This window comes from Eriocheir sinensis, chromosome 70 (genome assembly GCF_024679095.1).
Source record: "Eriocheir sinensis breed Jianghai 21 chromosome 70, ASM2467909v1, whole genome shotgun sequence".
Classification (NCBI taxonomy): Eukaryota; Metazoa; Arthropoda; class Malacostraca; order Decapoda; family Varunidae; genus Eriocheir; species Eriocheir sinensis.
The window spans coordinates 2,932,810-3,004,898 of record NC_066578.1 but is presented as its reverse complement, the minus strand read 5'-3'; the positions used below and the strand labels follow the sequence as shown (position 1 = coordinate 3,004,898).

Genomic DNA, 72,089 nt, shown 5'->3' with positions numbered 1-72,089 from the left:
GCTTTGCAATCTTCCATTAGTCCCTCCTCCTTCCTAGAACTAACCCACCATTCTCCCTTCTGCTCCTTCTCTCTCTCCTTTTAATAAGAATACAGCCCTTGAAGTCTGACGTCAGCTATACGGAAGTAGTATCATCAGTGAGCGTGTCGGGGAACTGTCAGTCATCTAAAAGACCAGGCACGTGGGGAGGGAGGTATTACAGTTCCAATACTATCGCCATGGCTGTTGAATACATGGTCATTTTGGTGGACACTAAGAGTCGTATTTTAAAACATTTAGTCGCCCAAGTTCACATATTTTGACAAGGCTTTCGTAGGAGTTTCGAGCATTTCCAGTAGTAGTTCTATGACCCTGGTGGTAGTTTGACCCTTCTTCTGTACCGTGAACGTAAAGAAACACTCATTAGAACCCGACTGAGTCCCTCTTTGACCTTTAGAAATAGCTGATGTGAGAAGGGAGTGTCTTATAATGCCGGGGTGACAGTCTTTGTTGGGGTTATATATTCTTTGTTTTACTGCTAACGTTTCCTCAATATTTCAGTTCTCGATCAACGAAGAGTTACCAAGACCAGCGCGAATAAAATCTAAGCCAGTGGTAGTTTTGTATTATTTTTTCAAGTCTTGTTTATCCAGCTTCCTTTCCTCTTCATTTCCTTTCACCGTTTTCCCCTCGTTTTCCTCTCCCTTTTCATACATTTTCAGAGTAGACCCAAACAACTTTTCCTCACTTCTCATACATTTTCAGAGTAGACCCAAACTATTTTTCCTCACCCTTTTCATACATTTTCAGAGTAGACCCAAACAATTTTTCCAATCCCTTCTCATACATTTTCAGAGTAGACCCCAACAACTTTTCCTCACTTCTCATACATTTTCAGAGTAGACCCAAACAACTTTTCCTCTCCCTTCTCATATATTTCCAGGGTAGACCCAAACAATTTTTCCTCTCCCTTCTCATATATTTTCAGAGTAGACCCAAACAACTTTCCTCTCCCTTCTCATGCATTTTCAGAGTAGACCCCAACAACTTTTCCTCTCCCTTCTCATGCGTTTTCAGAGTAGACCCCAAACAACTTTTCCTCACTTCTCATACATTTTCAGAGTAGACCCAAACAATTTTTCCTCACCCTTTTCATACATTTTCAGAGTAGACCCAAACAACTTTTCCTCTCCCTTCTCATATATTTCCAGGGTAGACCCAAACAACTTTTCCTCTCCCTTCTCATACATTTTCAGAGTAGACCCAAACAATTTTTCCTCTCCCTTCTCATACATTTTCAGAGTAGACCCAAACAACTTTTCCTCTCCCTTCTCATACATTTTCAGAGTAGACCCCAACAACTTTTCCTCACCCTTCTCATACATTTTCAGAGTAGACCCAAACAATTTTTCCTCTCCCTTCTCATACATTTTCAGAGTAGACCCCAACAACTTTTCCTCTCCCTTCTCATACATTTTCAGAGTAGACCCAAACAACTTTTCCTCTCCCTTCTCATACATTTTCAGAGTAGACCCAAACAACTTTTCCTCTCCCTTCTCATACATTTTCAGAGTAGACCCAAACAACTTTTCCTCTCCCTTCTCATACATTTTCAGAGTAGACCCAAACAATTTTTCCTCACCCTTCTCATACATTTTCAGAGTAGACCCAAACAATTTTTCCTCTCCCTTCTCATACATTTTCAGAGTAGACCCCAACAATTTTTCCTCACCCTTCTCATACATTTTCAGAGTAGACCCCAACAATTTTTCCTCACCCTTCTCATACATTTTCAGAGTAGACCCAAACAATTTTTCCTCTCCCTTCTCATACATTTTCAGAGTAGACCCAAACAACTTTTCCCCACCCTTCTCATACATTTTCAGAGTAGACCCCAACAACTTTTCCTCACCCTTCTCATACATTTTCAGGGTAGACCCAAACGATTTTCAGGGGAGCAGAAGTAGATAGATAGATAGAGATAAATGGTACAGAGAAAAAAGATGTAAATAAAAAGACAAATAGGCCGAAGTAATGAAGGAAGGGGGATGAGGAAGAGGAGACAAGAAAGGGAGTTGAGGAGATAGGTAAAGAAAGAGGAGGAGGAGAGGGAAGAGGAAGGTAATTTAGAGAATGGAGGGAGGAAGGGAGGAGGAAGAGAAACGTTAGCTCACATGCATATAACAATGACCTACTAGCACGCAGCATCGACCTTCACACACACACACACACACACACACACACACACACACGGCCACCAGCTGAAGTTTTAACAAGATCATAATGGAACAGTGTCAACAATAAAGAGAAGTAAATAAAAATAAGTGAACCTTGTATATATGTTTCTTAATTTGTCCGTCATTTTGTCTGTCTTTTTTTCTTTGTTGTCTAATAAAATAAAATAAAACACACACACACCAGCTGAAGTTTTAACAAGATCATAATGGAACAGTGTCAACATAATGAGAAGTAAATAAAAATAAGTGAACCTTGTATATGTTTCTTAATTTGTCCGTCATTTTGTCTGTCTTTTTTTCTTTGTTGTCTAATAAAATAAAACACACACACACCAGCTGAAGTTTTAACAAGATCATAATGGAGCCGTGTCAACAATAAAGAGAAGTAAATAAAAATAAGTGAACCTTGTATATATGTTTCTTAATTTGTCCGTCATTTTGTCTGTCTTTATTTTCTTTGTTGTCTAAAATCAACAAAATAAAAAATAAAAAAGGAGGTTAATAGAGGTAACATAACTTGGCAACTTTAACTAACTAGTCCTAAAAAAAAATAACCTTGTCTACAAAAATAAATAAAAAAAAACAAATAAAAATAAAAAGAATAGTAGTAGATGAAGGTAACTTGACTTCTTTTACTCTCTTGAAAAATATATAAAAAATGTCTAAAAATAAATAAATAAATGAAAAGGTTGGTAGATACAGATATAGCATATATATAGACAGGCAATAATGCAAAGCCCCCTTTCCCTCCCTCCTCTTCCCCCGTGTCGCAGGAAAGGATCAAGAACGCTTTGTCATACCGAACAAAGACCAGATATAAAAATACACTCATGGCCTTCACTAAGAAAGCACATCCTGATAAATTGTAAGAAGTGTGGCCATTATTCAAGTGAATCTAATCCCCTAAACAGCTGACCTTAAACTTTGCTCTCGTTTTTGTTGTTGTTTCTAGTGGTTTATAATTTTTTTTTTTTTCCCTTTTATCCATGTCCATATTTCTACAGTCGTTGAGTTAAGGTTATATTTTGGGGTTTACCTCTCTCTCTCTCTCTCTCTCTCTCTCTCTCTCTCTCTCTGTTTATCCATGTCCATATTTCTATAGTCGTTGAATTCAGGTTATCTTTTGGGGTTTACCTCTCTCTCTCTCTCTCTCTCTCTCTCTCTCTCTCTCTCTCTCTCTCTCTCTCTCTCTCTCTCCATGTCCATATTTCTACAGTCGTTGATTTCAGGTTGTCTTTTGGGGTTTAACTCTCTCTCTCTCTCTCTCTCTCTCTCTCTCTCTCTCTCTCTCTCTCTCCTACAGTCGTTGATTTCAGGTTGTCTTTTACTCTCTCTCTCTCTCTCTCTCTCTCTGTTCATATTTAAGGGGTCGTTGATTTGAGATTGTCTTTAGGGGTTTACATATTTTTCTCTATACTTTTCTTTCTTAACATGTTCATCCGCGTTGATATGAGGTTGTCTTACGGTTTTAGAAGTTTCAAGGTCAGCTGTTGATTTGAGATTGTCTTTAGGGGTTTATATACTTCCTTTTCTCAATACTTTTTTTCTTCTTAATAATATGTTCATTTGAGTTGATTTGAGGATGTCTTAGGGTTTTAGAAGTCTCAATGTCCCTCCTGACGTCTTGCGGTGACTGGGATTCGAACCATCTCGCCCTGGCCTGACCCTCCAACTCACTAGACTACCACGCCTCACAAATATAAACACAGCAACTTAAACTGTATGTGCTAACTATCAATGCAAACAGCTGCTATCACGCGCCCCTATAGAGTATGCGCCTATCTTCATCAATGTCAATAGTTCTCCCTGTATGTCATTTTCCCTTTTCATCTTAGTCAATATCCACTTAACGCTTTCTTGGGTGACTATAGAAGATGCCCCCATCGTATACAGTAGCTGGTTTGATGTTCGACTGAGGTGTTTACAGGATTAATGCCACAGTAGGCTAAACTATTTTCATCTTCAACGGTACACACCAATGGCATGATTCCGAGTTTTCTTGGCTGTAGGAGGCGAGGAGTAACTGGTGAAGAATTGGGCCACAGTAAATATTTTCAATGGCCACAAAGGGAATTAGTCGGGTTCGCATGAGTGTTTTATTCACATTCACGGTGCAGAAGCTATGTCAACTCATACTCAAGACCTCTCTTTCGGCCACCTCCTTTGATTCTTTTTTTAGGAGCAGCGAGTAGCGGCTTTTTTTTATATTATTTTTTTCCTTTTGTTTGTGCCCTTGAGCTGTCTCCTTTGTTGAAAAAAATAAAAAAAGTCGCAATCGAAGGACATGTTGATGGATAGCATGTGGGTGATTTTCCGGCACCCAATGACGGTCAAGGTTACCACGGGAGATACTACATGTGTGACCCTGCATCCAATATATGTGCGTGTGTGTATTAACTATTCTGGCAACGATGCGGCAATGTATGAACGCCACGGGCCATATTTTTAAACATTTCTGCGCCCAAGAACGCGTAATTTACTAGTCTTTCGTGGGAGTTTAGGGCATTTCCAGGGGTACTTTTATGACGCTGGTGGTAGTCTGAGCCTTCTTCTGTACCGTGAACCTAAAAGAACACTCATTAGAACTCAATCAACCTCCTTTTCGGCCTTTGGTAATAGTTGGTGTGGGTGGGAGCATCTGACAATACCAAGCTACGCCTCTTCCACTCCTGCCACTGAATATGATATAGTACAACAAACACCATTACCACCATTACAACTAACAATGAAAACAATACACAAGTTAAAAAATCGTAAGTGCCTGCGTGCCTATTTCCAACTAAATGAGCTACTAAAACAATGAATTATGCACTCTATTGATATCATAATACAATGCACGTATGAATGAGACTGAACGAACACTCTCACACATACTTGAAATATTGACCGAAAACACTGAGCTAGTCAAGGCTGAAGAGGAGGAGGAGGAGGAGGAGGAGTGGGAGGAGCAAAACATTAGGCAAGACCAACACAGCTGACTACGATGACGAAGACAATGACGTCATAGAACCTGGTGACAAGATGATGACTTAACGAGAGAGAGAGAGAGAGAGAGAGAGAGAGAGAGAGAGAGAGAGAGAGAGAGAGAGAGAGAGAGAGAGAGGAAAAGGTAGGTAGATAAAGACAGATATAGATAGATGGATAGAGAGGAAAAGCTAGATAAATAGATATACATAAACAGACAGACAGAGAGAGAGAGAGAGAGAGAGAGAGAGAGAGAGAGAGAGAGAGAGAGAGAGAGAGAGAGAGAGAGACGTTACCCGCTCAACGACATATATGTATTCAATTGCAATATATAAGATGTAAAAATAAAGAAAGAAAAGAAAAGAGAAAGAGAAAGGTGGGCTTGAGAATGGAAAGTGTTAGCAGGGAAAGGGTAGAGGGAGGAGGTAGAAGGAGAAAGTTATCCCCAGTGTGTGTGTGTGTGTGTGTGTGTCGCGAACTTTTAACCTATGTGCTGAATGCAATGTTGCCAATCACTCGACCCTTCCGTGGTGCAATGAACACACCGAAGAAACAAAAGCATCAGTATATAAGTTTTGGACAAGAAAAGAGAATGAAAGAAAAAGGAAAAAAATAGACCTAGACAGTAAAAACACATCAGGGAGTGCCGTTGCAAAGGCGAAACTCCCAACCGACGGCTATTAGTAGTTATCGTGCACTAGGCAATCACCCGGTTCGCAATACCTCCTCCTCCTCTTCCCAAACCTATCTCCTCAACCCTGTTTCAATCTCCCCCTTCCCTTCCTTGCATATCTTATTTGTCTGTGTTATTATTTACATTGTTTTATTGGTGTCTACTATCTGTCAGTCTATCTACCCCTCCCCCCCCCTCTCCCCAAGTGTTTGAATCTACGTACTTTTAAAATATGAAAAAACATCCACTGACCCTGATCTTATTCACGCTGGTATTTGTTTACATTTTATATTGTTCCTGTACTTCCTCAGATCGAACTTGTTTCTTTGTATAATATATAATTTTTATTTACTCAGACCTATTAAGACTTGATGCTGACGAGAAGTTAAAAAAAGTCAGTTACCCTTTGAGCGAGGAAAAGGGAGGAGGAGGAGGAGGGAAGGGAGGGAGAGGGAGTCCAACTTGAACCCATAGATAGGCTAATGAGATCTATGAAGTCATTCCGAAAGGTTACTGGCTGGTGATTTCGAGTCTAGCATGTAATCAGACTTTGGGGGGAATGGCACACACACACACACACACACACACACACATGGCAACTATCAATACCACAAACGAGTACAATGACGAGAGAGAGAGAGAGAGAGAGAGAGAGAGAGAGAGAGAGAGAGAGAGAGAGAGAGAGAGAGAGAGAGAGAGAGAGAAACACACACATTACCCACTTACGTAATCACCTATCATTACGTAATCTGAAATACTTAATAAAACACATAAGCAGAAAATTAATATCGACGCACCATCACTTAATCAATTACTGCTATCACCATTACACACCAGTCAATATTACTACCATAAATTTAACTTTCCTCATCCTTTTTCTCTAACGACGCACAAAATCAAAGCGTTGCCTGTAAGAGTTCTCGAAATAAGACAACCCCCAGCACTAGCCTCTCTGTCCTTGGCCAGTATTATAAGCCATTAACAATATCACAACCTTTCCTCATTCTCTTCCTCCTCTCTTAATACACAAAACCACAGCACTGCCTCAGACTTCTCAAAATAAAACAACCCCCAACACTCTCATCTCTGTCCTTGGTCATAATTATACGCCATTAACAATATTGCAAACTTTCCTCATTCTCTTCCTCCTCTCTTAATATGCAAAACCAAAGCGTTGCATCAGACTTCACAGAATAAAACCCACAACACTCTCCTCTCTGTCTCTAGCCATGGGTATACACCATTAACAACATCAATAGCTATCCTCATTCTTTCCCTTCTCTCTAACGACGCAGAAAGACAACCCACAACACTCTCTTCTCAGACCCCATTAACAATAATATCACAAACTTTCCTCCTTCAGTCCTTCTCCTCCACTCTTAATACGCAGCACCAAAGCGTTGCCCAAGATTTCCCAGAACAAAGCAACCCTCAACATCCTCTCTGTCCCTTGAGCTAACGCTGAACACCGGACCCATCTAGCAACGTTACCAAAGTGTATTAAGTCTTTATGTTCCCGTTACATACCCAAAACTAAAGAGCAGCTGGCAAAGTAGGCGAGATACGGAAGGGTGAAAAGTAAATCTTCTAAAGTTAGTGTTAAAATCGATAATTAGTGATCTGGGTTTTCTTTTTTGGAAGCGTTATGGGTGAGAAGCCGGAAAAAAATGCATTGTCCTAAACTTCTGCTTACGATAATTGGTAACACTGAACCCAAGCTAATGTACACACGCACCAAAAACAAATAAATAAATAAAATAATAATAACAATACTGCGCAAAAAAAAAGTATATTAAAGGTCAGAAACCGGAAAAAAATATACCAAGTCTTATTTTTTTAGTAGGATAATCTGATAACACTGGACCCAAGTTACTGAACACACACACAAATAAAAACAATAATAAAAATAAATAAATAAACAAATATATAGAAAAATCAAAGCTGGAAAAGTTACAATATGCTGAACTTCTGAGTGTGACGACTTGGTAACACTGGATCCAAATTAACACACACACACACACACACACACACACACACACACACAGTAAATAAATAAATCCTGGAAAAATTACAATATGCCAAACTTCTGAGTACGATCATCTGGTAACACTGAACCTAAGACGCTGTTTGGGCGCACGTGGAGCATCGCTGACAAGGGACGCTTATAAATACCCGCCTATGCAATCCTTAACACAACTGGCACGAGGCAGCAGCGGGGAGTGGGGTGCCAGCTGGTGACGCAAACATATCTCGGCTTCCCCTGCGCTATATTCGTCACCCTCAAACCTTTCTTTAATGGCTAGCTTTGTTTCATGCGTAACCCTCACGGCCTATTTCGCAGCCAATCATTGACGGTGCTGATAGTTGCATAATGCCTCCCGCCATCTGGTCAGGCTTATTACTCATCTTTAACCTCTTGACGGTGAATTTCCTACATCACTAAGCTACAGAAATGGAACAAAAAGTGGCTGCTACAATTCAATGAAGAAAAATGTAAAGTCATGCATCTTGGGAGGGGATATCCAGCATGCCAATACCACATGGGAAACACTCCACTATCCACCACAGAGGCAGAGAAAGACATGGGACTATATGTTAACAGTTACCAGGCTACCAGTGAAAGCCAAATCCGCAACAACAACAGCAGACGGCTTCAACCATTTCCAGCGACTATTTATTTTAAGGGAAACACTATTTTGCAGCCTATAGACAGTGCTAATAATTGCGTCAACCTCCCGTCATCTGATATCGTTTATGCTCATTATCGGCGACTAGTTTTGATTTTAAGCACAAGCCTAAAGGCCTAATTTGCACCATATTGACATTCACGCAACAAATGGTATATTCTCCAACTCTCAAACTCTAAATTTAATGCTCAAAAATATAATCATCAGAAGTAAGCTTATTCAATTTTCATAAAACTTTTTGCAGAGTACATAAGAAAAGGTTGTAATATTAAACAAAAACTGTGCACCAAAGGAATTCAACATATTCTTAAAAAATGTGATAAAAAGCTAGTAAAATTATTTCAACATAGACAACCCAATAAGAAAGCACATCAGTATAAAAAATAGGAGGCTAAAAATTTAAACTAGCAAAATAAATGAAAGAAAGCCTCCTATCTAGTGTAAACACCTCCGTAATTACCTTTCTTTAAAAAATCAACAAACTCTAATGGTAAGTAATAAATAGCTAAATATGAATACTGGATGCTTCTTTTACTGCTAAAATAATAATAATAGCCTGTCAACTATTAAATTAACTCATCTGATATATGTCACCTGAGCTAATGCCCAGTGTTAATGTAGTTGTATTTAAAAAGAGGCTGAAGACCTATTTATTTACTGATGTTTATGATATGGAAACTATGCATATCACAGATAACTATGCCTTATGATTTGATTTTTTCCCAGTTTTTTGTATTATGTTATAAACGTGCATTTCTGTGGTGTAAGTTTTTGTTTTGTTTTCATTGTTTGTGGTGTGTTGTAATATAATTTCTGGGCGAAGAAATGCCAGTCATTCTGATTTAGTATTATTAAATTTATCGCATGATCTCATTAGATATTTATATACATTCTATATATTTAGGTATATTTAGTGTAGTATTAAGTGAATAGGACTTACATCTCTAGTATGTAAAGTGACATTAACTCAAAATTATATATATTTTTAGTGTGTTAAGTGTAGTACTAAGTCAAAAGGATATAATCTTATATTATTTTGTATAGGACAGTAGCCTCAGGTATTTATATTCTTTGTACTTCATATTTATATTTTTGAATTCATGTAATATTATCATTCCTCTACCACTCTGATAGTGTTGTGATATTCTTGTGTTGTGGTTGTGTGTGTGTGTGTGCGCTTTATAAATCTATATTATCTATATTAATTACTCCACTACATCTCACCTCAACCCTGGCTACAAGTTCACCATTTACAGTGCTCTCAAACTTCCTTAATGATCATGTTCACTCCACTATATCTCACCTCTGAACCTCGGCTGCAAGTTCATCATTTACAGTGCTCTCAAACTTCCTTAATTATCATGTTCACTCCACTATATCTCACCTCTTAACCCTGGCTACAAGTTCATCATTTAGAGTGCTCTCAAACTTCCTTAATTATCGTGTTTATTCCACTACATCTCACCTCTTAACCCTGGCTACAAGTTCATCATTTACAGTGCTCTCAAACTTCCTTAATTATCGTGTTTACTCCACTACATCTCACCTCTTAACCCTGGCTACAAGTTCACCATTTACAGTGCTCTCGACCTCCCCTCACTGCTATGGATGTATTGGGTGCAGTGTAATATTTGGATGCTTGTAGGTGTGTAAGGAGGAGTGTGTATTTGATGCTGCCAAGTTCTGTCTTTCTCTTACCTTCGTTCTGTTTACTTTTTCCCCCCAACTTTTTCTCTACCTGCATTCATGTGATTTGTGTAGCTTAACCCGGTAGCAGCGATGGGCTAAATTTGTGGCTTTGCCGTGTAGCAGCGACGGGCCAAATTTGTGGCTTTACCTTGTAGCAGTGACGGGCCAAATTTGTGCCATGATTTTAACTCCCCAAAATAGATGATACATAAACTGATCGCAAATGCTTTGATATGTATTATGAAATGGTTTGTGCGAGTGATAATTTTTTTCATTTTTCTCGCTTAGAGGGACCATTAAGAAACATGATCCCCGCTGCTACTGGGTTAACCAAGCACCCACAAGCAACAAAATTCCCTGAGGATGTAAAATAATCTGTTCACTGCCACAAAAACAAGCCTCAGAACGTCACTGCTGGTCTCCTCCCCAAACAACCACACCCAGCTCAAGTCTCTTAAGATGTAAAATAATAGACAAAAACTGATAAAAATAAAGGTTCAGTATTTAGAATCTCGCTGCTTCACCCTCGTCCCTGTCACAAAACAAACACGACACACACAAAGGTCGGAAGATGTAAAATAATAGCTGTTAACTACTCAACAAATAAATAAATACTGAATATACTGCCACTTCTATCCTTCCCCCAAGCACACACAATCAACGAAATTCCCTGAAGATGTAATATTATATCTGTTAACTACTCAACAAATAAATGAATAATAAATACTAACACTTCTATCCTTCCCTCCTAGCAAACACAACCAACTAAATTCTCTGAAGATGTAAAATACTGGCTGTTAAACTACTCAACAAATAAATGGATGATTGATAATGCCACTTCTATCCTTCCCCCAAGCAAACACAACCAACTAAATTCTCTGAAGATGTAAAATACTGGCTGTTAAGCTACTCAACAAATAAATGGATGATTGATAATGCCACTTCTATCCTTCCCTCCTAGCAAACACAACCAACTAAATTCTCTGAAGATGTAAAATGTTAAACTACTCAACAAATAAATGGATGATTGATAATGTCACTTCTATCCTTCCCCCAAGCAAACACAACCAACTAAATTCTCTGAAGATGTAAAATACTGGCTGTTAAACTACTCAACAAATAAATGGATGATTGATAATGTCACTTCTATCCTTCCCCCAAGCAAACACAACCAACTAAATTCTCTGAAGATGTAAAATACTGGCTGTTAAACTACTCAACAAATAAATGGATGATTGATAATGCCACTTCTATCCTTCCCCCAAGCAAACACAACCAACTAAATTCTCTGAAGATGTAAAATACTGGCTGTTAAACTACTCAACAAATAAATGGATGATTGATAATGCCACTTCTATCCTTCCCCCAAGCAAACACAACCAATGAAATTCCCCGAAGATGTATACTGATTGCCATTAAAGGTTAGAAAATAAATACCTCCGAATATCACCTCTCTCCTTCCCCTAGCAAACACAAACAACACAAACTATTCATACATTTCTCATATTATTCAAACTGTGATAATTCTAACATGTCAGCACACTGGGCCATATTACAAGTCAAATTCGAGAAGTCTCGGGTCCCTACAGAGTTATTCATTCCAAACTCTGTGGGGACCTGAAACTTTTTGGATTCAACTTGTAATATGGCCCCTAAACTGAACTCTGTGGGGACCTGAAACTTCTTGGATTTGACTTGTAATATGGCCCCTAAATCGAACTCTGTGGGGACCTGAAACTTCTTGGATTCGACTTGTAATATGGCCCCTAAACCAAACTCTGTGGGGACCTGAAACTTCTTGGATTCGACTTGTAATATGGCCCCTAAACCAAACTCTGTGGGGACCTGAAACTTCTTGGATTTGACTTGTAATATTGCCCCTAAACCAAACTCTGTAGGGACCCGAAACTTCTTGGATTCAACTTGTAATATTGCCCCTAAACCAAACTCTGTAGGGACCCAAAACTTCTTGGATTTGACTTGTAATATGGCCCAGTATATGAATAACAAATGTACCTAGAAAAGCTGATAATACTTTTTAGAGATTTCAAAGCCCAGTTGCCATTTTCATACCTGAGAAGATGACAATAAAACAGAGAGAGCAATCGTGCTACACTCTAATTTTCAAAGACATTTCAAAGACCAGTTAAGAGCAGGGGTGTGGAGTCTGAGCGGGAGTCGGTAAAAATATCTCCGTTTCCGATTTCTTTACGATACGTGTGGTGTTGTGTGGCTGGGTGTGGTGTGTGGTGTGGCGGGGTTTGATTTGCCTACCACTGTGCTGTAGAAGAGAGGAAGGGGGACAGAGGTGGAGTCAGAGTCACAACCTTAACCCGGTAGCAGCGACGGGCCAAATTTGTGGCTTTACCGTGTAGCAGCGACGGGCCAAATTTGTGGCTTTACCGTGTAGCAGCAACAGGACAAATTTGTGGCTTTACCGTGTAGCAGCGATGGGCCATATTTGGGGCGGTACCGTGTAGCAGCGACGGCCAAATTGTGGCTTTACCGTAGCAGCGACGGGCCAAATTTGTGGCTTTACCGTGTAGCAGCGACGGGCCAAATTTGTGGCTTTACCGTGTAGCAGCGACGGGCCAAATTTGTGGCTTTACCGTGTAGCAGCGACGGGCCAAATTTGTGGCTTTACCGTGTAGCAGCGATGGGCCATATTTGTGCCATGATTTAAACCCCCCAAAAAAAGATGACACAAACTGATCACAAATGCTTTGATATATATTATGAAATGGTTTGTGTGATTCATGATTTTTTCTCATTTTTCTCGCTTAGAGGGACCATTAAGAAACATGATCCCCGCTGCTACTGGGTTAAGAGTTTCCATTACTGAGCAGAGTAACAAAATAAAGATGCATCAAGCTACACCCTAGTTTTAAGACATTTCAAAGATCAGTTATCATCTTCATCATTGAGCAGACAACAAAATACAGTAATCATCCTGCGCCCTACTTTTCAGTGATTTCAAAGGTCTGTCAACATTTTCATTACTGAGCAAATGACAACAAAATAAAGACAGTAATCACACTGCACTCTAGTGTGTCTGCATACTGGGGTAGTGGGTTAGTTTCTGTCACTGGCTCAAGGGCCAATGTGACAAGAGATGAGCATTGAGGCCACATGCAGTTTACGAGCATGCCCTCAAAACTTCACCTGTACCTAGTTGGCAGTGCCACAGTGCCAAACATAACACCCGACACATGTCACTTGCAGAGTAGGTGTCAAATTTTTTTAGTGTGGCTATTTATAACTAGCATCTTATTCTTGAGTGCTATTAGTTCAACAATAACAATCAGTGTATTTACCTAGTTGTGAGTAGGTATCAAAAATTTTTAGTATGGCTGAGACTTATAACTGGGATCTTAATCTTGAGTGCCATTAGTTCAACAATAACAATCAGTGTATTTACCTAGTTGTGACATACGGGAAAAGAGCTACACTCGCGCTGTCCTGTCTCCATATCCTCTCTTATCCAACTTTTCCTTAAAATCATGAATGTTTCTTGCACAAACCACCTCCTCCTCCAGTCTGTTCCATAGCTCAATGCATCCAGTTAGGAGCAAGCATCATTCTTTTCACAGCCTTTGCCATGACTGTGATGTTCAATGAATGCAAACAGGTAAAGATAGCATAGTCGTTGTACATTTTTTTGTAAGTGGTTAACATCTGTCCCATATTTTCCCCTGCCCGCATATTTTCCCGATCATATCTTTATCCATATAATAAAAAGCCACCCTTACATGAGGTGCTTCATATGAAAAGGCCCTAAATGTCAGCCTATCTTATTGCTGGTGGTTAGGGATTCATCTTTTCAGGAGTTCTGTGTCCCTGCCCACGCCTAGCTCAATCCCTGATGTGTATTGGGTGGGGTGGAGCTGGCAACTCATCCCTATACAACCCTCACCTCACCCAGAGTCATAGAATAGGAGAGTCAGGTCACCTTCAACACAGGCACCACATTGCTACCAAAATTGACATCATCATCACCATTTCATCGACACCTGACCAGGGGATGGCCACGGCAGAAGAGCTTCCAACTTTCTCTATCCAGACACTCCCTCCTTGCCTGTTCCAAGTTTCTCAAAGATCTTTCCCCCCTCTCCCTAACGTAACCAAAATTGACACTGATACAAAAGGATTTTCTCATGTTCTGGGTATCATCAGGACCTTGAAGAAGTACCAGAACACAAAAAACACTTATGTATCAGAATCAACTTGAATTTTGCATGGTTCTATTGGTAACATGGCACCTGTGATGAGGATGCCCACTCTCCTTTTCTATGACTCTGATCCCAGCTAAAAACAAAATAAAGAGTAGAGGTCAGGGGTCAAGATTCACACTGCACCCTGACTTTTTTTTTTATAACAAAGGAGACAGCTCAAGGGCACAAAAAAGGAAACAATAATAAAAAAGCCCGCTACTCGCTGCTCCTAAAAATAATCAAAATAGGTGGCCTGCTGTGAGAAGTGGTATCCAGGGGTAAGTTGAGGTTTGTGGAGCAGTATACAAATTAACAAAGCAATGAACAGTGTAATGGCAGAGTGAGTCAAAGAAAACACAAGATACTGACACGAGGCCACCCCAGCAAGGCTACATGTATTGCCAACTCAAGAACCAGATGCGACCGACTCTTCAAAATACTTGTCCTATAGGGAAAAGGAATCATGTGGCATTAGACTTCCAGATGTTTGATGGGAGCGTGGTGGAAAAAGCCCCCACAGACACAGCAGACGGAGCGAGATTAAAGAATACAAAGAGTTATTTCTGAGGTCGGTTTTATATACACTTTCGATTCTTACATCAACTATTTCTAAAGGTCAAAGAGGGGATCCACTGGGTTCTCATGAGCGTTTTCTCAGGTTCACAGTATAGAAGAAGGGTCAAACTATCACCAGGGTCATAAAACTACTACTGGAAATACCCAAAACTCCTATGAAAGCCTTAGAACTCAGAAGACAAAATGTTTTAAAATACGGCCGTAAATTATACCTATGCCAGACAGATTTAATACACAATGATAGTGAAGAGACTGCCATCCTTAAGAGAAAAAAGAAAAGTGAAATGACTGCAGTTAAAAAGAAAAAGAGAAGCAAAATGACTAGAAGAAAAGAGATGTAAATGACTGCACCTTTGAAAAAATAAAAAATGAAATAATTAAAAGAAAAGAAAGACGTAAAATGATTGCACCTTAAAAGAGAAGTGAAATAATTATAAAAAAAAGTGAAATGACTGCACCTCAATGAGAAAAGAGAAGTGAAACGATTGCAGAGCTCTGGGTGATGAAGGGAAATGACGACTGTTAAGAGGATCTGTCTGTATGAGATGAGGGAGGAATTTGAAGAAGCGAAAAGTTGAAAAAGACAACATGAAGAAAAGATACCAAGAAATACAGGTTCCCCAATAGGTGGACTTATCAGTGGGAGAGCCTGAATGAAGAGCTTGTTCAATCCAAAGCCTAAATGTGTTTAACCCGGTAGCAGCGACGGGCCAAATTTGTGGCTTTACCGTGTAGCAGCAACGGGCCAAATTTGTGCCATGATTTAAACCCCCCAAAACAGATGATACATAAACTGATCACAAATGCTTTGATATATATTATGAAATGGTTTGTGTGAGTGATTTTTTCTCATTTTTCTCGCTTAGAGGGACGATTAAGAAACATGATCACCGCTGCTGTCGGGTTAAAGGAAAAATTGATTGATGAAGACTCCGAGATAACCCCGCAAGTGTAGCTCATTTCCTGTGCATCAAAACTGGGAAAAACGTCCTGAACACAATGTTGTGCACACCACACAGCTACCTCATTAACAAGGGGATAGTGGTGTGATGGCGTGTGTAGTAGTGTGGGAACGGTGTGGTGCTGAGGTAACAGAATGGTGGCGAGGGGGTGTGGGAGAGGTGGGTGTGGGAGCGAGGTTGTGGTGTGGTGTGTAGCAGTGTTCCTTACTGTGTCAGTCTCAGAAACCAGCCTTGTTTACTCGTCAGCTAATTAGGAGTGGCATAACAATGATGCAGGCACTGGCACAAGGACAGCAGGAAATATTTTACTATTACCAACTGCGACTTCGAGCTTCCCACACAGACAATCAGTTTAGTACTACATGATATCCCTGCTATTCATCAGGGTTTGTTTCCCTCTAAAGAAGTAGAATAATGAACCTATTATTCTAATATTATACAGAAATATGGAGCTTAGGTTCATGACCACTCTCTTGACCCAAGAAAAATTCAATAAAAAAGGGGAAAAAAAATATGTAAGGTCCTGGGAGGCTCCAAGCAGCTGCTTCATCATGGCTGGCTGCCTCATCTGGGGCATGTTCTCTACAACACCATTCTCACTCAAATCAGTTAATGCAGCCATTTTGTCACATCTTGTGCCATAAAATGACAGCAGGAGATTCATGGGTCAGGGAGGTGGAGTGTAGCAGCTACGCTAGTCACTGATAGCCAACACTGGACAGTTTTGCCCTGATTGCATCTCCTCCCCGGGCAAAACTGTCCCAAATTTGCCTACTCCACCCATCCCAGCCTGAGGACAGGGCACCATGGCTGGGCAGCAGGGCAATAATAAGGCATAACAATGGAAAAACAGTAAGGCATATAAATAACGAGAGGATGCTATAGCTTAGAAACCTAAAATAATCATTACGTACTTATGAGAAAATCAATGGACTGTACACAAACAAATATGATGAGACCAACACACTCATGTGACTTTTGAATTTGAGAAAACAAATCTTTGGGTGGGAAGAACGAGGTGAGTGTTCCACCAAGTAATCACACAAGCCAAGTCTTTGCCCTGAAGAAGTCTACCTCTGACCTGTCCACCCATCTTGCAACACAAACCAAGGAGTCTAATATGTGTGCCAATCAGTGGATACACAAAACCCAGAGGCGTAATGAAAGTGACTCATCTAAATACCTAGTGGGCCAATTTTGGTAAGCAGAATTGGCTCTGTGGCAAATTACACTGCCGCAAAATTACCTAATGCTTGCAGTGGGATCTACCCAAAACTGGGAGGATGGTTCTCTGTAGTTTGACTCGCATTGGTGGGCAAGGCTGGGGTGACATCCAGCCTGCACATAACTGCCCAATGCAGGTTTGGCAGTGACTACTGTGACCTTGGCTTTACACAACTCCAGCTATTTCAGTGTGGGTGGTGTCACATCATTGTTGCCACTGTCAGTGTTTCATTCAACCTCAACTGAAACAGCTTCCATTACAGAATTGCCTGCACACTCATCTGCCATAACAAGTTGCAGAGCTGCTGAAAGAATGTCGTAAGGGAATGACATTTTGGTAGTACAGCCACCGATCAGATGGGCAAAGTTCACCAGGTGGAGGTCTGGCATGCGACTGGGAATAGGGAGAGAATGTCAAAAGGGCGGGGATTGCATGTAGAGAATCAAAAAGGACATGTAAAGTGCAAGTGTCAATATAACAAAATGTCAAATATGTTCCCTGTCCTCTTGATGCAGGTGTTACTCTTGAATACGCCCAACTCGCTCCAGTGGTTAACAATTTTTTTATCATTCTTATAGATTTTATTGTGATAAATCATCATTCTGATATCTATTTCCAACACAAATTCCTAACTTCTTATGTTTGAACAACTTTATCAGCAGTCATAGGATGCAACTTTATGGTGATGGGTTACTATTTTAGCAGATATGGGTTAGTATGTATCTTCAGCAGTTATGTCACAATTAAAGCAATGAAAGAACACCATCACTCAAGTTTATGGGGAGTTAACAGTTTTAGAAATCACTGAATGGTCGTGAGCGTGTTCGATGGTGGCAATGCCCATCATCTTAAGCAGTGTGTATTCCGGAGGCTTACTGTGATGTGCACACCACCATGCTGCCTGCTTGCCTCATCAGCTTTTCTACATTTTTAAATACTTTTCTCTGATCAACAAATAAAAATAGTTTACTTTTTCTGAAGATAGTCTTGTATACCAAAAAATACAGCAATAGTAAGTTTTTTGGCACTCACTGAGATTTTGCCAGTCCATATAAATGTTGAAAAGAGATGAGGCAAGGATGCAGCCCTGCCCCACTCCCGTGTTCACAGATAAAAAGTTGAATATGCACCCCTTCATATTTCACAATGCCCTGTCCCAGAGACCAGGCCACTCAATAGACCAACAATCCCAAGACGTTGCAGGAAACACGAAAGCAATGAATCAAAATGCCTTTCCTAAATCGATAGACTGCAAGAATATTCTTTCAAAACTACAAGTACACAAAGCACTAGGAAACTCTCACTTGACCTCAGGCATTAACATAAGACTGTTGAGAACTGAAATTTTGGCAGTTTGCTTTGCTGTGAATCTGCATCAGTAATAGTTGGTGATACACTGAGTAATATTGCAGTTGTCATTACAGTCCTGACAGTCCCCTTTCCCTTTCAAGATGAGGATGACCACCCCCTTTTTCCAGTCATGACCAGATTGCCAGCAGTTAAGACTGCATGCAATCCGTGAATCATGGCCTTGCCTCCAGCTCTGAGCAGCTCTGCCCTGATTTTTTCAAACTTCAGCTGCCTTTCCACCCCTCAACCCTGCCACAGAATATTAAAGCAAAACACGATAAGTTAGCATTGACTGCACTGGCCTAACTTGAAAATTCTCTTCTTGGCCAAGGAAAGTCCTGCCTGTACACAAGTTATGGTCCATTCAGTGCCAGTCCTCAACATTAATCCTCATGCATTACAGATATGCATGAGTGGCTCACGACTGATGATTGTGGAGAGAACGGAACAAGGCTAGCATCAGAAGGCCATCCAGATATTGCCAAATACAAATGTAGATGTTGCTGATTGGCTACAATCGGAGTTACTGGTACCATTGCCTTGGTTCCGTAAATAATGGCAAGGCTGTGACACTAGGCTGCAGGAGCAAGACATTTTTTGTGTGTTTGTGTGTGTAAATACTATTTTGCTGCATCCTCTGCTGCTATCATGATCAGGAAGTGATCTGAAGGATGAATCAAATTGACTTTGAAAAAACAGGCAGATGACAAAAAGTTCTTCATATGAGGATGAACCTGCAAAGCTAAAATGTAATAAAATAATTCATTCAATATGTCTTCAACATACCATATTGTACATATAATTAATATTTCACAAATGAGTGATTTGCAATGACCTATACGGTACAAAGTACATCATGCAGCACAAAGGTGTCCTTCACAGTGAGCTGAGTATACTACTGGAATAGTAGTACCATACTCTATTTACCCTTGGTAGAGGTACAGGTATAGGGTGCATGTGTTACAGCTGTACGTGGCTGCACTGCTCATCTCTGTCCCGTTGGCCCATGAGCCTGTGGTGGGTAAGAACCTATTACCCAGGACACCAGCCAGTGTGAAGTACTGGATTGCCAGTTTACCTTCCACAGGTATCTACCCGATTATCAACCAGTCCAAGAGGGAGGATGAACAGCTGGATGAGCTGCACGCTGACTGCCTTGGCCGGGATTCAAACCCAGGCCTGCAGAGTTGTAGACAAGCACGCTGACCACCACTCCATGGAGGGGCTACATTAAATAAAGAATTTGAAAATGAAGTTTAGCTTTCAAAGGAGAGACTCCTTCCAAGTGTCCTTCTAACATCTACATTTTAAGTTTACTTTCTGATTTCTCCAGAAGCTGCTGAAAACCGTCAACAAGCAGGGGTAATTCATGTCATTCTCAATATTATATGTTTAAAAATTATTTAAAAATCTTTTGAACCTTAAACCTTCATCATGTAACCTACATCTGAGGCTACCATCATGGCCAGCCTGGCTGACAAGCATGGCACAAGCAATGCACTTCCCTCCACTTTCCTGACGCGAAACAACCACTAGCAGGAGGAGAAGAGCCTTTCGCATCCATAAAATAATCAAACATAAAAGTCTTTATTCACACGGCCCCTGACAAGCCTGGGTCCGTGAGTATAAGCGCCCCCTCTACCCCCCTCGCCTGGTTCAGTGACCTTGCAGGGACATTGCACCAGGAGCCATAACTAACACTGGGCAAACAAACAAGCCATGACACCGCTGGAAAACATCGACAAACATGTATTAGTAAGCCTACAAGACGGGCTGGCGGCGGCGGCGGCGGGGAGGAAGGGAGGCAGGAGCGAGGTCATTCAAAAATCACACACAATGGATGGTTTGTCAGGCCATGGACACGCCGGACCCAGCTGCCATGACCCTCAAAACGATCACCGAGCCTAAAGATATGGCGAGACAAACCCGGGCTGACAGGCAAGAGCGGCGCCCTCCTGACACTTGGAAAAAAAAGCTTCCATGGGTGAGAGGAGCGTGGCCACAAGGACACCACAAACCCGGCCATAATTTCCCTTCTGACGCCATTACAACTCCTGACAGCACGCCTAAATCATCCCCACAGCCTTCATCTAACATTTCCACGCTTATAAACTGAAAAATGGTGAGTAATTAACAAGAAATTCACAGAAAAATGCAGGGTTTTGCTCACCTCTACTCCTGTCAGCGGCGCCTCTTGGATCGATGCGCAGAAGGTGTGCGCAGCGTGACCAACAGATGCCAGGGACTCAAATATCGTACGCTTCTACCCTATATTGACGTACTCTACCCTTATTAACTTATAAAACCCATATTTCCGGCACTAACATGTCACTACAGTTAATCCTAATCCGTTTTCATATTTCCCTTTATATTTTTACACAATTCTCTATGATTTTCCTGGAGGTTTGGAGGTTAGTACTGGACACGGGTGACAGGATAAAAGCTTCGTAAGGTAGGAGGAAAGAAGATATCAGTGCGTTAATATAACCAATATTAACTGTAAATTACCTGTTTTAGTGCTGTCAAGGAATAATTATCTATCGTAAGGACATTATCATAATCGTACAAGGAACTAATTGGTCGCCTTGGTACAGTAGTTATCGTACATCTCACCACCCTCCCACTGGTTTGAGGGACGCGATCCTTGACTCCACTAAAACGCTTCTCTTTGCCTTATTTTAACTTAATGGAGGGAATCTAGATCTTTATTAGACATTGGTGCGACTGATTCGTGTTTTTCTGGAGCTGAAGTGAAAGGAAAACAGTCATTACACGTTCTTGAGAGATTTCGTCATTGCCTAACAGTGTTGCCAAACCTCGGGGGCGTAAAATGGAGTTCACGTGTTATCATTATTACTTAGAATACTTTTACTTTTAATCACTAATGGCACCCACTGTTGAACTCCTTTTTTGCAACTCATTTAAAGGTACAAGATACGAATACTGAGAGACAATGACAAGTAGTGAATCTATAGACCTCGTGTGCATATAAGAAGTACGTGTTTTCTACGGACCTTCCCAAGCCAAATCTGGAGTTCTTTTAATGATTTTTCACGTAAGGGATTATTTGCTACTTCATCTGCAGTGTCTTGTAAATTATATCCATTTTGGTTTGACACTGCAGTTCTGAAATGTACGATAACATTAAAAATACGATAATCAGGAGTGTAGTTACGCTTCCAGATTGCGTAAAAGACATTGATATTACTGACGATTGTAATGATGAGTCTAAGTGAATATGCTTTTTTGTGTTAGTGCGAAAGTTTTGGTTAGAAATTAATCGCCATGGGCACATATATTACACAACCTATAGGCCTATCAGATATCAATTAACCTCCTCCCCTGCCGACTGATCTGCTCAGTTTTAAGCCACAGACTGCCTTGACCTGCCCCAGACAATTTGTTTGGCTCCTGAACCATGATGTCCTCCCCTCCTCCTCAGAAACACCTCAGTTTGCACCAAGGTGGTGATGTGGCAGCCTGAACTAGTGCCTGCAAATGCTACTGAAGGCTGCAATCTCTTCAACACTACTTTACTTTATTATCTAGTATGTATCTATCTCCTTCATTCCATCTATGCTCTATTCATCTGGTCCCTACACATTTTATTGTCTATTGTCCACATTTGAGTACTCCTCCCCTCAGTGTTGCTTTCCTTCCTACATTTGTGTCTTTTTTTTCCTAAGTGCCCTCATATCTTTTAATTTGTTGGTCCTTCACTCTCCTCTGTCTGGGTTGGGGGTAGGGATGGCCTGTCTCTAATGTTGTTCTGCAACAATAAACTATCAATCAATCAATTAACCCCTGTACGTCATCCGCTGTTATATTTGCCCCCCCAGTTATTTAATTCACAGCTTCCAGGTAATTCATCAGTTTACTTCTACTGACGGCAGATCACGATTTTTCAGCAACAGTTATAAAAATTAACCTACATATAGGAATTCTTGAACAATTAAATAATATTAAACTTGGTTGCCAGTTTCAAATCCGCCCTGTATATAGTCACACTCGATCGCGTATCTGAAGTGCTTTAATTATTATGATTTTCAAGAATGAACACAATTAATTAGGAGTACACTTATGGCACATCCTTTCAACCCTCGATCATATAATTATGGTCACACGTATATATAGCGCTGTTCCACTATATGATTTATCCCCGAGTGTTGTGTATATAACTGACCCAACAATTACTTAACAGCCATTGCAATGATTTTCAAGAATGAACACAATTAATAGGACTACACTTATTTCTTATGGCACATCCTTTCAGCCCTCATAATTATATATAGTCACACGTATATAGCTATCCCACTATATGATTTATCCTCGAGTGTTGTATATATATGACTGACCCAATTCAATTAACAGCCAATGATTTTCAAGAATGAACACAATTAATAGGACTACACTTAACTCTTATGGCACATTCTTTCAGCCCTCATAATTATATATATAGTCACACGTATATAGCTATCCCACTATATGATTTATCCCCGAGTGTTGTATATATATGACTGACCCAATTCAATTAACAGCCAATGATTTTCAAGAATGAACACAATAGGATTCTCCCTTGTTGTTTACCTGCAAAAATTAAACTTTCAATCAATCAATCACTTAATTCTTATGGCACATCCTCTCAGCCCTCATATATATAGTCACACATATATATTTGTTGTTTACTTGCAACAATAAACTATCAATTGCAATCGTATATAAGCCGTCCCACTATGATATATCCCCGAGTATTGTATATATATCGACCCAACAGCCAGATAAAGCACGGTATAGCCCTATGCATGACAGACAGACACACACACACACATATATATTGGAATAGCGCTTCATTGCACTTGCTGACATGGCTAATAAGAGATCGAGGGAGGTGGGGGACATTACAAGGACATATACGCTCCGGTCATGCCAGTAATTATTAGGCCTACGTACCCAAGATATCTATTTAGGCCTAGCTTGCACCTTTTTCTACTTTATTTCCTTGTCGTGCGAAAGAGGCCAATGAATATATGAGCTAACCAGAGTAAATTAACCAGGGATCGTATTCTTAGACATAATTCTTCCCTATGCACATACATTTCCCGAGGCTTTTGTAGGTTATAAAGACATTTCCAGCAGGGGTATTTTTTTGACCTTGGTGGAGTTTAACAAAGCTTGTGTAACACGAATCCTAGAAGAAAAAAACACGAGAGAACGTATTTTATCACATTCTCGGCCTTTAGAAATAACTGATGTGAGCGTCGGTTATTGCATCCAAATATACGCAATGAGCTGAGTACGACAATTTTGCCATGGTGTAAAAAGTGCCATTGGAGTGTGACGCAATGATGCAAGATTGTCCTTCTCAGCGTCTTATATTTCCCGATTTCCGACCAAAAAACTGTTTCCTCCACCCCAATAACTGATTAATTTATAGATATCGTTGAAATGGTTAATTACTGGTGGGTATTGGCAATAGTTATGAGCCAAAAGCAGGAAAATACGACGCTCAGAGTACGACAATCTAGTAAGGGTGATGGACCCTTGTCAGATTATCGTACTCAGAGCCTTATTTTTAACGGTTTCTGAGCCATAGCTATTGTCAAAAAACACCGTTAATTAACCATTTTAACGATAACTATATATGAAGGCAGTTATTGGGGTAGAGGAGGCCGTTTGTGGGTCAGAAATCGGCAAACAGGAGGCTGAGTACGACAATCTAGCAACGTTGGGGTGATGTGACGTCACGTGACTTTGTTTACAGTGATAGGGAGACCGAGGAGGAGGAGAGCCTGCCGCCCTGCACTGCCCCGTGGAAGCCCCGAGAGCGGCCTTTATCCTCCGTCAGTGTGAGCAGGTGACGTGTTGAGCATGGCGGTGGCGACGGCGGGCGGGTCACGCAGCTACAACTTCAAGATCGTGCTGCTGGGCGAAGGCTGCGTGGGCAAGACCAGCCTGGTTCTGCGCTACGTGGAGGACAAGTTCAACGATCGCCACATCACCACTCTGCAGGTTAGGTTATTGTTAGACTCTCCCTTCTCTTGCATCCATCATTTCTAAAGGCAGAATAAGAGGTCAAACGCGTCTCCATGGGTGTGTCTTTACGTTCACGGTACAGAGGAAGGGTCAGACTACCACCAGGGTCATTAAACTGCCCCTGGAAATGCCCACAAATTCAACGAAAGCCTTGTTACATGTATGTGCTTGGGCGCATGAAGGTTTAAGAATATGACCTTGGTGCTGCCATGGAAAGTGTCTGACAGGCTTGGTCAAAGGTCACTTGGATTTCAAGGACGAGTATGTTTCTGACATTTTGGTGTTTCTTTTTTATTCAAGAATGTAAGTCATTTCCATCACGTCATTAGTTTTCACTTCTTACTAACGTCCCATACCGATCATGGCTATTAATTAGTGTTTATACTCAAAGACATATATATTGTGTGTTGAATGTTCAGTGAGTTGGAAGTAATTTAGGGCCACACGGCCAAGTGACAATGATGAGGTCAAGTTTTATTTAAAGGATGTCAGTAGGCTATTCATGAAAGCCATCAAGACTCACTCACTACAACATAAATAAGTGTATTGAGGATTATTATCGAGGCTAACATCATAATTGTTAACGGCCCTCGCAGAGCGCTGCACTAGCAGTGGAGCGGGCCTGAAACCTCATCAATGGTAAACGGTAAACATTCTCCATACAAGAACTAGCAGTTTATGTAGTTCACAGTTTTTCCTGTGATCTTCTAATTCTCACACAGAGTATGTGGGAGAGTTTGGGACTATACATCCATAACATTTTTGTCTGTTGTCCTGTTCAACCATTAGAACTTTAGGCTGTATGTTATTTAGGCCTTTGAACAATTTGTCCGTAAGATGCTTCGGCCTCAGGAATGTCTAGGGCTCTAGGCTGTGAGATGCTTCGGCTGAAAGGGCGAAGGGACCTTCGAGAAAAACATAGAAATCAGGAAAAGGTAGGAACTGTCCAGCTTGGGGATGACGTCAGATGGAATGATATACTTACATACATATATAGCATACGCAAAAGATTACCCACAGGAAAAAAATATAGCTAAAATTTGAAATTCAATTAGCAATAGTGGCAGGATATCAAATTAGTAGATTAAAGTTTAACAAACAAAGGCAGGGAAATTGACCAGTATTGGAAGTACTGTGTTGCCATCCATCAAATTCATTGCACAGAAATGTATGCTGATTGCATCATATTCCTTTTTTATTTATCTATAATCTGTGTAGTTTTATTATACTTCTTAAATACACTTCTACATGTGTATAGTAAAGATTATAAATACAGATCTCTTTACCTAACAAGCACATACATACATATTAGAAAAAAATGGAAGTTAAAATGCTTGCAACAAAGCTGCATTCCTCACCTACACCTTTCTGGTCCCTTGAGGGAGGTCTAGAAAAGCTCATGAGACTTATAGGACTTTAGACAAGGTTCCTTTAACACTGTTCCTCTTCCTGCTTGGCCGTCAGTCCTAACCTCCTGATGGAGCTAAGTAAAGATGACTTAATGAGAGGGCCAAGAAACACCACTTGCAACCAGTCACTTATGTCATCAGTGTGATTTGTGTGTTCATGTTCGTAGTTAATCTTGGATTTCCCTTAGCAGTTTAATATTCAAGGAAGTAATAATTGTGCTCTTTGTTTCACTTCCCACCTTCAACTTTACCTTCTCATTCTTTGTGAACCTGACTGTACTACTCACAGTGTCTGACTTACAGGCGTCCTTCCTGACGAAGCGAGTCAGCCTCAACGGGAAGCGGGTCAACCTGGCCATTTGGGACACAGCCGGACAGGAACGGTTCCATGCGCTGGGCCCCATCTACTACCGTGAGTCCCACGGTGCCATCCTGGTGTATGACATCACAGATCAGGACTCCTTCCAAAAGGTAACCTTTGAGTACACACTCATTACCTGTTATTTTAATAGTAATGATTGTATTAGTGATGGTGCATCCACACACACACACACACACACACACAAGCTGAGATCACTAACAAATGCCAGCCACGAAAAAAAGGTGATGGAGCTGAATTTGAACAATGAATTTGCCACAAATCAATAAATCTTATTAACCCGGTAGCAGCGACGGGCCAAATTTGTGCCATGATATAAACCCCCAAAATAGATGATGCAAAAATTGATCACAAATGCTCTGATATGTATTATGAAATGGTTTGTGTGAGTGATGATTTTTACTCATTTTTCAGACAAAAACATTTTAAACAAGTGTCTACCATTTAGTCAGATGTGCAATATTGACTACTATGATTTTATCAAGTTTTCTGAATCATCTGCTCACCCTGTGTACTGGCAATAGTGATGAGTAAATATATACCCTAACATAGTGATACTTACAGGTTAAGAACTGGGTGAGGGAACTCCGACGAATGTTGGGTGATGACATCTGCCTCGTCATTGCCGGGAACAAGACAGACCTGGAACGAGAGCGACACGTGTCACTGGAGGAGGCAGAAATGTGAGTGTTGTCTTTTTTTCTGATTTCATGCAAGAGTGGTGGTTTTGTTTGTGTATTATGAGAGGATGTGGGGAAGTTTGGGGAGGTAGACTGAGGAAGATATATGATAATGTAATGCTGAACAACACATGAATCCTGGGCTTTAACATAGAGGCTGTTAAAGACAAGGCAGCTCTGTTCTCTTAGCATGGAATTCACCCGGTAGAATGACTAGGAAACCCAATATAGCAAGAGAGCCTGGTGGAAAGTGCTAAGAAAAGATAGCACTCAATGCTGTCATTATGTAACAAATTAAGATTGTAGAAGTCTCAAAATGGTGTGGGAAGACATAACATATTACACAGCCTACTGAATCACTACATCAATTATAACATAAGGTAAGTATTTATACTAATATAAGTTAGGTAAACAGACCACCCCTACTTATGTTTGATGTTACTCACCTTGTTTGTACATATTCACTCTATGTAATCTGTAGTGTCATTCTATAAGAGAAGATGGCGCCATTATAAACACTTGCCTGCGCCATGACGGGCTGGGGCTGTCTTCCATCCAAGCCCCTCAAGAGAGCCTACTGGCACTACAGGCGAAAAAAAAAAAAAAAAAAAAAGCCCAAATTGGTAAGTTATTGGAACAGGTGTGGGCTGCTGCTGCTCAAACTAAAACACTTTTACTGTATTTTGTTATGCCAAATTCAGCTGCACAAACAAACACAATGAATGCATTAGCTTGTATGAAAATGAAACAAGTAGAGGAAGACAGTTCTTTGAGGAGGCGGTGGCTGAGTGGTCAGTGTGTGGGTGCGGTGTCCTGGAGGACCCGGGTTCAAGTCATCGCCAAGTGGCTTAAGACTGCCCACATGCTCTCGTGATGACTGCCTATCAACCCAGACTAGATAAAATCTAAAAAAAAAAAAAAAGGATAAAAAATTGAGCTCTGGGGGACAGCATGAGCCAAGCAAGATGACACCTCTATAAACATTGCCTGTGCTATTTTGGGCTGGGGCTGACCCTCAGGGCCCATCAAGAAAGCCTTCCAGTGCTATAGGCCAAATATAAGCAAAAAAAAGCAGTTTGACTGTGTATGACAAAGCACAGGAAACTGTAGAGTGCGTGTCAGAGATCTGTCCTGACTGACTATTATGATTAATGCTTCCCACAGGTATGCAAGAGAGGTTGGAGCTTTCCATTTCTTGACCTCAGCCAAACTGAACCAAGGTGTGGAAGAGATGTTCCTGGAGCTGACCCGTCGCATGTTACAAACAGCACTGACCAACGACCAGCAGCGTATTAACTCCCTGACCCGCGGCGGCAGCACCACCACACGCAACCTGCAGATTGTGGACGACCAGACCGCTCCCGCCTCCGGCAAGTCATCATGCTGCAGCTCTTAATGGTTGGACGCTAGGATTAAGAGGGACCACTGATGGCTCACGGTGTGGGAACGTGTGCCATGGCAGGAGTGGCCCTGGCTTGATTCACTCCTGCCATGGCAGCCTCTTACTTAGGGAGATTAGTCATTAGAATTTATTCACCTATCTTCCCCCTTCTTTCATGTGTGATATTTATTCCTCCCCGTACATGGCTGGCGCTTCTTGTTTTCAACTTGTGGTCCAATTCTGGTCTGCGAGAAGAAAAGCTCGCAGCAACGACATGAGCACCTGAATGATGCTGTTTTAAGATTTGTGGCAATGATTTTAAGTGACAAAGCCCCAAGGAGTGCATTCAGGGCTGAGTTACCTTTATATATGTACATTTTTTTTCTGAATACTCATACTGTTCTTACCCGAAGCATTATGCATTCTTGCAGCATCAAAATTTCCATGCAGTAATAGTAGCAGTCAATACACTGTCTGCAGAAAATACTTCATGACTCACTTGGTCATTGAACTCTCAAGGCTTCCATAGGACAATAAAACCAATGGAAAGGACCACATGCTGTCTTTGTCAGTCTCCCTCAGCTTTGATTAGGGTCTCAGTCTCCCTGGCATGTTGTCAAGTAGTGTCAGAAAGTACTCAGTCCATATCCTCACATCAAATTTCCTAAGATGATTTAGATAGTACAGTTAATTGGCTTGGTGGAGTTTTGTTTTTTACTTCACTCCAGTAACTCTTAATATCATGTATGTTGTGGGGATTGTCCTGGATTCCAAACTGCTTACATGTCTCTTTTTAGCTGTTGGTTGCTGTATTGCCTTGTAAGTGGGCAACTCCATTCAACATATATTTCTGCCATGATCCTGCAGGCAATTCATGCAAAAAAAAAATAAAAAAGAAAAAAAAATCCTTTCCCCCCAGCATCACTGAAGTTAAACATTGAAAGTGATGGCTTGCAGTCCTTAGTGTTCTCGTAACTCCTTGTCTTGATGTGGTGTACAAGAACTGAGCTCCACTTCTCCAAATGGTACTCAGTCATCACTCAGTTGTCTAATATTTACCTTTAGAAAAAGCAAATATTTTTTTTGCTGCATGGCTGTGACATGCTGAGGATTAAGATCATAGAAGACACTGGAAAGGCAATATGGAAAAAGCTTGAGTCATAATGCAACCATAATAGTTTGAAAGGACAGGCCTATAATTCCTTCCCCTTCTGTCTCTCTCTGGCATATGACCACAGATGTTGCGCCGACTAAACGAAACTTTCCAACTTTGAAAGGACAAGGATAAAAAAAATGTTCTTCTGTCATAATAAACCAAATTCAGTTGTATTGCTCTTTTCTATTGGTTGTACAATTGTTATATGTTGTCTGTGTAGCTCCAAATACTATAAGGATGCAGTTCTAGTATTAACCTAGTGTTTGGAGCCCCAAGGCACACTCCTGCTAGTCTTGGTACGAGGATGCATTGCTGCTATGCCTTAAGCCACACCCTTACTAGTCTGTAGGTCCGAGAAGCCAAACACATGATCAAGAGAATGAAATAAATGAAAAAAATATATCAAGTGGAGAAAAAGGATTGAAGAGGATGAACTTTGAAGCTTTCAGAACATCCATGGCAGTTTAGGGAATACACTTTTGTTGAGCCTTGAGTGTCATGTCTATCCTAAATAGTAAGTATTAAAGTAAATTATAAAACTTAATTTTGTACGAGTAATCTTTAAAAAAAATCTAATCTGCCAGAGGGCCACTGGACAATAGTATGCTCAGGGGAAAGCTGCCAAACTTTATTTTTTTGCATATCTAGCACCGTAAATTCTGTCTTGAATTTTAAATATTTAATTTTTATTGGTAAGAAAATGAAGGGCATCTTGTTTAGAAGCAGAAGTAGCATAAAATATGTTTGAACAAAATAAATCATTTCAGCATTTTTTAAAATTAGTGGACAAAATATATCAAAGGGTTGCATGTTGCAATGATAAATGAAAAAAGGACTGTTGCACAAATTTCATATTTTCTTCAGTGAGTCCAAGAATATGCAAAAAATATTTTTCAATGTGTATTGGAAACAGTAATACTAGTAGGTATATTAGTAGGACACTTAATAAGAAAATTTTTAGAACTTAAAATTATTAACCCCCTTACATAAAGTTTGATAAAAAAAACATTGCCATCCTTTTGTACACCGATGAACTGATGATGAACATGGAAGTCACAACTGTGTGGCTTGACTTTGAACTGAAATAAAAAAATTAGTTTACATCTCAGCAGTCAACGAGCTGAGCACCATTGACAGTATTGAAAATAATGGTGGCATTGCTGCAGCGTGAACACCCCAGACGGGCCACACACCCGGGTCTTCTTCACCCGGAAATATTGGCAGAACTTTGTAACCATAACAACTGTGTCGACCTTAACATATCAGGTTTCATATTCTTGCCGGTTGATTGTCTCAAATTTGAAAGAAAATTCATCCACTCCTGATGGAATGTTTGAAATGATATTCATTTAGATTCTCAGTGGACAGACTGAATCAGAAACTCCAAATAATCATTACTAAATTGACTTAAATTATGCCATTAAGGTTTTAAATATATGACAAATTAAATTATGTTTTACAGATCCTGTTTGATTGGAAAAGTCTATTTATTTTTCTTATTTAACACCAAGATTAGTTTGATTTTTTTCTCTTTTTCTCTATTAATCACTCACATATGGCAGTTTTATCTTATATAAATTTCACTTCATGATGCTGTGTATGTCAATATATATAGGACCTAATCTTTGGTATATATGAGGCAAGCGTAGAAGGGCAAAAGTAAGTGTACTATTTTCTGTGTGCTGATGATGCAAGAGTAAAAGGAACAGTGGTGGAGAAAGAGGACGAAAGGCAAACATAAAATCTCGGCTCAATGAAATGAAGTATGCAAAGAAACAGCAACAAAAGTACTGAGAGTTTTTAGTAACCACCAACTGAAGAAAAAACTTCATACTTAGATGTCTGATACCTCAGGACTCAACTGTGTCTCCTTAGCTTTTGAATGTAAATAGAAGACATTGATCACATCCAAGTTACCGCAGTTTACTCACGGTAATATAACCATTTATGACCCAATTTACAAGAGAGGAAGAATGGCTTGTTGGAATGACCACTGACCACTTGGGCCTCAATTTGAATTGAACTCCACAGAAATGCAACTCAATGTGCTGTAATCCATTGTGTCAAAAAAATGACAGTACATAATTCTACATTTATTCATGTTTTTCCCATATTCTGGAATTGAAGATGAACATTTAGGACATCATCTGGTAAAAAAATCTTGCCATCTTTGTGTAGCTTCATGCGTAAGGCTGTGCAAGTGGGTCGGGGAAGGCAGTGACACACGGCAGCTGGGAGGCTGCAGGCTGTGGGGGAGGAACAGGGGACATGCTATAATGCTAGTAAAGTTAGGACATATACTATAGCTGTGTGTGGCCTCAGTTCTCAGCTCCATCTCATTGGCCCTTGAGCCTATAGCAGGTCAGAACCCATTCTCCCAGGACACAGCAAGAGTAACATCTGTGTTAGCGCAGTTTGCCTTCAGCAGGTTTCCCTGAGAACCTGTTCAGCGACCAGTTCAAAAGGGAGGGTGAACATCTGGGTGGGCTGTTCACTGACTGCCCAGGCCAGGATTCAAACCTGAGCCTGTGGATTCATAGCTGGGCACACTAACCACTACACCACAGAGGCTACTTTATTGTTATATATGTTTCTGACATATGTATATGTGCATTATAACATGATCTCTATTTATTATAGATTTACATATATTTTCGCATTCTGTAATGTACGTAATATATAGCTATACATAAATAGAAGAGCAAAACATTTTTATGCATCAAATTATAAAAAAAAAGATTTTTTATGGTGAGCCACACCACAACTGGTGGGGCGGGGGTTGTCAAATCCTTAACTTATGTTGCCCTAACGATCCAGACGCCTACTGAGGCTGGGGCACAGCAGGATAAGATGAAGGGTTCCCCAACACACTGCTGGGGATACTTTATGTCTACTGTGGAAGGAACTTTTGTGAAACATGCTTGAACTGAGTTCAGCCTGAGCTGTGGAAGAAAAAATTAGATCAACAAGGAACACCTCAGTGTTATTAATTTATAATTTGCCCTCTGAAAATAAGTGAGCTTACTCTACTGAGTGGGCATGATGCTGGCCAAGCCAGGTGAGGTGGAGATATACAGACAGATTGGGTTCAGCATTTTCCCTCACCTCTCAGTCACTCATTAAGGCTTGGTCCTGCCCATTGTGACAATGAATGCATGAAGTATGTGCATGACATAAGAGGAAGTGGAAAGTGTCATCACATCTGTGTCAGTCTCAAACAATGTGAGGAGTCAGTAAGCTGCTGGGCCTTCAGCCAAGCATCACACACCAACTCCTTTTGTCATCCAGCCACTCATCCTCTCTGATGGCTGAAGTAAAACAATGCACTGTAGTTGGTGATTGACGAGTACAGTTCCTGCAGCTTGGACAGGCTTTGATGCTGATGGAAATATCTCTCTGTCTAAAATATATAAAGATATGAAATGCATTGAATATGTCAGTGTGGCTTTACTGTAATTTACTGTTGGCCTCAAATCACTTGTATGTAGTAATATTGAGCTTATCAACATTACAAAGCCTATATACCATCTTGCTAAGTGTTCATGAGGTTTCATAATAGTGGTTATCCTGCTTGTTGTTTTGACATGCAAGTTAGTGCCACATAAAACTGAATATATTTATAACATTCACAAATATGCAAAATGTTTTCATGTAATCTTAGCTGTACCAAGGGTGGACTTCACTTAGCTTCTGGATTTCATAGTTTGTTTCACATTTGTTAAGAACACTTACAGTTTCATACACATTCTTATTGTATACCTTCCAGGCTCTTAGGGTGCGGCCACACTGCGCGCGGTTTGCTGGGAGGGTAGAGGGTAGCGGGATGCCTAGTGGGTCAGGCAAGAACAAACACATGTTATCTAATACGAGTGGCCATACCGGACACGGGTAGCAGGTTCCCCCCAAGCTTACCCACTCGTATTAGATAACGTGTGTTTGTTCTTGCCGCTGAGCCGCTAGGCATCCCGCTTCCCTCTACCCTCCCAGCAAACCGCATGCAGTGTGGCCGCACCCTTAGTCATGGTCATAGAAAAAGGTTGCGGTACATAAAGCTGCTGTTATATAAATTTGATGACAAGCACTTTGTAACTAATATTCACAACGTTCATTTTAACAATGCACAGTTGCTTATCAGAGATGAAAAATCAAACAGCAGGGTAACAAAAATATAACAACAAAAAATGCTGGCAATGTCAGTACACCAAGTTCTGCTAAAAATCTTCATGCATTTATTTGATCCATGACAAACTGCATGCTTATAACTTTCACGAGTGCTCATGGAGTGAGCAAAACAGTTTTCAGAAGATAAGACTGTAATGTTTCATCGGGCCAATGTTTCTATGTGCAAAATCTGTATAACTATTTGTATATACCTCCCTCTTGTGTATATTAGCTTGCTTAGGTGAAGCAGACATGTGTATACATATTTAGTTTTATCATAGAGTAAATACAATCAGATCTTCACCACAACCCTCGCTACTTAGTGTCCTGCCGTGGCCGCCACCGAGGCAGCTCCATCTTTCTGCTCCACTCAGCAGTGTGTGCATGTTTGTCAGTGATGTAGCTGGAAGAATACTTGCTAGCTGAAAACTTTGTTATATGTAATATGTATTTTTCAATGAACTGTAAGGCTTAGGAGCTGCATGATTCACTAAGTACTTCTGTTAAGATTTTTTATTAACATATATGGCCTAAGTCTCAATGAATGAGTGGAACATTAATCACAAGTTTGTTATAGAGAACTGCATCTGTGATATTAATTAATGCATTGAATTATAAATAATATTTCCCCTCACTGATGATGGTTTGTCTACAACTGAACCATATGTAATTATGAGTACATCTGATTTGTGTCATTACAGGTGCTTGATGATTTACATTACCATTAGGAGACAAAATAAGTATTTTTGTACATATATTGGCTTCTGTTTGTCTGAATTTATTACTCAGGTTAACTGCTGTTGCTGGGGAATGAAACAACAGCAAACCCTCCATAAATCAGACCATTCAGGAGAAGACCTTATCCAAAACAGTTGAAAATCTGAAATATCCCAATTTAAAAAACTCATGTGTACCCAAGCAAGGCTGTTCCAGAGTTAACCAGCAATTTTGATTTATTCTTGCATAAAAGACTAAGGGCTACTTTCACAGTCATTTTGTTTGTTTCAATCGTTACCAGTGGCGGCGATCGTTGCTATAGTGTTTCCACGTAAAACTGTCCGATGGGGTAGTGGCGGCTGCGGGGTTAGCCTAGCCCCGCACCTTGCCGCACACTCTCAACACCTCTCGCTTCCTCTGCAGTCACCACTAGGCACCCATAGGCCAGTTTCACGTGGAAAACTATAGCGTCCATCGCCACCATTGGTAATGATCAAAACAAACAAAGTGACTGTGAAAGCTGCACTAAGACACCAGAGTGGACCCGGAGTAGAGCAGGACTGTATAAATATAGCTGTACGATTCTGAAGTATACTGTTTTGTGCAACGGGGCAGCAAGAGTAAGGTGGCGGTGGTTGTAAACAAGGCACAGAACAGATAAATAGGAGGCATGCCGTGTGCATCAGGAAAGCTAATTTTGGGTGCATACGTTATGAGTTGTAACTAGTGCTCAGAAATCTCAACCCGGTAGCAGCGGGGACCATGTTTCTTAATGGTCCCTCCAAGCGAGAAAAATGAGAAAAAAATCGCCCCTCACACAAACCATTTCATAATATATGTCAAAGCATTTGTGATCAGATTATGTATCATCTATTTTGGGGGTTTATATCACGGCACAAATTTGGCCTGTCGCTGCTACACAGTAAAGCCACACATTTGGCCTGTCGCTGCAACCAGGTTAACTACTGTTGAATTTGAAAATTAATTAAATTATTCCGTGTGTCTATATCATCGAAAAACAAAATCAACCAATGAGTAGCCATGTTCCTCATACCCTGTGCCAGTGAGGGTTCAAGAGGGACATGAGACAGGCAGCCTTTGTTTTGATATGACACAGTGTGGACTCGTGCCAAATTCCTGGCTAGTAACCCGATCTTTGACTGATTTACAACATCAAGAGGAGCGTATCAGGACCTCTCTTCTGGCCACTCCTCTTAGCTCTTTTTATAGGAGCAGTGATTTGTGGACTTTTTTCTTATTATTGTTTTCTTTTTTTTGCCTTTGAGCTGTTTCCTTTACTGTAAAAAAAGAAAATCAATCCCAACCCTGTCTGGACACTGTAAATCCTGGAGTTTGGTACAGTTTACAGATATGTGCCTGGAACCCTGAAACTTGACTTGACTTAATTGCGTAGATCGTATCGACCCCTTGCTCTCCGATCCATGCCAGCCTCCAACGTTCGTCTCCATTCGTCCCTGTCAGTGGCGATGTTCTAGACCGTCGGTAGTGGGAGACCTCTGTCTGATGGTATTTGGTCCTTCCATCTTTTCGGTGGTCTTCCTCTCCTAAAATCTCCATCATATGCTTTTTTAACATAGCTGGCCCCTGGTTTTCGAACACTGAAAGAGTCTGATTTATCTGATTTCCAAAGTATGGAGGTCCGATTTATGGAGGGTTCACTGTAGTTAATGTTAATATATATGTAAATAATAGAACACTTGGAATTAATTAAACTGTTAAGCTAAGTGCTGAGATAACTACTTTGACCAAAAAAAAATAATGCTTCATTGGCTTTTGTTGATCTTATGTTTTCTGGGCCACCTTTCAGGCATTTTTGTTAAGTTGTGTAATGAACTAATGTACAGTGATATTGTATGGCAAATTTGTTAAATTCTTAATGTTTGTTACTGTATGTTGTAAATGTTCCTTTCCAGCCTAACAACTTTATTTTTTATGTAAGCACAGATAGTTACTTGAGATTATTTACACCTAATGATCCAAATGCAATGAGAAATCTGAGTTTTAACATACCTGTCATGTACAGTTTCCTTTGAAGCTCCTACTGAACTTGTTGGCTGAATTTCTAACAAGTTAGTAAACTTAGGACGAGACTCCCTCGAGGACAGGCAGTGCTGTTGTCTGTCATCTGCTCCTTGCATTCTGTCAGCCGGGCTTGCTCAGAAAGAGTTTTTGTGTTTCTCTCTCATTATAGATATTTTTATAACAAAGGAGCTCAAGGGCAAAAAAATAAAGAGGAAAATGCCTGCTATATCGCTGCCCCTGCAAGCAGAGAACATAAAGAGTAGCTGAGAGCGAGCTTAGATTCAGTTACAGAGGTGTTTTGGTATTCACCTCTTGAAAGCCTCCAAGTCATAGGAAGGAGGAAATACAGGCAAAGGCTCTTCTGGAGTTTACAAGTAAAAAGAAGGAAGGAAGGATGTTGGTCACCTCTTGCTTTGGACTTGGACAGCATAAGGGTGAGCTAGAATAGAAAGTCCTGTGCAGCAGGGCGGCAGGAGTGGATAAATGCACTTAGCAACTTCTCAAAAACATTATTTTGGAAATCGATATTGACAAACTACCATGTTGTTTAATTGTGGCTAGATGAGTTATCCATCTACTTTGTCATGCAATGATCTGGAGCTGTGGCACCATGAATGGATGCCCCCACATCCAGTTGTCAGGCTGTGTATTGTATTCATTTCTGATACATCTATTATGACATGCATGACTTATTTTTTTGATAATCATGAAAATAATATATTGGTGTACTTTTTGGTGACCTGCAAATTTGATTGACTTGTTTTATTTGTCACGATGTATAATGTTAATGTAATGATATAAAAAAACTTTTACATAGCATTCTGTCTTGGAATCAGGCTTAGAATGTGGATGATCACAAGGGCAGTATATATTTGATAAGTGAAACATAAATTTAGTACTCATAAAATATAAGAAATATTCAGCTAATGTTTAGTACAAGGAATAGCAAAAATGTTGTCTTTTTATTCCTTAACTCACAAGAAATATGATAAAAACTATATCAGGCTGATCATGTTGGAGGTAACCAGATTGTTTTAAACATCTCAAATTTATCTATTCATTTTCAAGCTCCTGGAGTCTTGATGACAGGCCAGAGCTAGATGAACCTTCATAATAATGGACTGTTGGTGTATTTTGCTACTATTTATACCAAAGTTGTAGAAAGTAAAGAAATATTCAATATTATTTGTATTTTTACCTGATCACAGATAATTGACCCGGTAGCAGCGACGGGCCAAATTTGTAGCTTTACCGTGTAGCAGCGACGGGCCAAATTTGTGGCTTTACCGTGTAGCAGCGACGGGCCAAATTTGTAGCTTTACCGTGTAGCAGCGACGGGCCAAATTTGTGGCTTTACCGTGTAGCAGCGACGGGCCAAAATTGTGCCATGATATAAACCCCCAAAAATAGATGATGCATAATCTGATCGCAAATGCTTTGATATATGTTATGAAATGGTTTGTGTGAGGGGTGATTTTTTTCTAATTTTTCTCGCTTAGAGGGACCATTAAGAAACCATGATCCCTGCTGCTACCGGGTTAACAGTGGTGATTACACCTTGAAATACAAAGTATGGTGGATCTGCTGCAAGCAAGGCAAGTATAGAGAAGGTATCGTCATACAGGCGGGAGGAAATCACTCGTTGGCAACTCCTACTGCCTTCACGCTTGGCCCCGCCCCATCCTCGTTGTCTGCCCAAACCGACGACTTCACACACCTCACTCTCACCCTGTTTCCTGACCCCAATATTCATTTTTACGCAAAACTGAGACCACCATCATCTTCCTGAGAAAATTATGCTTCACACTAGCATAAATTTGTAACAATAATGTAAAATTACACATACGAAAATCAAAGTTAAGTGAAGGATGGAGTAAACATTTTCTTGCACTTATTTCCTTTCAACTCCTTAGTACTCAGCTGGTTTTCGTCGCATCACTTTTATAAGCCCAGATCCTGAATCTGCATGCTTTTCTGCTTCTGATGGTGTGTGGTATTTCCCGAGGTAAAAATATTGTTACGCCAAGGCTTAGCTTAGTTTAAATTGTAATTGGCGCCACGTGACGTAATGAGGGTTCCTGTTCCGGCCCCGTTGGGCGGGCTGGAGAGGGACGCCATGCGGCGAGGAAGAGTGGAGACGGAGAGAAGACAAAGGACGCGCTCGCCTGTGCTCTGTGCCTTAGGACTTAATCGCCTGTGATTTGTGCCTTGACTGCCTCCCCCTTGGACTATAAGGATTGTACAACGTGCTATTGCTTAGTAAACCCCAAGAAAGTCCGCCCTGTATTTAATTGTGCCTCGCTGTGTGCTCTGTGGGTGTGTGCGAGTGTGTCCGCCGGAGTGTCTTTGTGTCTGCTGTCCGCCTCGTGGGAGCACTGTGTTTTCCATAGCGAGCCCAGTTTAAGTAATTGGGAGAGCACCTGTCTGCCTGTGTGAGGGGTAGACAAGTGGAGTATAACAATATGCATAGGGTCAAAATCGCCTCCGAACATAACCCGAGCCGTGGCGGCTTTCATTCGCTGCGGCATTTGTTTACTCAAGTCAGACTCGCCGCTCACAGAGTGAGGTGAGCGGCGAGTCTGACTTGCGTAAATAAATGCCGAAGCTAATGAACACCGTCACGGCATAGCTTATGTTTGGAGGCGTTTCTGACCCTATGTATATTTTTACCTCGGGACGTACCACACACCATCAGAAGCAGAAAAGCATGCAGATTTAGGATCTGTGCTTATAAAAGTGATGCAACGAAAACCAGCTGAGTACTAAGGAGTTGAAGGGAAATAAGTGCAAGAAAATGTTTACTCCATAGTTCACTTAACTCTGATTTTCGTATGTGTATTTTTTTATTATTGTTACAATTTTAAGCTAGTGTGATGCAGAATTTTCTCAGGAAGATGATGGTGGTCTCAGTTTTTCGTAAAAATGAATGTTGGGTCAGGAAACAGGGTGGGAGTGAGGTGTGTGAAGTCGTCGGTTTGGGCAGACAACGAGGATGGGGCGGGGCTTAATTAGGCTCGAGGAAGGGGCGGAGCTTATCGGGACGCCAGCCAATCATCGTCCAGGATGAGATGCCATGAACATTTCTATTTATATTTTTTTATTCACCGACAATTGCTTCATGGGATATGTAACAAAAAATCCACATCTTATTTTATTTTACTGTAGTAGTTTATAACATAAAAAAACATCCGAGAGGTCCTAATAAAAAAGCTCATTTCAAAATTTGGTTCTTCACGTTCTATGAGTGACGATACCTCTCTATACTTGCCTTGGCTGCAAGCCTATTAAAGACCATCTAGTGTCTGCACCTTATGTCTCCTCTTTCCACACGTCCTTCATACACACACACGCACAAAAAAAAAAATCAAGCCCACAACTTTGCTCTCTTCAGTGATCTAGAGTTGCTGGTTCAGCATCCTATACATAGGTATCCCCAGGGCCCGAGAGAGAAAGTCCTTGGAAGTGTGCTCAAGGAGTCCCAAGCGTGCGAGAAACCTTGGGCATGTTTCACGAAAGCTCCGAAGCCTTGGAACTCTGCCTACCTCGCTCGCCGTCTTGGGAGGCCGTGCGGGGTCTCCCAATCGCTCCCAAGGAAGGTTCCAAGCGTCAGACTGTAAACATGGCAGCCCGTGAACAACCCCGCCAGCACCGACCAAGGAATTTTCGCCCGAGAAGGGACATCTTTAACGAGTACGATGACACCGAGTTCAAGAAGAGGTACATGGTGGATCGTGCTGGCCTGTTGTTCGTCACTGACTTGGTGCGACGCGTGATTGGCAACAGGACTGAGAGGAGCCGTGCGGTCACAGCGGAGCTGAAAGTGGCGTTGACTCTGCGATACCCCGCCACCGAGAAAATGCAGCAGTGCAGCGCAGATGACTTTGGAGTTTCCCGGGCCACAGTCAGCAGAATCATCACCCAGACCGTGGATGCTCTCGTGACACAAGAGAATATGAGGCGGTTCATGGGGTTCCTTTTAAACCGGGGGGAGCAGCAGAGAATGAAGGCGGAGTTTGCCGAAATTGCTGGTTTTCCCGGTGTGGTGGGTGCTGTTGATGGCACCCACGTAAGAATAGTGGCCCCACATGAGCACGAAGAAGTGTACGTCAACCGCAAGAACTACCACAGCATTAATGTGCAAGTGTTATTTGATGCACAGTACAAGCTGCGGGCCATGGTGGCGAGGTGGCCAGGGTCTACTCACGACTCACTATAAAAATGTTTGTCTACACCGTGGTGCCGTTGAAGATGCAGACGGAAAAAAAATACGTGCACATATTCCTTACAATGAATATACTATCGCTGTATTTCAACTAAATATCAATTGTTTATATTTATGATTCCATAATTATATATAAGAAGTGTAATTTAGGTTAATTGAAGCTGTCCTGCCTGGGGGTTGGGATGGCATGTTCTTCCCTTCTCCCTTGTTGTTTACCTGCAACAATAAACTATCAATCAATCAATCATATTAGACGTCAAAGCGACGCGGAAGATTGGCAACGCTGGCTACTCCCAAGACCGCCCCCAATCCTACTTGGAAGTGCTTGTAGCGCGGTGATGAAACACGCCCAAGATATTCTCCCACCTGCGCGTGATGTCACCACGCTTGGGAGAGCACTATGATGAAACCCACCCCTGGTATCTCAGCACCAGGGCCCGGCCGCCCGAGCATGATGAGTGTCATTTAAGATTTGCAAAGCTAATAGTGTTTATAACAATTATAGTAATTACTCGCAGCACCAGGGCCCAATGGAAGCTCTAACTGGCGCTGGGTATCCCCGACTGCCTCCCACACTGTAGACTTAACCTTCAATCCTTCAGCTTATTCTGTTCATCTCTCTAAAGCTGTACTCTTTGCTCAAACTCAAAACACTCTGAGACTATTCAAGGCATATATTCCTTTTACTCATCCCCCTCTGACTCTACTATGCCCCCATACTCTAGACCTAACCTTCAATCCTTCAGCTTATTCTGTTCATCTCTCTAAATCTATACTCTTTGCTCAAACTCCAAACACTCTAAGACTATTCAAGGCATATATTCCTTTTACTCATCACCCCTCTGACTCTACTATGCCTGATACTAAAATTCTTAATATGCTTTCTATGCTCTTTCTGGCCTAATTGATTGATTGATGGTTTATTGTTGCAAAAGTACACAAGAAAGGAGAGGGGAGGAACATGCCATCCCGACCCCAGGCAATACATAGTGTGATTTGCAGTAATACAAGAAACACGTTTACAATATTCATATCACTATGTAGTGGAGGAAATGATAAGATTCGTAATATTATAATAGAAAACAGGCTCACTTATTGCACAAGGATCCACAGTTTAGTGAGTTATCAAAGTTGCACAAGTTCCTCGCCCTCGTGGGATGCGGAAAAAAGTATAAATATGCAGTGGAGTGGATGTGGAAATGTGGTTCACTTATCTGACAAGGTAGTGTAGTGGTGAAGTGGTTTACTTATAATCTACTTATAAAACAAATCTACGAGTCCAGTTTTTATTCACAAGTCGTAAAGTGGAGTGTGATGGCAAGGCGGTGGAAGGAGAGTGGATCGATCGATAATTAAGCTTGTGCGAGAACTTAGGACACAGTTACTTAAACGAAAAATTAACTTAATTATGTGAGAGAGAGAGAGAGAGAGAGAGAGAGAGAGAGAGAGAGAGAGAGAGAGAGAGAGAGAGAGAGACCTTGAGCGCGAATTAACGTAGCCTCCTTCATATTGGGATAAAGAAAAAGCAGGCTAGTACTGTGTATTTTCAAGTTTTTATTCACAAGTCGTAAGCCATGCAGGTACAACAACACCTTACCAACAAGTCCTTACAACCCAAACATGACACTCCGTTAAGGGAAATGAAGTTTTGACGGTAAGAACACGCAGAGAAATGAACGGAAGAACGTGAAGGGAAATGAAGAGTTTTGGCGGGAAGAACACTCAGAGAAATGAACGGAAGAACGTGAAGGGAAATGAAGAGTTTTGGCGGGGAAAACACGCAGACAAGTGAACAAGAACGTACAGTTAAGAACACACAGGGAAATGAAGAGTTTTGGCGGGAAGAACACGAAGAAAAGTGAACAAGAACGTACAGTTAAGAACACACAGGGAAATGAAGAGTTTTGGCGGGGAAAACACGCAGACAAGTGAACAAGAACGTACAGTTAAGAACACACAGGGAAATGAAGAGTTTTGGCGGGAAGAACACGAAGAAAAGTGAACAAGAACGTACAGTTAAGAACACACAGGGAAACGAAGAGTTTTGGCGGGAAGAACACGAAGAGATATGAACAGAAGAATTAACGTATATGAATTCAGCTGCCTCTCTTCCCGCCCCGTACCCTCGTCGTGGGCGTCGAGAGAGACTGGCATTATCAAACGCTTCGGGTTCATGTTACAATTTTTTTTCTTAAGGTCAGAGACCAGAGCTGCGTCGGGATGTCTGGAGTGCTTTTCCCGTTCATGGCGAGGAAGCTTTGCAAAACTACCGCCAGGTCATGAAACCACCAATGGAAAAAAATGGACAACTTAATTCAATGAGAACTTTTTGAAATATGATGCACTCAGGCTCCGAAGTTTTAAAGCTTGGAGGGAGTGAGGGAGGCGGGGAGCAACGAAACATGTTCTTGCTGTTGCCCATGATGCATAGGGTAAGGCGGGGTAAGGTGCCCCCCTTAAGGGAGACTGGCTGTTGTAGCCACATTTTTTGCAATAGAATTTTGAAAAAAAGGTCTGTTGAAAGCCTAGGCTAAGGCCTATTTATGGAATATATTATATCCACTCATTATGATTTTGACTTTATTATAATGACAATTAAAAAAAATAATAAAGGGGGCTTCTTACCCCGCCTGTGGGGTAAGGAGCCCACTGGCTAGGCCTTTTACCCCACTCTGGTTTACAGTAATAAAACTTATAGTCTCAAACTCAAAAGTGTTCACTTATGGATGCCTTTCAAAAACTTAAACATGCAGAATGCACAGCTGGAGTAGGCCTAGGTCTGTATGTATGTCAAAACTGCGAGTCTGATTAGGCATTACAGTATTGCTATTTTTTTTATTTATAGCAATACTGTAATGCCTAATCAGACTCGCAGTTTTGACTTACATACAGATCGAGGCCTACTCCAGTTGTGCATTCTGCATGTGACCAATTTCTACAACCCCGACATTGGAGCCATTTTTCTGAAGGTTGCTATCAGCAAATGGTTCCCCACACACCAAACAAGGCCATTCATCCTTAACAGAGGAAGCTGGAGATGGAGTTTTTTTCTTTGTTGCTGATAATGGGGTAAAAGGCCTCCCTGTGGGCAACTTACCTCAAAGGCACAGGGGGCCTCTTACTCTGGCAACTCATATATACACAAAATGTCACCATCTTTCCTACAACAGTAAGTAGGCAGAGTATAATCACATGCAATATGGTCTAGACATCTTAGAGCAAGTATCCATAGCCATCAGGCTAACTCTACAGCTCTTTGTCGTTAATTAGGTATCATTAAAATCACTAAAACCTACAAGAAATTAGTTAAAAAGAAGAAATGTCCCCTTGCGGCCAGATCAACTGTCCATTGTTTAGTCCAGTAGTTCCTGTGAGCACAGCGAGTTGGCGTTGCCTGCTTGATCATGTGACTGTTTGAGAAAAGAAAGACAAAACCAAGGGGGGCCTTTCCCCCCAGGGGGACATCTTACCCCCCCTTACCCTAATCTGGCACTTCCTTGGCGGGCGTGCAGGGAGCGAGGGGAGCGGAACGTGGTGGGCCGGTGCGTGGAAGTGTCCACTGGCCCCTCGCCCTGCAGGACACTCGCAGCTGCTGCAGCGGCAGGGGGTTAGAGCGGCGGGCAGAGCAGCAGGCAAACCACCCAGCCACCTTCTGCTGCAGCCCCTCGGACAGACAGATGACCAGGATGGGGCTCATGCTTCTTTCGACGAAAGGAAGCAAGTAAACAATATCAATCATCCTGCTTATTATTAGTGCATCATCCAATACAACGGTGGCCCAGAACACTCCGTGCAGCATGGTGAAGGTGACGGCGAGGCCCAGCAGCAGGTGGCGGTTGGGGCCTTCCTGTCCCTCTTCCCGGTTGGGCACGGCGGGGCGGGGCAGCAGGGCCAGACTCACGAACACCCACACCACCACCAGCGGCACGACTGCCTGAGTGATAGCGTTGATTGTAAGCTGTAAGAGCCTAGATTCAAAGAACGGGCCAAAAACACATACTAGTTTCTCTTCATGGTAGACTGAGTATGCAAAGAAATATGAGGCAAATCCTTCGGCAGCCGCCAAGAGCCAGGCCGCTCCGGACGTCAGCCGCATCACTTTGCGCCGGTACGAGAGCGTGTGGTGCTGAGGACGCGACGCCAGGTAGCTGTCGACGGTGAACAACATGAGGAACATGAGGCTGCCCACCACTCCCATGTACAGAACAAATCTAACTATACTGCACAAATCTACGCTGAAGTTGAGGTCGCCGGACGAGATAACAACAGTGGCCACCATCCCGATGAAAAAGAGCATCTCGGCCACGGCTCGCTGCAGCAGGAACATGTTGGGCACGGTGCGCTGGCGGGGAGATGCAGCGAACAGCACCAGCAGGAGGGTGTTGGCCAGCAGCCCCGCGGCCACCATCAAGCACTGCAGCACAGAGAACACTCTTTTTATAAGGCTTTCATATTCGTCTTCCCAGGGCGCGGCGACGTTGTCGTGGTACTCCATGACACAGAAGGCAGATAGCGGCTTTGCTTCGCCCCGCCGCGCCTGGCTGAAACTTCCCGGTCAGCGAGAGTGAGGCAGCGGAGACGTGGCCTGTCGGAGTGGAGCTTATTTGGCAAGCTTTGGCATTTCCTGAGCGTCACTGAGGTCCTGCGATGTAGCTACTATTGCCCTGTGAGCTGCACGCCCTTGTCCCCTGAACTTCTAACAACAACTAGCTCTGTGTGACTGGTGGAAGTGACTAAGGCGACGAGCCAAACAGTGTTGCCAGATTTTCCTAATGAAAAGTAGCGGAAGCACTCTTAAAAAGTAGCGGATTTGACCACAAGGTAGCCCAATACAAAAAAAAAAAAAAAAAAAAACTACCACCTATTACACTTAACATACTATATTTTGGTACTTACCATTATCCGTTTACATATGCTTCCATGGGGTTGGGGGGGGAGGGGAATGGAGTACGTCCTCTTTCACGATGCTAAATTTTTTCCTTAAGTTTACTCTAGCTTGGTTTTTATCTATAAATTATTTCCATTCTTATCTAAATTTAACAAAAATATTTTTCTTCTTAACAAAACTTAATTATTCTTTTTGCCTTAAAAAAGATTTTTCCTTTCACTTCCTCTGCATCACTTTTTAAAGATTTGCATTACCTAGTATGTCATTTTCTTCCTCTGTATTTTCTAATTCTTGTTTATATATTGAAGAGTCATACTTCAGCATGCTCTGTGGTGGCTCAAATGATGAGCAACATATTCCTTTTTGCTGAAGACTTGTCTTTATTCTTAACAATGATGTTAGTAGTTCCAAGCCCATCTTGTTTCTCAGTTTTGTTTTTACGGACGTAACCTTTGAAAATACTCTCTCAACTAAAGCATTACTGATGGGAAGGCTGTATGCCTTTAATGCAAAGAGTGCTAGGTCTTTTAGTACACTCTCGCCACCTGCATTTTTTACTGTGATTGCTTTGGTCCAAAACAGACATCCAGCTGTTGGTACATCGCCTCCAAATATGCTTCTCCAGTCGAGGGTCAATATCTGACGCCACTGGCTCTCAATTTCACCTAGCTTAGACTCATCAGCTAGACCAAGTGGCAACTCTGAGAATGGGGGTCGTGTGTGACTTAGACAAACAGTCGGTGATAGATTTTTTACTTTTTTCAGTGTGTCAAAATGTTCTGGTATACGAGCAAGAAGCTCCTTACATGCTCTGATTAAAAATTTGTGGCATCTTGACTTTATGTTGAGCAAGACGTCCTCTGAGACTGAGCTGGATGCTTTCTTTTTAGCCAAAAGGACAGAAAATTCATTATTATTGTTAACATTTAGAAAATTACAAAAGTAGCCCAATAATGTCATCATGTAGCCCAAACATATCATGAAGTAGCCCAAAAAGTCGCAAGTAGCGGATTATGAATTTAAGTAGCACATACCCTTCAAAAGTAGCCCAATCCGCTACTTTTCGCCCAATCTGGCAACACTGGAGCCAAATCACTAAATTAGTTTGAGCTTCCAGATTCACCAGATAAAATAATTTTTCAGAGAAAATGGGGAGAACTTAATCTCATTTTTCTATGTACATTTTGTTGTCATTAAACTGAAATATAGAATTATTACAACATTCCCACACATTAATATATGACATAAAGACTAAAATAATGAAAATCATTGTAAAAACATATCCTGTCTCCTTGGACTGTCTGTTTTCCCGGGACAAATTATTATTTTATGTATTGAAGAGTTTAACTCAATGTTTGATTATTTTTTTCTTAATATACATTTTTATAAGATAATTTATTTACACAAAACCGACAAATACTTTTTTTTTTACCATTAATGGTATTTGATAACAAGGATGAGATTGTCCACCGTACCCACCAAAACAATAACAAATCGTACGCAAAGGCTTATCCCACGCCTACTACTGGACTAGACTGGACGCGTTCTACTTGCTGTACCTTACCTGTATTGCTGCTCTTCACTTGCTGTTTCATTTTGCTGATATCAAACCCCAGGTACGTAAACTTAACTTCCTCTTACTAGGCTGTTATCGTAGGTCCAGTGGCACTCATTAATAGTACCGTGAACTCTTCAGTAGGTCCCAATGTAATCTCTATATATAAACTGTGGTCACATATCCTTATTTCTCTTTCATTCAACATCTTGCATGGGTCTTTGAGACCAACAGTGGAAAACCTGCTCACAAGCCCTAATGTTACCTGTGTACTCTTCCAGGTTCCAATCCACGACCGAACTAGCCCCCTAAAGCACACCAGCTGACACTCAAGCAGTCCCGAGGTCATGGAGGTCAGTGCTGACATCAGCAAATGGACAGTGCAGACGTTAAAACGTTTTTAAAGTCGAAAGGCATACCATGTTCTGGGTATGGCAAAGCCAGTTGAAGGACATGGTACTGATGGCACTGCAGCAACCTCATTTAGTGGAAGATGTCCTGCCTCTGAAGGAAGATGATCACACACAGAGGAGATCTATTAAATTATCTGGGACACAAGTCTTGCTTCCAGATCCAAGGACTCTCACTGAGTGGCAGGAGGACTTGAGTACAATGCCCTATATTACTCAAGCCCATGTACTCATGTATCTGGTCTTAAAACAGGGATGGCCAGCAGAACGCATCCAAGCCTATGAAAAGGAATGTGGCTACCAGCTTTATCAGGAGAGACACATCCAGCATGTTCAAGTAAAAAAGCTGGATTATGATGTGTCGTGCATTAAAGGTACCTGTGTGCGCCAAACCAACCAGAATGAGACCCCTTACCAAGTTTGGATGTTTGCCTCTTCTAATGGTGACATCCATGCAGCTGGCTGCCAGTGTATAGGGTAAGTAGTAGTTTAGTATTTTTTCAATAATTTTTATAGTATCTTGATGCTTTGCCCTGTTCATTTACCTATATTTTTTTCATCGTCATATACATAAGTATAACATGCACCGCTTACCTCCCATTAATGATTATCAGCCTAACCTATACATATTTGTGATGAAACAGAGTGGCAGATAATCATGCCTACAGCCTTTCACTGTGTGGTAGCTCTTTAGCGAGATGCATAGAGTGCTGGCCTGGTAAGCCAGAGGTCGGGAATTCAAATCCCGGTTGAGTGAGAAAGTTATTTATCTCACAACGGATCAATTTCTCATATGTTTACGAGTTGGCCTGATGCAAGGAAGCATCAGGGTCATGGAAAAAAGACAGTATATTTCTGTTATCCTTGATCCTCCAATTTATTAGTTTATTAGAGAGGATAATAGCTTCTAGCTGCATGAAAAAGAATAATGTTTATTATCTAAACTTGATTTTTTAATTTCATAATTGGTTGTTTGTGATTCATATTATTTAAAAAAAGCTGGCTAAGCTAACTTTGACTTGATTCTAGATACATTAGTAAAGACAAATCTATTATTCTATTATAGAGATGATGGGGGATGCAAGCACGTCTTTGCATTCATCTTCGCCAGATCAGATTTTGTGCAGCGTTGTGGGGTGCAGCCGGGAAGTGCACAGCGTACCTGCACAGACGTGACTTGCACCTGGGACAAGCCTCGCAGGCAAAATAAGTGTAACTTTAACCTTGTCACCATTGCGAGCAGGTAGGTGCAATACATTTTGTAGAAAACAGTTTGACACCCAAGGACAATAATAACATGTCACCTAGGAGCTACACTCACCATGTCTTGCCTCCATGTCTACTCTTATGCAGGTTTTCTTTTAATTTGTTTATACATTTAGCTGGATTTGGTTTCTATAATCCTACTCATACTTTACAAATCTTTAACAATCCTCCACTTCTAGCTTCTTTCTATTCTTTCCACTCTCCATAACATAAATCCCTTATTTTAGGGTTTATCTTTTTTCCAGCTTTCTAAATTTTTCACCATAAAAATTGCCTTCTTCATTCTTTGTTAAATGAAAATTTCTTAGAATACAAAGAAACAGGTAGATTGAAATGAGGACGGGAGTGTTTAATTTCCTGAGTTAGGTGTGTGGGTGGATGTGGCAGAGAACAAGAGTTAATGTGCGTGGTTTGGTGTTACTGAAGACAGGAATGTAGATGTAGTGCAGCAGATTTGTGGGTGGGTATAGTTGAGAACAGGAATGAATGTTTCTTTGAGGCAAGCAGGCTGCCTTTTGACTGCTGTTCACTCCATATATATTGTTTTCTAACATCTCTTACATTAATTTTACAGCACAGGTGCAGGGAACAGCAGATCCAGTACTCAAAAACCTTATAGTTCTGGTAGTTATAAGGCAATATCAGAGTTATATTCCCCTTATACTCCCGACAAAGTTGCAGACGACATTGCAACCACTCTCCAGCATGTACCGGATGCAGCACTGTGGGGTATTGTTCCAGGAAGACCAGCCTCCTCTTTACCCTCTATTACAGGATTAGCAAAATGTTTCTTTTCACAGGACAATCAAGGTGAAAGTTTCATCAATTTTTTAAAGAGTAAGTATACTAATACAGTTATTTCAGAAATTTTTGAAAAAACAAGCGACAACATTTGTGTCCCATATGGAAACAACAGAGTGGGGCAATAACTGCAAGTGTGATACACAAAGCTGCCAGATATAAAAAGAATGATCCTGATAATTACATAGTAAAAGGAATTATGGGGAGTCTTCCTTTATAGGAATAGTGCCACTTCTTATGGGCTAAAGTATGAGGCACTTGCAAGAAAACTTTACGAGACTCAAATGCGTAAGAAGCATAATGGTTTCAAAGTAAAACGTTCAGGTCTTATCATCAGTAAAAATTGCCCCCTCATACGAGCCAGCCCAGATGGTATTGTTTCATGTAGGTGCTGTGGAACTGGGATTTTAGAAATTAAGTGCCCTTTTAAACTTCAATTTCAAACCATGACTGGAGAAGATATTGCTAGGGATGGCTCTTACCATATAAAAATAGGAGAAAAGAATAAAGTTACATTGAAGGAAGAGTCTCAGTGGTATACTCAAATACAAACACAGCTAGGTGCCGGCAACTATTCCTGGTGTGACTTCATTATTTTCACAAAAGCAACACCACACCTAACCATTCAAAGAATTTGCTTTGATGAGGAGAGGTTTAATAGAGAGGTGCAAAAAGTTTAATTTTTCATGAAAATTTGTAATGCCAAAATTGCGGGGGTGAAGAACTTATTTAGAGGGAACTGACAAGATACTGTTCCATGCTTTTCTCTCTCTCTCTCTCTCTCTCTCTCTCTCTCTCTCTCTCTCCCATTTATTTATGGACTGTGGTGATACGAAAAATTGTTTTGTATGAGATTTGTATTTGTTCATGTTTAAGATTTCTTTGGGTACCTTACTTGCCCTTTGGGGGCAAAGAAGATTGCTGTCACACAAACAAACAAACACACACACACACACACACACACACACACACACACACACACACACACACACACACACACACACACACAAACACAGAGCATGTAACTTTATATGATGAATCTCAGATGATGTAATAAAATATCTGGAAACAAAAGTAGTTTTATTCACACCTTCATTGACTTATTCATATCCGATAAACCTAATCCAAATTCATAAACAAAATAGTGTACCATAACATTACATAATTATGTGAATTCAGAGCCCTTAAGTATATAATGATATTTGTAAATATAGACATGAACATTGACATTTGTGTCAACATTTAGTTGCACAGAGAGGGCATTAAATTGCAGAAAACAGCAACTATTACTGAAATTTGATGCAAAAGGGGCCAAAGCTTATTATCGAGCTGTCCTGATAAAATTTTGAAATTCTTCATTCTTTCAATAGCACGTTCAACATGCACCCTCAATGAAGCAACCTCCCTTGTTCTGATTCTTTCTTGTGCATTTAGTGCCCTTCCTGAACCATCCTCTTTCTTGCGAGTTAAGGGTGGCATGTGCAGTTTTGCACCACGTTGCAGCAGTAGGTCTCCAATATTGAACCCTCTATCCACCATGACAGCATCTCCTGGTTCAATTTTGTCTATCAGTTCAACCTCTGCAATGTGCCTATCAGATGTGTTACCACCATATGGAGTTGACACAAATGTAATAATTCCTGTTGGTGTTATGCCAACAAGAACTTTGGCAGTGTTGTGATGCTTATACATGGAGTATGTCATTGCTTGAGCAGAGCAGTTTGCTGGTTTGTTGATATAAATCTCTGTGCAATCCAAAATTACCCTTGTATCTGCATACTTTACTGGATACCAATCAGGAAGGTTGTCCCTAACTTGCTGAGCTGAAGGCCACAATAGCCACGGTTGCAGTACCTCATACAATACATTTATCCAGGTATTAGTGATGCATGAAACTGAAGCTTGTGAGACTGCAAATAAGTCGCCTAAAAACCAGCCCGGAAAACCTTGACGGATGTACACAAGTGTAATTAAATACTCATCAAAAGTATCTAGTATTTTCTTACGTGCCCCTTTCTTTAAATTTTCCTTTATGCTTTTGGCCCTTTCCAGTAATTAATTGTTTTACTCTCTTTTAATGGTCTGATAAATAGAAATCAAAACACTTTTGTTAGGAAGACCTGTATAGCGCTGAACACTCTTGTCACTAGCAAGAATCCTTCCTCTGGTCTGGGCTCTCTGATCAGTAGGTGCTTCTGTTAGATCTGCCTCCTGAAAAGCATAAAAAAGATATATAATATATATATATATATATATATATATATATATATATATATATATATATATATATATATATATATATATGTATATAACTTTCAACAGTTTTCCTTAATTTACTCCAACTTCCTTTTGCCTCAGCGAAAGCGGACACATACCAAAAGAAGCGCAATGAAATTATCTATCTAATGGTGTATAGCGTCACCTTTCCGTTCACTCAAAATTTTGAGATATAGGCCTTTGAAAAAATATAAGATTTTATACACGGCGGGGCAAGCCGCTATGACAAGATAAAACGCGCTGGCTGGCTGGCTGGCTCTCTCTCTCTCTCTCTCTCTCTCTCTCTCTCTCTCTCTCTCTGTATGTGTATTGTGTGTGTGTGTGTGTGTTTCAAGCTTGTGCATATCGCCTTCTGAGGCGTTTTACTTGTTTATATATGTATATATAACTAACCCTTTCAACTTGTACTCCAACATCCTTGGGCTCAGCTGCTGAAGTAGTAGCAATGGCTGATGCTGAATAGGTGTGATCCTGTGGTTCCAGCACCACCTCTATCTGGAGAAACTGTTCAGCATCAACTGTGGGAAAATGAAATATAAAGTTCAGATATATGTATCATTCAAAAGACATTTCTACACAATGTCACATATAGGAGCACACAGCCTGCTGCTAGGTCAGCGGCAGAGCAATTAAACTAAAACCCCTAACTTACGGCCTCTGCCCCCCTCGACTAGAGTAATTCTTACATGTTTCAGGAATGATTTGTGAATGTCATTTTATAGAAGGAAATATCTTAGAGTAATTAATACTTTCAACTTCTACAATCCTGTCAGCTACATGTTTCCAAATTATAAAATAGTAATAAACTTTTACAAGTTGAAACAGTAATGATTAACCTGAAATTCTAAAGTGAATGAGCTGTTTTAAAGTAAATAAACACTAATTTGGCTTCCTTGGCAATGCTTAAGTTTTTTTCCATTACTCTAGTAAGTTTGCTATGCTTAGGTAAAGAAATGCAGGCAATTACTTCATTCATCAGTGTAGGTACAAGTGGTGAATGTTTTCAAGTCGGCTACATGGCACCGATTTATAGAATAACACAATTTCCCTAGACAAAACTCATGTAATAAGTTATTTCTTACACGATTTCTACATTCTAGACCTACTAAAATGTATAATAAACATAATATGATGTAAATCAACCCACTTGTAAATTTGTGCCATATATTTACCATAAACGATGTTCAAATCAACACTAAAACTGCATGGTATAGTAACATACCTTGAACTGATGCATTGTGAGCCCATGTCTCGACTTCAATATGGACATCAGTTTGTACTTCTTCGTCAGTTTCCTTTATGAAGTCAATGTTGACTGGCAAGGCAGGGGCAGAGTGTGAAGAGGGCAGTGACTGGGTTAGTGGTTCTTGATCGCCTCTGTCAGCCGCTGGTGTTCGTGCTCCAAGCCCACTGATGGCACCAGCGTTGTTTTTCGGCTTCCATTGATTGTAGCCGAACAACTCTGGATCAGGATGCGATGGTGACGGCCCGTTGTTCCAGTCTATAAAGTGATTTGAGCACAGTGCATGGTGTCGGGTGACTTTCCATGTAGGTCCCCTCTTACATCTGGTCACCCACAAACGTCTTCGGGCAGCCTCTTTTTTCTTTGGAAAACGAGCCCAGCCCTTCACCTCAGGATCCTTCTTCTGCGAAGAGGATTTGCAGTCGGCAACAGCACATATGTAGACTGTCATGTTCGAGGACAGTAGCAGCAACAAGTAAATAAGCGCGCGGGATGTTTGTTTTGGTTCTGGCAGGAGGGTTCGTCAATTTCGATTTCGGCGTCAACTGAGCAGATCATTTCGGCTTCGGCCACACATTTTCGTTTTTTTCGCAAAAAACACGTAACGGTTATGTGTTCCATACTTACTGTGCGAAGAATAATCTCTAGAAAGGCGATACAAATTATTTTTTTTGTAATATTCGCTTTGGTTCACTCGTGAAAAATGATGTAGCTGCAACACCCCTTCGATCACTGTTTCGCCTCTAAAAAGATATTTACATTATGTACTTGAGTTGACATCATAAATTATTATAGACAAATAACATTGTGTTTATATTAGTAAGAATATTGGTATTGAAAATTAATATGTATGGTAAATAAGATTTTTTTCAGGATGCCACTTGGCTGAGCGAGACAAATTCTCCCCGCGTAATTAAGCGTGCTGGTGACTCATGACAACTATTGACTATTGGTGATTTGCGCCAATTAAGGCCTTGCATGGGGCAGCAACAGATGTGAGGCGAAGTGGTTGCCAGACATTGATATTAGCCAACAACGAGGGCTTTGTTCACTGGCATTCAATACGACAACAGTCCATGGGGGGGAGTTTCTCGTGTGGATAGAGATGGAGGACAAGCTTTAGGGGATTTTTTTTTTTTTAAGAAACTTGATTCCTCGCACGTGAGTTGTGGTAAAAAAAATATTAGTAGCCTCTCTCTCTCTCTCTCTCTCTCTCTCTCTTCTTTGAGAAAATACATGGTTGACAATTTCACAAAGTATCTAACTGCACTGTCCTTTTTCGTCCTTAAATTTGTCCTGCAACCATTTATACCACTGAGATACTGCAGGATATCACATCAGCAGCGGGCTACGCGCTTCTGCCAGTGCCTCATCATCTCGTTACAGGCGACAACTCCTTGACCTTGCACCTTGTATTGCTGTTACCCACGGTCCAGTTGACTGAACCGTGGGAGAATATAGCTTCCATCTCCGCCGACTCGAAATTTTAACCAAGCGGCGCGCGGTAGTGGCAGGCTCCTCATAAGCCAATACTATGGACCTGTTGATAGAGGGGATGCCTCCTATTGTCATAAAAAAACTGTGCTGTCATGCTGCCATCCGGCCTGGTCAAGTTTCATCTCTGCTTTTCAACATTCATCTTTCCTTCCTGTTGGACATACGCCTACACGGATCATGGACATCCGTCAGAACAAATTAATAAGTCACTTAGTGGAGTCAGAAGAATCTTCCCCAAGCTGATCACTTTGATCCGCAATGGCTCGCTTGCCTGTGCTTACGCAAGAACAACACTCACTGCGCATCTGAACGCCCTCAATGAGAAGCTGCAATTAAGGCAAAGAATGGCATTTTCTGACAGACTTGCATCAGTGCCTTCGAGGTTGAGGTTTAGATATGTTCAGTTGTCTGATGTTAATTTTGAATATTTTCCTTGCCTTGATGCATCTGCTGTTTTGAGCTGCTCCAAAATGAAGGACACAAAGGGCCGTTCTTATAATCACTAGTTTTCGTTGGCTGGCCAGCGATCGAAACCCTTCCGCGCGCGATCGGGTCTACAGTTTCGACTTTGCTCCCATCTCCCAGATCTCCACCTCTGTGATATTATTCTGTTGTCTACCTCATCCACCGAGTCAAACATTGAAACACTTCTTCATGGCAAGCAGCACCAATTCCCTCACTGGTCTGCATGTTTTTCACTTTTTATGTCGGGGTTTTCGTTTAATTCTCACACCGGCCCGCGGCTCGTGGCCCTTCCTTCGAACCCCCCCCCCCCCCTACACACACACACACACACACACACACACAGAGACATATGCTTAGGAACTTTCTGGTTAAGAATTGATTCAAAAGCTTTAGAAAGACAGGAAAGTAAAGCTATAGGACGGTAGTTTAACTAAGGGATTGGAACGGCCACGCCTCATAGGCACAGGCTGTTTGTAGGTGTGGTATGTAGAACTGCCGTGTTTTTTTGCTGGTCGCGAGGCTTTTAAAAAAAAAATGTGAGGGAGAGTGCCAAACTTTCGTGGAACTTTGCTGTAAGCAGGGTTCTGTGTCTAACTTTCGCAAATAGAGGGAAGCGGGTGTGTACTCTATATAGTAAAATAGAGCTTCCACACTCTGTACTGCCTGGGGGTTGGGATGGCATGCTCCTCCCTTCTCCTTTGTTGTTTTACTTGCAACAATAAACTATCAATCAATCACTCTTTGGGCACACCACAAGTATCCAGGTGGTGTAGGTTCCTAACAACCAAGAAGTCTTCTTTGTAGTGCTCCTAAAAATCCATAGAGTGTGGCTTCCATTGGTTTACTGACCTTTCCATATATATTAACTAGTATGCTTTTGTGCTTCAACTTTTTTTATAGTTTCACAATTATGTTAATTTTATTGCTGTGGACTCTTCATACTTTGGATGGCAATGTTAACCCGGTAGCACCGGGTATCATGTTTCTTAATGGTCCCTCTAAGCGAGAAAAATGAGAAAAAATCACCCCTCACACAAACCATTTCATAATATATATCAAAGCATTTGTGATCAGATTATGTATCATCTATTTTGGGGGGTTTATATCAAGGCACAAATTTGGCCCATCAATGCTACACGGTAAAGCCACAAAATTGACCCGTCGATGCTACACGGTAAAGCCACAAATTTGGCCCGTCGCTGCTACCAGGTTGATTGACACAGACATGTTGGCCCACCTCTATGATGATGTTACAAAATAAAAGTAAAGTTAGGGGCATACTCTTTAGCTGCACATGGCCTCAGTGCTCATATCTGTATCATTTGCCCTTGAACGTATGGTGGGTGATACAACATCCATGCTACCAGTTATCTTCCTCAGGTTTCCCCAGGAACCCATGCCTAACTGTAAGACGCCTGCAAGTAGGGTAGGCGGTGGCTGAGTGGTAGCGTGCTGGGCCCACATTCACCGCGTGACGGACGACGTGGGTTCGAATCCCCACGCTACCACCTCGGATTTTTCAGTCACCGCCGAGTGGCTTAAAACTACCCACATGCTGTCCTGAAGACCACCCATCAACCCGGATTCTAGATGAAACCGTCCAAGTAAATCAAGAAGGAGTTACAGGGGGCAGCATGAGCCAAGAGCAGATGGTGCCATAATAAACACTTGCCTGCGCCATGACGGACTGGGGCCGAATACCATCCAGGCCCCTCACGCAAGCCTACCAGCGCTATAGGCATAGATGTAAAAAAATAAATAAAAAAATAAAAAAAATGACTAAGACACCTGCAAGTATTACGTATTACCAACTACTATTTATCACATGTGCTTGGTGGTAGAAATGGAATGGCTGGGAGAGGCCATATGTTGACTGCCATTCTGAGGAGACCAGTAAATGTGTTGTTGCTGAAGATGAAGCAGCAGGCGGAAGAGGCTCTGGAGCTGATGCCGCTGCTCAGTCACCTATACCGTGAACTATGGTAACCATCCTACTGGCTGTGACAGGTGACAAGGGGTTTCATTCTTGCTCCATGTGTCTAGGTGTTTCTGAACAACTACTAGCAAGTACTCTTGACTATGACAATTATAGAATAGCATTTACTTGTGCTGATTTCAACCGGGGTGTTGGAAATTGTGTAACAACTTATTATTATTGGGGAAAAAATAATACTCCCAACAAAATAATCAACATTTTTCTAGGCAGGCTACTGTCTCAACTAAATTCCTGCTTCCTATCAATTCCCTTCAAGGAGGTTTACCTATGGTGGAGGTCGCACCTCACCCATAACCAGGGGTGAAAGTAAGATTAGATTTTTGTTGGTACTACTGTCTTCAAAAGCGTACCCCTACGTACCGGCTGTAAACAGCTGTATATCTCTTCCCGGTACAGCGTACCCCTGTGCACGCGACACTGGCTGCCACTTGTCTCTTCCAGAACCCGTGAGAAACTGGGAACGCGAGCCACTCAGGCAGTGCTCTCAACTCTGATGGACGAAAATGTGTGAGATTGGGTATCCAAATCCGCTAGAAATCCACTAAATATAATGAGCTACTTTGCAATATGAGCATTTCTTTTTACAAACAAATTCTATTGCCTGGTAGGTAGCCAGGGGTGAAAGTTGTGTCTTCAAAAGTGTACCCCTGCCTACCGGCTGTAGACGGCTGTATATCTCTTACCGGTATGGCGTACCACTGTGTACCGGCTTACTTTCACCCCTGCCCATAATTCAAAAATTGTTGTTTCGAGCAAATAAAACTAAGTAATTTTTGTAACAGAGCCAAGATTTAATGAAGCAATTAACACTTAAGACAAATACAACATCCTGACAGTCCACTGAAAAAAAATCAGATGTGACTGGGGAGGTTATGGGGTTTTCCTCCTTTGCAGGCGATGTGTTGTTTAGTGAATCACAATACCTGATTTTAAGTTAGATCTCCCATACTGTTCTAACCAGCAGGAAAACATGTCATTAACTGATCTGTGTCAACCATTGCCTGGATGTCCCACTAAGGAAGATTGTGACCCCCTCCCTTCTCTGTAGGTCACACTTGAACCACAGCATAGAACAATTTGGCCACCACTACCACACAGTCCCACTAAGGAAGATTGTGACCCCCTCCCTTCTCTGTAAACTTGGCCACCACTACCACACCTTACAGTCCCTTCCATCACTGATTAGCTGATTCAACCTTCAACCGTGCTCTTATCCTACACTCCTTACACTATGCGGGTTTAATTTAGTGAGCTTAATTGACCTACTCCACCCACTCTACAGTGTTAGTTTTGCTGTCTGCATAATCTTATCACCTGATTGCACCCCTAAGTCTACCCTCGGGACCTACAATATAGTGCTTAAAATGTGATGCTTATGTTTTGGCAATTCTTCCACTTGTTTTTTTACAGGTGACTCCCTGTTGTTAATAATGGTAATATTTTATAATCTATTATTCCCTTTGATCTCTCTCTTTCTCTCTAGATGATTACAAAACCTGAATTTCTCTGTAAATGGTTTGGTGAGTCATGTGAACAGCAGTGCTCTGCTTGTTACCTAAATTGCAAAACTGTTTCATTCCAAGACAAGTGTCAAGCTTCCTTTCAGCAAGAAAAGAGATACACTTCCAGGCCTTTCTTATGGGCTTTATTATCAATAAAATATGTGAAGATGACTAAGACTGGTGGCCATCAATAAAATACTACAAAATGTAATTACCAATACATGTATTTACACAGTGCACACAACAAATGTGCCGCCACAATCAGTGTGCTGGCTCAGCCGGCTTGCCGTAGGTCTTCTCCCACCACTCAATATACTCCTTCTTACGCTGCTCCCGCCTGGCAAAGTATTCTGGGTACTGTGCCTTCTCCATGGGGTGCCAGTGGTCCAGCACCCAGTCTGGGGGAACCACCTCTCGCCCATAAGCAACACCACCGGGAGAGTTGGCGACTGTGGAGGTGAAGGTTTAAGAATGAGGTTTCATTCTGTGTGTGAGAAGATGGCTTATCTGGAATGACTAATGCTGTCTGCCAGACAGCCTCTTAAAATTAGGTTAATCTTAAAGATATAAAGAATAACTGAGATAGATGTGACAATCCATCTATGCACCTGTTTTAGTGGTTAGGCGACATTTTTATACTGATCCTTAAGTCAAAAAATTCATCTAAGTCGGCAGTGTGCTGTCTATTGGAGACCCAAACTCTTCATGGTGGCATGCCATTGTGACAAAAAATCAATCAGAAAAAGTAGTCTTTCGTCAGCAATGTGCTGTCTCTTGAACACTTGAGTCCCCTTTCAGATGTATTAAATTTTTGCTGGCCACCGTGGATGGATATGTATTGCAGGAGCCAAATGTATCACATTACAAATAAAAACAGGTAAATTTCATCCTAGAGTTGCTGACATCACTCCCATTTAGGAGGAACATGTTGGTGTTTCTTTCAAGAGTGTATCAAGACACCTCTCCACCCAAAATTGACCTCTCTTTTGGCCACTTTTCATTTTTATCTTTGTAGGAATCAGCGATTGGCGGGCTCTTTTTTTTTTTTTACCTTAGTTTGTTGCCCTTGAGCTGATTCCTTAGCTGTAAAAAAAAAATAATAATAATAATAATAATAAAAAAATAAAAAAATAATAAACTGAAAGAAACTGACAAGGAGTGGGAGTAAAGTTGCAAAAAGCTTGTGAGTGAGAAAAGACCAAGACCAGCACTTTCTTCCTGAGGAAATTCTGCATGGCATTATACTGCCAAACATATTTTGTACGTAGTTATAAAATTGTTAACAAAATAAAGATACAAAAATTAAGTTTAAGTAAAAAGAGACCATCATTACGTCTCATTTACTTAACTTCAATCCCTCCTTGTTATGCAACACAATTGTTTTGAGCACAGTTCCTAAATCTGCACAGTTTTCTAATTATGTTATGGAAGGATTTTCAATAAGATGATGTTGGAAATAACTGAAAAATGAAGACATTGGACAAGGGGTTTTAGGAGAGGTAGAAAATGCATGGATCAAATTGTTGCACAGAAAATGTTAGTTGAATAGTACCTCGAGAAGGACAGATTAACACACCAAACTACAAATCTGTGGGCCCGGGTTCAAATCCTAGCCTGGGCAGGCATCCTTCACTTCAGGATGGTCTATAAATGGGTACCTGGGGAAACCTGGGGAAGGTAAACTGTGGTAATCCAGGTGCTGTACTGACCCTCTGTCCCAGGTTAATGGGTTCTCACGTGCCACACACTCAAGAGACAATGGTATGGAGGTGAGCACTGCGGCCAATCGCAGCTAACAGCGCATGTTCCGAACTTTATGCTCTTCCAACGCCTTCATATATAGTTCATCCACACTCTGCCTCCTGAGTGCATGCATGACTGCTGATATTTGAACTGAGTCAAATGCTTTCTTATAATCTATGAAAGCCATGCATAGTGTTTTTTTGTACTCAGCAGATTTTTCAACAACTTGGTTAACCCTTAGAGCGCAGGTGTTGACAATAGTCGACAGCTGGTGCCTGGGCTCAAACCGCGGGTGTCGACAATAGTCGACAAGGAGTTTTTTGACTTAGCGCACTGTCAAATTTATTTTGTTTATGCTAAAGTAGGGTAAGCATATCGTTTTCTTTCAAACAATACCCAACCATGTTCTCTTGACTAATTACTGATTAGTGTAAGCCTTGTGTAAGCTTTGAGAAGATGTCTGCAAGACATCCCACCTCTTCTCCCTTCCAGTGAATTTCATCCACAAGATGGGGGCCCTTTGACCTCAGCACCCATCAAGGGCATCAAGAAGGCCTAGAAGTTAAGTTTTTTAGGGGTGTGGTTCACATAAACTGTATAAAAGTTATGCTTCTTATTACTAAATCAGAGAAGGGAAGTCCACTCGTGGTGGAAAACTGTCTATAAAAATGTGCTCTCAGTGATCCTACTTCAACATTCCGTACTCGCTCTACCAAAGGTCATATAATCTTCAAATTAATGTCAAAAAACAGTTAAGGGTATGTACTTTACAATGGTACTTCATTCAGTTATGTGAGTTACGTAGAAGTGAAGGTATGAAAGGTTGAAGTGAGGTATGTTTTTGCCTGAATATGCCCGCGTGGGAGGACGGGCACGGCAAAACAAGCCCGCACTTTAAGGGTTAATGACGAGGGTGTGGTCAGTTGTTGAGGATCCACTACAACATCCAGCTTGTTCTCTTGGCCAGTTTGAATTTAGTGTTGCACTTATTCTGTTTATCAAAATCTAAGTAAAAAATTTGTTGGTTACAGGGTTGGCATTGTATAAGTCGCTTGTCACTCTTTTGGGACTTGATACAATGGTGACTTTTTCCAGGCACTAAGACATCTGTAACTCTGCAGGCATCCTATATTTTGGCCACTTTATTAGGTGTGAAATCACCTAGTTACATCTTTGATTAGGTCTATAGTTACGCCATCCTACCCTCATGCTGTGGCCCTACTCATTCCTTTCAAAGTGCTCTTCACTTTATATATACCTTTCATCAGAACTGAGCTATGTATTCATGGCACAGCAACTACAGCGGTCATATGGTGCCAGGTAAATGTACATGAAAATAATATAATAATAAGCCTGTTCCTTCTTGCTTCTAAGTACATACTAGAATCCCCCTTTTTGCATAAGAAACCTTGGGTAATATTAAGTTACAAGTTTCAATTGAATAATTATGGTGATCCTAATGGTGGTAATAACAATATGAAATAATTGAATGAGTGCTCAAGTAAACTTACACTGGCGTGGTTGGTAGTGGATGAGGCTGAACAGTTCCTTCTCCCCCTCATCCAGAAGCTGCTGTGCCACTCTCATGTCCTTGATGTCCTTGTTCTCATCAAATCTTGCCCTCAGGAGGACAGCACGGTACCGGTACAAGGGCCTGCAACAGAGGAAGGGAACTTAACGTAATGTTCCTATTTCCTAAATACCTAAATTCACAATTTCACTGCAAGCCAAGGTAAACCGATCCACCAAGGTAAAAGGCAATGAGGAAGATCATCATTACTCAACAGGGAACTTAGGACTAATGGTGTCCGAAATTGAACATTTTTAGAATTTGTCACTTCTGATTCTCTCTCTCTCTCTCTCTCTCTCTCTCTCTCTCTCTCTCTCTCTCTCTCTCTCTCTGTGCACACAGACATGTAGCACTGTTGCACACAGAGAACACTACTACCACACCTTTCTCAGCCCTGCAGTTGCCACAGAGATAAATGGAGTGAGTAAAAATCTGATGAACTTCTAAGATATCGTATCTCCAAACCGACTCAGTGGTGGCTCGCCACTTCCACTCCTGCTTCCTGTTTGCAACTGTCTTCTCGGCCCCTTGCTTCAAGTCAAAAGGCAATAAGTTGCCTTAATTTAGCAGATAGTTAACTATTAGAGTGGCAAGAGGTTCCCATCAGTAAAGCTTCAATAGATTACCATCAGTTAGATATTAATAAAAACATCAAAACTCACCAGAAAAATGTGTATTAGGCTACTAATTCAGTATTTCACCAGCCTCACTCAGGCAGTTCACACTATTTTTTCTGACAGATCTCAACATGCACTTCAATATTTCTTAGTACCATTCATTACAAATTATTCATTTTTGTAATATTTTGTTTTGTTCGGTAAAATGTAATGGAGTCGATAGGGGCACAAGAAAAAATAATAAAAATATTAGTGACTTTTTGGAAAGTAATATTCTTTATGAAACCCACTAGTAACATTACCTCCTACTGGCCAAGTACTGTAATGAATCCATTTCTTATGCGGAGATGTTAGGTGTGCGTGTTGGCAACTTGGCGCTAAGTTGGTGAAAGACTAGAAATTTACTGAAAAATGTTTCTTTTGCCATTGTGAGTTGGGTGTCTTTAGAGATACTTAACATGAATGGTACCTTACTGCTGCTAAAATGGCAACCTGTTACTGTTACGAAGTGAATCCCGAGGCAGGAGGTAAGACAGTACTGTGCCAGGCTGATTTATACTTATCACATCTCAAAATAACGCTGAACAATGGGTTCTGACAATTATTACTGCTCAGACATGTAGAAAATTAGCTCCTTCAATAGAATACTCAAGGGGGACCTAGGAAGAAGCTTTAACAAAATCTGCGTCTGGGTGGGTCTAAGCAATGGAAAACATGACGGCGGCCCTAAATTGACCTGCACCCAAAATACCAGTAGGCCTTAAATTGACCTGAACCCAAAATACCAGCAGGCCTTAACCCGGTAGCAGCAGGGATCATGTTTTTAATGGTCCATCTAAGCGAGAAAAAATGAGAAAAAAATCATCACTCACACAAACTATTTCATTATATATATCAAAGCATTTGTGATCAGTTTATGTATCATCTATTTTGGGGGGTTTATATCATGGCACAAAATGGGCCCGTCGCTGCTACACGGTGAAGACGCAAATTTGGCCCGTTGCTGCTACCGGGTTACATTGACCTCACCCCATAATACCAACAGGCCCTAAATTCACCTCAGCCCAAATACCAACAAGCCTAAAGTTGACATGAACCCATAAATTGACCTCATACCAGGAGGACTAAAATTGACCTAGACCCATAAATTGACCTCAACCCAAAATACCAGCAGACCATATACTGACTCAAACCAAGATACCTGCAGGCCTTAAAGTGACCACACCAAAATACAGCAAGCCTAAAACTGACCTCAACCCGAAATACCAGCAGGCCTAAAACTGACCAAGCCGAAATACCAGCAGGCCTAAAACTGACCTCAAGCCAAAATACCAGCAGACATATAATGACCTCAGCCCAGAATACCAACAGGCCTAAAGTTGATGTGAACCCATAAATTGACCTCATACCAGGAGGCCTAAAATTGACCTCATACCAGGAGGCCTAAAATTGACCTGGACCCATAAACTGACCTGAACCCAAAATACCAGCAGCAGGCCATATACTGACTTAAACCAAAATACAGCAGGCCTTAAACTGCCCTCAAGCCAAAATACCAGCAGACCTAAATTGCCCTTCAGCTAAAATAGGGCCGGGGGGTGAGCGTCCGGGGCCCGGCTGAGCGGCTCCCTCGCTGCCCCCCGGTGGTGCGCGCCGCCCTGGGGACTCACCGTTGGTCATACCACGCCTCGGTGTTCCTGAGTGCCCGCTTGTACAGGGAGCAGACCCGCTGGCTGTGTGTGGTGGCCCTGGTGACGAGGTGAGACATCCTGACGGCGGCGGCGGCGGTGCCTGGCTCACGGCACCAGCTGACGACACTGTTGCCAACACCACCACTGGCTGGCTCTATGGCACTGACACTGTTGCCAAATACACAGATTTCGGTGTATGTCCAGAGAGTTGCCCATCTCACTGTGGTATTCTCACCCTAGCCATGGGTTAGATCTCATTATTCCATGCATTTTGAACCCCATATGTAGGGGAGAGTGGTGATGATTCGGCCACTTTTTAGAAAAATATTTTTTAAGAAGTAGCGTAATTTTGTTGATCTCAAAATGTTCCTTCATCATTTGGCTCTTTAGGCTGCTAATATGACAATCGTAGCTATTTCCAGTTTTCAGATGTAGGTGAAAGACGGAGGTGGGATGGTACGGCACTCATAATACTCGCCATAATATTAATATAACTTAAGTTTGATTGGCTAATAAACAAGATTATGTCTACTACAAAACATTTGCTTAAGGACAAAAGAATCCTCTCAATATTCATAGGGGAAAAAAATAAAAACTATACATTATACCTGCAACAATAAACTATCAATCAATCATTCAATCAATATCTAAAAAGTTTTGGTATTATGGCTTCCTTCTCTTCTCACAAGCATAATATCTGAATATAAATCAACCAAATTAACCTTTTTATAACCGTTGCAACACCTATAATGATTAAATTGATATGGGGGCTCCCGGCCGGGGTCCCGTGGTAGAGTCTCCGCCTTGCGCTTCGGCGGGATGCTAGAGCGTGAGTTCGAGACCAATCCGGTGCCATGTGGAAAGGTGGCCTTATTGTCCAGGGGGAGGTACTGCCCCCTCCCTTGTTGTGCTTTCCTTCCTACCATTGTATCTTTTTAGTTTCATGGTGCTACCTACACATGTATTAATAGTTGTATAATCACACTCTGTCCTGCCTGGGGGTTGGGATGGCATGTTCCTCCCTTCTCCCTTGTTGTTTACCTGCAACAATAAACTATCAATCAATCAATCAATCTTTCCGACCCCGTTGTTGGGCCTCCTTGAAAGAACTGGGTATCTCTCTACCAGCCGCCTGGGGGGTTGCGCGGCATGCAGCGCCTTCCTCCCTTGGGGTAAATCCACAACGAAATACCAAAAAATCATGAAAAAAAAACACCCGTCCGAATCATCACAACTCTATAAAAAGCAAATGCGTGGTCACACTCCTTTTCCAGCACGAGAGCCTCGGTGGTGATCGTGACGTTACACGGCAACACCTTCGCCGGGCATCGCTGCGTCACCGAAATAATTTACATCTCGCTAATTGGCACGTTTTTGAAGCGAGAGCTTACGATACACCCTGACAATATTACATACGAGATGCAAAAAAACATAAAATAGGACTTGCATCGAAAATAACAGCTCTGAGGGCGTGGTTGTCCCTTTGTGGGCCAAGGCAACAAAGTTTTGCACATTCACACAAGATCTCGCGGCACTCAGTCCCATACACTTATGGCCGGACCATCCCACTGTCATCACCGCTCTCCCCTATGCATCGCAAATTGATAGAAACGTTAATTGCTACCGATTTTTTAAAAGATAGTGTTTCTTTTTTTGGCAGTAAAGTTCGGTTGGGATAATTTAAATATGTTCCCCCACCCTAAACCCTCTGCGAGCTATTTTGAGGCTGTGGCGGCGGATGATGAAATTGCAATGTCACTTTTTAGTAGTTTCCGAAGAAAAAAACTATCTCCAAATGAAAAAGCATAATATTTGGGCCCGAAATAAATAGCCAGTGTATCAAATTTTGAGATGGGCAACTCTCTGAACATTTACCCACATTTCTTGATTGGTAAAAAGTCGCTATTTTTATTTTTCTCGGCAAAGTTTGCATACACTATAGCTGCGCGTGGCTACGGTGCTCATCTCCGAACCGTTGGCCCTTGGAGCCTGTGGCAGGTTAGAACCATTACCCGGTGGGACTCGGGCCAGTGTGAAACCAGGGACTGCCATGCACAGTTTGCCTTCCCTAGGTACACATTTATCGACCAGCCCAAAAGGGTGGTTGAACACCTGGATGAGCTGCACGCCGACCACCCGAGCCGGGATTCGAACCCGGACCCGCGGAGCAGTAACCGCGCTGACCACTACCATATATACCAGTAGACCGGTACGTATATATATAGCCCTTCCTTTTCCTCGGCATTTAATACTGCCAGTCTTACCTCCACTACCACCAACACCATCGATGGCAATACTAGCCAATTAACGTTAATCCCACTCATGCAGACTTTGCCCGACTTGGTAATAACTTAATTCTGAGAAGTCCTTAATGCTCTACAATCTCTTAAAACAAATAAAAGTACACGACCTAAAAATGTCTATCCTATACTACTTAAAGAAACAAAAAGTAAAATACTCCCTTCCCTCACAACTGTAGGGTATTGTATATGTCCTTGAAGGCATCGTCCCTTGGGATTGGAAAATGGCTAATGTAACTGATTTTTAAGAAAGGAGGCAAAAAATTGTGGGGAATTACAGGCCCATATTAGTCTAACTTCAGCAGTAGGCAAGCCACTCGAGAGCATGATAAGACAATTGTGAGTTACCTTAATCGAAAGCCACTCATTAATTATGGATTCACAACATGGCTTCTGTAACAAGAGATCCCGTCTATCAAACCTACTGACCTTTTACAACGACGTCTTCTCAGTTTATGACGTAACCAAATCACTGGACGTAGTATATCTTGATTTTCGGAAAGCGTTTGATGAAGTTCCACACCATAAATTACTGTATAAATTAAGGCAACTAGGTATTGGTGGTAAAGTACACCAATGGATTGCAAATTGGTTGAACAACAGACAACAAAAAAGTGGTGATCGATGGCTTTAATTCAGAGTGTCACTATATCGTGGTGTCCCTCTGGGCTCAGTTTTTGGTCCAGTTTTGTTTATAATTTACATCAGTGACATTGATGTTGGACTTATAAATTATCTTGTTACATAGTAAATTTCGTGGGGACACAAAGATGGGTAAGTCGATTCTCTCTGGGGATAGACAAAGCCTCCAAGAAGATTTGCATAAAATTTCAGCTTGATCTGATAGATGAGAGATGCCTTTTGATATAGAGAAGTGCCCTAGGTTCTTCAAATTGGTAGAAAAAATAAGAGGTTCAATTATGAAATGAGTGGCGTCAAACTCAAGAGCATTCAGTGTGTAAAAATTGCATTAAACCTCAAATTCTTACAGCAATGTATTGACACAACTAACAAAGCGAACAGAATGCTGGGCTTCATTAGGATAAACTTTTCATTAAAGAATAAAAGATGTTATTGTAACGGTCCAAATGTGTAATGAGTGAATGAGTGTGGAATGCAAGTGAGTGAATGATTATATATATTACAACAAACGAGCAAGTCAGCGGATGTGTGGACGGGTGAACGAGTGTGTGTGATAAGTAGAGGTTATTGGCGTCAATGATGGTGTGAATGGATGAAAATCGGTTCTGAAATCCCTCATCTCCAGTCTCGAACCCTAGAATGATTATTAGTTAGCTAGCGATAGAGTTGTAATGCAGAGAGGGAGTCACGTGAAGAAGGGGGAGGAGCTTAGCGAGGAGCAGAGGCGAGAAGGCAAGGCAGGGAGAAGCACGGGTCAGTTAGGATACGAGCAGCAGGGAGCAAGGAGGGCGGCCAGGGAGAGACAAACCCTGAGTGACGGAGGCGCGGTGAGAAGCAGAGAGCGAGACCAGCGAGACCGATCGAGGCGGAACTAAAGCATGGCAGAAGCAGCCTCTTCAACAATTAACGCCTTAAACCAGCCTTGCCGTCATATCCACCTCCACGGCTTTTGCAACCACGCCTCAGCTCGTAAACCACCCAACCACGGCCTCTTCAACCACGCCTCAGCTCGTAAACCACCCAACCACGGCATCTTCAACCACGCCTCAGCTCGTAAACCACCCAACCACGGCATCTTCAACCACGCCTCAGCTCGTAAACCACCCAACCACGGCCTCTTCAACCACGCCTCGGCTCGTAAACCACCCAACCACGGCCTCTTCAACCACGCCTCGGCTCGTAAACCACCCAACCACGGCCTCTTCAACCACGCCTCAGCTCGTAAACCACCCAACCACGGCCTCTGCAACCACGCCTCAGCTCGTAAACCACCCAACCACGCCTCAGCTCGTAAACCACCCAACCACGCGGCCTCTTCAACCACGCCTCAGCTCGTAAACCACCCAACCACGGCCTATTCAACCACGCCTCAGCTCGTAAACCACCCAACCACGGCCTCTTCAACCACGCCTCGGCTCGTAAACCACCCAACCACGATCTCTTCAACCACGCCTCGGCTCGTAAACCACCCAACCACGGCCTCTTCAACCACGCCTCGGCTCGTAAACCACCCAACCACGGCCTCTGCAACCACGCCTCGGCTCGTAAACCACCCAACCACGGCCTCTGCAACCACGCCTCAGCTCGTAAACCACCCAACCACGGCCTCTTCAACCACGCCTCAGCTCGTAAACCACCCAACCACGGCCTCTTCAACCACGCCTCAGCTCGTAAACCACCCAACCACGGCCTCTTCAACCACGCCTCAGCTCGTAAACCACCAAACTACGGCTTCTTCAACCACGCCTCAGCTCGTAAACCACCCAACCACGGCCTCTTCAACCACGCCTCGGCTCGTAAACCACCCAACCACGGCCTCTTCAACCACGCCTCGGCTCGTAAACCACCCAACCACGGCCTCTTCAACCACGCCTCGGCTCGTAAACCACCCAACCACGGCCTCTTCAACCACGCCTCGGCTCGTAAACCACCCAACCACGGCCTCTTCAACCACGCCTCGGCTCGTAAACCACCCAACCACGGCCTCTTCAACCACGCCTCGGCTCGTAAACCACCCAACCACGGCCTCTTCAACCACGCCTCGGCTCGTAAACCACCCAACCACGGCCTCTTCAACCACGCCTCGGCTCGTAAACCACCCAACCACGGCCTCTTCAACCACGCCTCGGCTCGTAAACCACCCAACCACGGCCTCTTCAACCACGCCTCGGTTCGTAAACCACCCAACCACGGCCTCTTCAACCACGCCTCGGCTCGTAAACCACCCAACCACGGCCTCTTCAACCACGCCTCGGCTCGTAAACCACCCAACCACGGCCTCTTCAACCACGCCTCGGCTCGTAAACCACCCAACCACGGCCTCTTCAACCACGCCTCGGCTCGTAAACCACCCAACCACGCCTCGGCTCGTAAACCACCCAACCACGGCCTCTTCAACCACGCCTCAGCTCGTAAACCACCCAACCACGGCCTCTTCAACCACGCCTCAGCTCGTAAACCACCCAACCACGGCCTCTTCAACCACGCCTCTGCTCGTAAACCACCCAACCACGGCCTCTTCGACCACGCCTCAGCTCGTAAACCACCCACCCACGGCCTCTTCAACCACGCCTCCGCTCGTAAACCACCCAACCACGGCCTCTTCTACCACGCCTCGGCTCGTAAACCACCCAACCACGGCCTCTTCGACCACGCCTCAGCTCGTAAACCACCCAACCACGGCCTCTTCAACCAAGCCTCAGCTCGTAAACCACCCAACCACGGCCTCTTCAACCACGCCTCGGCTCGTAAACCACCCAACCACGGCCTCTTCAACCACGCCTCGGCTCGTAAACCACCCAACCACGGCCTCTTCAACCACGCCTCGGCTCGTAAACCACCCAACCACGGCCTCTTCAACCACGCCTCGGCTCGTAAACCACCCAACCACGGCCTCTTCAACCACGCCTCGGCTCGTAAACCACCCAACCACGGCCTCTTCAACCACGCCTCGGCTCGTAAACCACCCAACCACGGCCTCTTCAACCACGCCTCGGCTCGTAAACCACCCAACCACGGCCTCTTCAACCACGCCTCGGCTCGTAAACCACCCAACCACGGCCTCTTCAACCACGCCTCGGCTCGTAAACCACCCAACCACGGCCTCTTCAACCACGCCTCGGCTCGTAAACCACCCAACCACGGCCTCTTCAACCACGCCTCGGTTCGTAAACCACCCAACCACGGCCTCTTCAACCACGCCTCGGCTCGTAAACCACCCAACCACGGCCTCTTCAACCACGCCTCGGCTCGTAAACCACCCAACCACGGCCTCTTCAACCACGCCTCGGCTCGTAAACCACCCAACCACGGCCTCTTCAACCACGCCTCGGCTCGTAAACCACCCAACCACGGCCTCTTCAACCACGCCTCGGCTCGTAAACCACCCAACCACGGCCTCTTCAACCACGCCTCGGCTCGTAAACCACCCAACCACGGCCTCTTCAACCACGCCTCGGCTCGTAAACCACCCAACCACGGCCTCTTCAACCACGCCTCGGCTCGTAAACCACCCAACCACGGCCTCTTCAACCACGCCTCGGCTCGTAAACCACCCAACCACGGCCTCTTCAACCACGCCTCGGCTCGTAAACCACCCAACCACGGCCTCTTCAACCACGCCTCGGCTCGTAAACCACCCAACCACGGCCTCTTCAACCACGCCTCGGCTCGTAAACCACCCAACCACGGCCTCTTCAACCACGCCTCGGCTCGTAAACCACCCAACCACGCCTCGTCAACAACGCTGCTGCAGTTACCAGCCCTGGCAGTCTACCCGCCGGCGCCTCAATATCGCCCCAGTGCCCTCCTCCATCCTGCACCAATCAGCACTTCAACACAGATAAGCATTCAAATGTTCCCCACTCTCCCTGATAGTTAGGTTCAATAATATTCAGTTATGTATGTATTCAATTATAAATTATCACTCTGCTAACCTCCCAGGGGCTGTAACTATTCATACATAAAAGTGATTAAGTTACTGTAAGTGCTATAATTTCAAGCCTGTCATTTGGGCATTACTGAACATCCACCCACACCCACTCAAGCACGTTTTCACCACTTCCCCCTTAACTAAACATTCTCAGTGGTTCACACGGGAACCCACCCACCTTCCATCATTACCGCACTAAAACCCAGAACGAGTGTTCACTTGTCTGAGGCTTGTCTCAATCATTGACAACCGCTCAAATAGCCAGACGACCACCCCGCTACCACATTACCATCTAAAGTTCTAAATAGTGGCCGTCAGAATTTGTGTAGTGTTGGCTCGAAAAAAAAAGTTACTTTAAATTTCCATTGTTCAAAAGGTGGTACAGTTTTGCTCCACCACACAAAGGAACATTGCTAAATTGGAAGGTGTGCAATGTAGGGCAGCTAAGATCTCTTCCTTGCACAATGAACCTTACAATGAAAGACTCTTCCCTTAAGCTTTTCTCGCTTGAAAAACATCACCTCCAAGGAAAACTGATTGTTTCAAATACACTCTGTTTTTATGAATGTGGACAAATCAAGATTGTTTTTGACTGATGGTGGCATTATGAATTAATGTCTCATAAAAATTTTGGACAATTAAACTATTTCATCACGCCTGGCATCTCAAAGATCTCTGTAGTTTCTAACCGGCAAAGCCAACGATCTGTTTAGAATAAGGAGAGATTACACAGGTTGTAGCCAAGCTCTTGTTATCCACCTCAAAGTACGTTTTAATTTCTTCTAGTTGTATCATACCATTATAGTCTATTTAAAATAAAGTCAGGTTTTCCAATTATTTCTTAAGAGGCTAGACGGTTGATGCTATGATTCCAACCATATCTGTCAATTACCTCAACCCCTCTAATGCCCAATGCTTCCACATCCTTTTCGACACACTACCTCAATGTCTTTTTATGCCT

At 42.2% G+C, this 72,089-nt stretch overlaps 3 protein-coding genes and 1 long non-coding RNA gene across 4 annotated transcripts; 2 read left to right on the top strand and 2 right to left on the bottom strand.

Moving 5' to 3' along the window:
- The first annotated feature begins 24,296 nt into the window (after positions 1–24,296).
- LOC126988742 (ras-related protein Rab-21-like) lies at positions 24,297–37,694 on the top strand. Its single transcript, XM_050847114.1, has 4 exons — positions 24,297–24,562; positions 26,299–26,466; positions 26,939–27,057; positions 28,219–37,694. Exons 1-4 carry the CDS (start codon positions 24,422–24,424, stop codon positions 28,448–28,450), a joined length of 660 nt encoding a protein of 219 aa, XP_050703071.1. The 5' UTR covers positions 24,297–24,421; the 3' UTR covers positions 28,451–37,694.
- A 9,928-nt stretch (positions 37,695–47,622) lies between these two features.
- LOC126988676 (uncharacterized) lies at positions 47,623–49,782 on the top strand. The gene is made up of 3 exons (XM_050847031.1): positions 47,623–48,064; positions 48,654–48,830; positions 49,428–49,782. Exons 1-3 carry the CDS (start codon positions 47,631–47,633, stop codon positions 49,780–49,782), a joined length of 966 nt encoding a protein of 321 aa, XP_050702988.1. The 5' UTR covers positions 47,623–47,630.
- A 1,962-nt stretch (positions 49,783–51,744) lies between these two features.
- Positions 51,745–55,404, bottom strand: LOC126988654 (uncharacterized). The gene is made up of 3 exons (XR_007742414.1): positions 53,154–55,404; positions 52,325–52,449; positions 51,745–51,865 (listed from the first exon to the last, which is right to left on the bottom strand). It is a non-coding gene; the product is annotated as an uncharacterized LOC126988654 (long non-coding RNA).
- A 3,356-nt stretch (positions 55,405–58,760) lies between these two features.
- On the bottom strand, positions 58,761–64,411 carry LOC126988741 (NADH dehydrogenase [ubiquinone] 1 beta subcomplex subunit 9-like). Its single transcript, XM_050847113.1, has 3 exons — positions 64,235–64,411; positions 61,889–62,031; positions 58,761–59,083 (listed from the first exon to the last, which is right to left on the bottom strand). The coding sequence occupies exons 1-3, from the start codon at positions 64,330–64,332 to the stop codon at positions 58,896–58,898; spliced, it is 429 nt and encodes a 142-aa protein (XP_050703070.1). The 5' UTR covers positions 64,333–64,411; the 3' UTR covers positions 58,761–58,895.
- Between the last annotated feature and the right edge of the window lie 7,678 nt (positions 64,412–72,089).

Coding starts and splice junctions, on each gene's coding strand:
- LOC126988741 (XM_050847113.1), bottom strand. CDS start 64,332: ATGTCTCACCTCGTCACCAGGGCCACCACACACAGCCAGCGGGTCTGC. Junction 62,032..64,234: donor GAGGCGTGGTATGACCAACG/GTGAGTCCCCAG, acceptor CCTCTGTTGCAG/GCCCTTGTACCGGTACCGTG. Junction 59,084..61,888: donor CCACTACCAACCACGCCAGT/GTAAGTTTACTT, acceptor TCACCTCCACAG/TCGCCAACTCTCCCGGTGGT.
- LOC126988676 (XM_050847031.1), top strand. CDS start 47,631: ATGGTACTGATGGCACTGCAGCAACCTCATTTAGTGGAAGATGTCCTG. Junction 48,065..48,653: donor GCTGGCTGCCAGTGTATAGG/GTAAGTAGTAGT, acceptor ATTCTATTATAG/AGATGATGGGGGATGCAAGC. Junction 48,831..49,427: donor CTTGTCACCATTGCGAGCAG/GTAGGTGCAATA, acceptor TTAATTTTACAG/CACAGGTGCAGGGAACAGCA.
- LOC126988742 (XM_050847114.1), top strand. CDS start 24,422: ATGGCGGTGGCGACGGCGGGCGGGTCACGCAGCTACAACTTCAAGATC. Junction 26,467..26,938: donor ATCAGGACTCCTTCCAAAAG/GTAACCTTTGAG, acceptor TGATACTTACAG/GTTAAGAACTGGGTGAGGGA. Junction 27,058..28,218: donor TCACTGGAGGAGGCAGAAAT/GTGAGTGTTGTC, acceptor TGCTTCCCACAG/GTATGCAAGAGAGGTTGGAG.